At 39.2% G+C, this 72,089-nt stretch overlaps 1 protein-coding gene across 4 annotated transcripts; it reads right to left on the reverse strand.

The window, feature by feature from the left end:
* Positions 1-3,073: 3,073 nt before the first annotated feature.
* On the reverse strand, positions 3,074-42,787 carry SLC44A3 (solute carrier family 44 member 3). 4 transcript variants are annotated; one of them, XM_066192412.1, is made up of 16 exons: positions 42,656-42,787; positions 42,338-42,445; positions 39,761-39,903; positions 39,177-39,313; positions 37,589-37,682; positions 36,061-36,230; positions 35,439-35,528; positions 34,697-34,821; positions 32,821-33,007; positions 25,042-25,207; positions 19,012-19,168; positions 16,482-16,559; positions 7,074-7,211; positions 6,368-6,604; positions 4,468-4,566; positions 3,074-3,324 (listed from the first exon to the last, which is right to left on the reverse strand). In XM_066192412.1, exons 1-16 carry the CDS (start codon positions 42,680-42,682, stop codon positions 3,319-3,321), a joined length of 1,962 nt encoding a protein of 653 aa, XP_066048509.1. In that variant the 5' UTR covers positions 42,683-42,787; the 3' UTR covers positions 3,074-3,318. The 4 variants fall into 4 exon arrangements, with proteins under 4 accessions (XP_066048509.1, XP_066048511.1, XP_066048512.1 ...); XM_066192414.1 differs by lacking the exon at positions 4,468-4,566 and adding an exon at positions 4,629-4,741; XM_066192415.1 differs by lacking the exon at positions 25,042-25,207 and having other exon boundaries at positions 19,012-19,100.
* Between the last annotated feature and the right edge of the window lie 29,302 nt (positions 42,788-72,089).

Consider the following 72,089-nt stretch of genomic DNA (forward strand, 5'->3'; position numbering starts at 1 on the left):
ACAGAAGAAACAAACAACACAGAAGCTGTTGTCAGTGTGTATGTTTTTACAGAATCACTGGATTGGAAGAGACTTCCAAGATCATCAAGTCCAACCCAGCCCTCAACCTCAACTAGACCATGGCACTGAGTGCCACATCCAGTCTTTTTTTAAACACATCCAGGGATGGTGACTCTACCACCTCCGTGGCCAGATCATTCCAGTACTTTATTATTCTTTCCGTGAAAAACTTTTTCCTAATATCCAACTTATATTTCCCCTGGTGCAGCTTAAGGCTGTGTCCTCTCATTCTGTCAGTTGCTGCCTGGAGAAAGAGACCAACCCCCACCTGGCTACAGCCACCTTTCAGGGTGTTGTAGAGAGTGATAAGGTCACCTCTGAGCCTCCTTTTCTCCGGGCTAAACCACCCCCAGCTCCCTCAGTCATTCCTCACAGGGTTTGTGTTCCAAGCCCCTCACCAGCCTTGTTGCCTCCTCTGGACGTGCTCAAGTGTCTCAACATCCTTCCTAAACTGAGGGCCCAGAGCTGGACACAGCACTCAAGGTGTGGCCTGACCAGTGGCAAGTACAGGAGAAGAATGACTTTCTTTCATCCACAGAGGGATCCAGTGGAATCACAACTGAATTGAGAGTTTGAAGTAGACACCAAGCAAGACCAGAATCAAGATGCCTTGTTTCAAACAATAGGCTGCAATACCTAGCCATTTTTTGGTAAGCAGACACCAGTAGTCCCTGTCTCTTATTTTTAAGGAACACAGTTATAAAAGTACCTTTCATTCTGCTGAATCTAATCTTCCACAGCTGCAGGAAAGATGAGTCCACACTTACTGGGCTGCATTGCAGGGCAGACCTCAAATTACTGGAAGTGGCTTAGCCCGCTCTCAGAAGCAGCAGGAGCTATATTCCCAGGAGCTGTGCCTACACACAGCCTCCTTTACAGCTGCCTGACTAAAGTACCCTGCAGGGGAAGGCAGACCTCAGAAACAAGCACTAAATAGCATCAGCTTCTCTAGGAGTGCCTTATCCCTCTAATAATTCAGGTAATTCAGGTGAAGGCTCCTGCCACACAGGAATGATACACCTGGAGGTTCTTGACACAATTGCTAGTGCAATGTAAGATTGGGAGGTCTTGAGTTGTAACTGGAAGTTATAAAGCTATGCTATTATAAATTTAATCAAAAGCTATATATTTGGAAGTCTTCCCTAAACATACACACTGTTCTCAAAACTCATTTTATAATGTAATTTCTGGACTAATGACAATACAGTGTTCCTTAAACAGAATACATTCAAATACTGCTTAACTGGCATTTTTCAGTACCTTCCTTCTTTAAAAGTTAACCCAGAATTTGTAGGAAGCATATGAGTCCTTTCTCCACTCTGGAGCTCCAGTGAAGGCAATGACACTGCATCATAATTGCAATGAGCAGAACCACAGAGTTGTTGAGATTGGAAGGGACCTCTGAAGGTCATCTAGGGATTGTCTGAAAACAAGGATATACTTAGATAAAAAATCCCCTCCCTTTTTGCCACCAAAATTCCTGAGTCAAAGGCCAAAACTTGCAGTGTGAGTATCAAATACAAACAGGAAAAAACCGCTGAATGTGTAATAAGAATTGGGGGGTTTTTAACTTCAAAGCAAACCTCTTATGCTTTTTAAGTTGGTAAATATCATGTTTACATTGTGAAGACACTGCTTCTTGGGAGTAACCTTGGTAAAGGCATGGCAGAGGAAAAGTTTTTCCCCTTTGTAAGTACCATATCTGCACACTTCCTCAGGGCTAGAGAGCTATTGCTTATTCAGGACTTTTCAGAAGTTCCCACAGTATCCACAAGCCAAGCACAAAAAGTATCCAAGGGTACAGATTTAAATAAGGAGAGGTGGTGAGTCACAGCCAGTACATTATCAGCTTCACCTGCCAGGCAGAAAGTAATTAATCTATTTCTTCTCTTTTTCATCATTTATCCTATATTCTACTTCTTGATGTGGCTCCCATTAAAGTAGACTGAAGTTAATTAAATGATGGATAAAAAGCAAGTATTTCTTAGTATTTCTAGATAGTCTCCTTTCAACAGCAGGAGACCAGAGACAGTATTTAAATAAAAATTTCTTATTCAGGCATCAATGAACTTTTCTTACATCATTTCCAAGCTGTGACTAATCAAGGGTTTATCAATCTATTCATTAAGACATTTCTAAGTCACCTGCAGTGATGTCTCACTTCCTATATTGATACTTCACTGAAATCCCTGGTTGGCATCATTTTCTCACCACAAACCTCTTCTCAAATAAAATTTAAAGGAGCTTTTGAACCAAGAGAATAAAATGTGCCACCAAGTAAAATCTAAAACTCCATACTCAGAACAAGGTGGAGCCCACCAAGTGTATTACAGTCAGGATCCAGGTACAAAGTTTAAACAAGCTTTAAAATTGCTCACAAGAAAGTGCTGGCAGACTGTTACGAAGTTAATTTTTTTAAAAGTGTCGACACCTATGTTCCTCTTCTGAGAAGAGCCCTGACAGTCACTCGTTTTCCTCCATTATACATTTCATGCCCATGTTACAGCTAACATTTTTATAAAGTATTATTTATAACATTTTTATCTCATGTCTGTCCTGTTATTTTATCTCTGTCACCTGCTACCTTGTCAAGCTCTAAATCCAGATGCAAATTTTCTGCTTCATCTTTTCAATTGCAGAAAGAAGGAAGGAAGGAAGGACTATTCCTCATCTGCCCTTTGGAGAGGAGCTGGACAGTTCATGATACGAACTTGTAAAAACCATTCCCGAAAGAGTATAATTAAAAGAAAGACACCTACCTCATAACCGCTAATTATCTTAACTACAGAGAATTTCTATCAAGGGTAATTTCCATCAGTGAGCTCAGTCTGTTCCTTAATTGGCTTTTCAGATATGCAGAATAAATCAGGACAGTCATCTCAAAGCGCCTCCTCTACAAATGTTTCTGCATTTACTGTTCTAGGGATGACTGGCACAGCATTCCCAGAGAAGCCTGAAGAAATCATGTTAGCTCCATGACCTTTTTGACTTACTAATTTAGTCTGACAACATAGAAATTTAGAAAGAGTGAGTTTATTATCAACTTTTAGACCATCATAAGTGTAGTAATAAAAATCAGATGTGATGACACACAAAATATTTTATTCGTACAAATATATTGTGTGTCATTTTACCAGTGCAGAAGATACAACAGATTTAGAGGACTAATACTTTGTCCTGGGGTATTGGTGACCTTTACTGATACGACTGTTTTTGCTATTGCTGCTCTGCTTCCACACTTCCTGGTGTACTTCATCTTCAAGTCTACAAAGAGAGAAAAAGGGAGTCAAATAATGTGTAGAACTGTTTCTGTTTCTGCATTTCAATGTCGTAAGAGCAAACTGGGAAAACAATTAAGGTTCTTCTGTATCTCAAATCCACAATCTTCTTGCAGGGAATAACACCCACCCAGCCTCTGGTTTCTGTGCTTGGCAAAAAATTACTGAAGAATGCAATAACAGACCCAAACAATGAAAAAATTTAGTACAACTATCTCACTGTAGTAATAAACTGGAGGAGTGCTCTGCCTGTTGCAGAATGTCCACAGGGTTGTGTGAGTGCTCACTGGAGCCTGGTACCGTTTGAAACCAGATCAAGAAAAATCACCAACATCTGTTACACTTGTGTGAGTAGCTGTGACAGCAGAGGACTTGCAGCAGTGCCCAGCAAGCATGTGTGCCAGAGGAGCTGTTCCTGCACAATCCTCCTTAAGCAGCCCTAGCTTGGCCCCCACAATGCTTGGGGAAAATCAGTCCTGATTCTAAACTTGCTGGGGCAGCTTCTCAGGTTGGGCAATTTGCAGTATATTTTCAGATGTCAGTGAGTGGGTGTTGACTCTTGAGGACTTTCCCAAGCCTGGGTGTGGGGAAACACTCACTTCTGGCACCTCAGCCTTGTTACCCCATCATAAAACAGAGTAAATAAATATATATATATACTGATAAAAGAAAAAGAAAAAAGAGAAAAAGAAAGATAAAGGAAAAAAAGGGGTGAGGAGGAGAGGAAGGGCCTCTAAGCTCTGATCCTAGAGGTCTGGAACTTCAGCAACTCTGGCATGAAATTAAGCAGTCTACCACTCTTCTGACTTTGATACAGCAGGCACGTGAAAGACTTTCTGAATATGATTTATCCCCCACCCCTTAGCACTGTCCAAACTTTCTCCTCTTCTGCTGGGCACAATCGGGAATGTGAAGAAAAAATAGAAGAATTATTTGATTCATCCATTTTGCACTAGCAGAGGGTTTCTTGAGGAGGGAAAGCAACAGAAGAAAAAAACAGGTTACTGGATACAGCATGTTGGTTGCTGTGAGAGCTCAGGAGATACGTGATAACTTCCATCCTTTCTTGGAACATAAAGGCAAACACATTAGGTGGCAGGTAAATACATATCCCATACTTCTGTCTCACCATAGGCTGGAGCTCTGTCCCATCTTCATTATCCTGGAATGGTCTTGTGTTTCTGTGTTTTCGCCCTTCTGTTAGCTTGTTACTCTGACTCACAAAGGTCTACAAGCAAAAACCAGGGTGCGATCGTTTGTGAAAGGAAACCATTATGCTAATAAAATTACCTGGTAAAGGAAGATAATTAGCCCAGGGCTAAGAAACTGTAGCTGGTTCCTGGCTGGATGGCACTGAGTGATACTGGGAGGGACTGCAGAGGCAGCAAAAGTGATGAATGCAACTGAGGAGGATGAATCAAAAATCTCTGTTACATCTCCTACTGCAGGACTGAGGATTCCGGCTCTATGAAATCCCCCCCCCCGGCTCTCCGCCCACCGCTGCATATTGTCCTGAGGGCCACAAAGCCTTCCTTCCACCCCCGGGATGTTTGTAACCTGATTGTAACACAGACAAGTCAAATGCCTTCATGTGTTGGGAAACTCCAAATTCTTGTCTGTGTTAGCAAACTTACTCTTGATCATACAATGAGGAGGAGTTTGGATGTGCTGCCCACAGTTTTTCCATAGAAGGGCACAGAGCCTGTCCTGCTTGGAAGACTCCTTGTCCCTGTGGGAAATCCTCTCTTCACCCACACCTCTAGGGCACAGCTAATTACACAGAATTGAGACCAGAGTTAAAGAGAAACTACCACAAAGTTTGGAAGTGGAGAAAGGAGAGCCTCTGTTTCATGAAGGAAAATTGGCTTAAGAAGTGTTTTAGAATTTGGCAAAAAAGAGAGGGAAGAACAGAGGTCAAGGCTTCAGAGTTTTCCATTCGGTTTCATATTCCTAGCCAGGCAATGTGCTTAAGTACTATTCTGAACCAAAGCCAAAGAATATATATCTGCTTTCTTCTGTAAAAGGGTTAAGCCTATCTTTAGGCTGCCTTTTTTGTTGTGCTGTTGTTGTTCTCTACAAAATTCTATTAATATTACAGAAACTCCAACAGTGGCATTGAAAAAAACAAATAAAATCCAAAACTTCAAAACACTCCTGACATTGTCCTGAAGAAATCCATCCAGAACACTTGTGTCATATGAGCTACTCTGGCTGCTGGTTATTCATTTTCATGGATCACGAAGATTTTCTCTGTTGTGTAGTTTGTGAAGGAAAAGATAGAAGTGTCCAAAATAGCACAAAAGGAAAAAAAAAATCTGCATCTTCAGAAATTCTCTTAATTAGAAAGGGATGACATATATTCAAAGGCTTCAGTTACAGCACTACATCACTATTAGCTAAGTATTGAAAGTAATACAATACAGTAATTACAAGGGTAAAGATACAGAAAAGCCTGTCCAGAGGCAGAAGAGTTTAATCAAGAGATAGAAGACAGTGTTTTGGCAAAAAAATCTGTAAAGGTATGAAGCGGAGCAACTCAGATTTGCATGAAATTTGTTCAGAACTACAGCATCTGTAGGATGTGGAATGGATCCCTGACCTGCTCCTTGTTGTTAATTTTTTCTCATCAGTGTACAGTGAGCCACAAGAAATACCAGCATTAATCTTAGGGCCCCCCATGGATCCATTTCTGCAGCTAGCTCATCTAGTTATTTGTATCTTTTAGTTACCAACAATATATTGAAGGTAGATCTAATTAGGCCTAAACAGTGAGCCTTTACTTATAGAATATGATCTAAAAGAAGGTAGCAGGCCTAGCTAGCATACAGGAGTCAGAGGGAGCCATTTAGTTTAGTTTATAAATTAATGTACTTGTATCCCTGAGTCCATCCTGTTCTAAGGTGTTAGAAAGGAAATACAGGAAATAAAGGAAATGGGTTGTGGGCTCAGATTACTAGGTCTTGGGGAAAAAAATGTGCTTAAAAGCTTCGAATGTCTCAAATATCTTTGCTGTAAACAGTGGGGTTTACCAGCAACTCCTGATCCACAAAGTAAGGCTTCTCTGCAGTTCCATCATTTGTTTCCATATCAATAGCAAAGCAAAGGAGCATGGCATCTGCTGTCACTTCAAACACAGACAGAAAGTTGTGGGACATCAGGTAGGCAAAAAATCCAACCAGCAACAGAGGAACTACCCAAGCTTGCAACTCCCGGTGGTAGTTAAATGCCACCAATCCTCCAAAAACAGTAAAGCATACAACAAACACCTGTAAGGGCAGTGAGAGAGAAGTGCAGCCTCATTAATCATGTAGAAATGTTTCTCATAAAAAAACCAAACCCCCCAAACCCTGAGGCAAATACATTACAGTCAGGATTTTAAGAGCACATCTCATCTGGGAGATAGCTAAACAGTTTCCAGCATTACATAGTTGTGACACTTTGTGTTCAATTCCATGTAAATACCATAGGGCAGAGGAAACCTTTTGCCATGTATTTACCAAAGACTTGATGCAATTGGAACTGCCAGAGTGGCTCCAAGGACACTGCTATCATACAACTAAATAATACTGCAAAGTTAAATTCCTCAAATATTCTTCTCTCCCAAGCTTATTTTATAGCACTGACAACACTGAATTTAATGAAGATAAACTTTATTTACTTTAGGTATATGAAAAGATAATCAAACCTGATTTTTCACTTCATTTTTACAGAACAATTATTTTCATTTACTCTTACCTTTCCTAAAAATAGGAGAAAATCTCCAAAACAGCTAATGGAGGCAAGTTTAGCAGAATTCCTTGCCAAAATACAGACAGAATCCTTTGCTGACGTACAAAAATTTGTCCCATTTATGACTGTAGTTGTGTATGCATGCTGAAATGACATAAGATAATAATGCAGTGAGAGAGGAAAGACTCATGATCTAGATTTTACTTCACCAAAACACAAAGCCTTAAACTCTATTTGGAATTACTGACTTGATGAATATAAAGAGTTATTTTGCATAATATGGCAATTTTATTTTAAATTACTATAATAGCCATGCTTCTAAATTCAAAGAGTTTTTCTATATAATTTCCACCATTAGAAAATGTTACAGTAGTGACTGAAGAAATTCCTGAAGCCACATTTATCCAGTTTATTTTAAAACATTGAAGTTCTCTACCCCAAATTTTGTGAATGAATATGACACAATTACCAGAAAACACCTGGAGTCACACTATCCAAACTTACTGGTTATCTGTCTCCAACACACTGGTAAAGTATGTAAGTGGAAAAATGAAGTTATGTATTTACTGGGTCATTAAAGGTTGATGATTAAAAAGCTTTTATACATGGCTCTTTCAAACACTTCAGTGAAAATCAAGCTTATGGTCATATCCATCAAACAAACCTTTTCGTGAAGGATCCTGGACTAGAGCAGTGACTGCAAGGTCACGTGCCCCACCCCACTCTGAACAACAGATAATTGGGGCACTCCCAGTTTTTCAATGTATTGAGAATTTGACATTGTATCACTTTGTGGAAACTTGCCTGGACAGGTGGGGAGGATAGAATATTCACCTTCATGGATTTGACTTTTTTCGCATTTATGCATAAATTGACATATATAGCCCATTTATGGAACTCCTCAACAACGTTTTGAAACCATGTCCAAAATATCAGCTAAGAAAAGCAGCGCTTATGATACATGAAACACATTCTAGGTTTTACCAGCAATTCTTCTGAGTAGTTTCCCTTTACTCAAACTATTAGAAGGCAGATTATGCCACAAAATCTTTAGTCATGTTGCATATGGTCAGTAAGAACCATAGTGTGCAAGGGATTACTGCTCTGAAGGAATTTATAAACCCAAACACGTACATGGTGCTTACATTGCTTTCTGCTCCATCTGGAAGTGAAGGAAAACCAGTCTATAAGGAGTTTGCTGAAAGTGAATTATACTGGCATACTGAAAACACTTTCCGTTCAAAGATCTGTTTTTTCTTACTTACAATTCAAAATATAAAATAATTTCAGATATCTGAAGCAAAAAAAATTATTTCTGTAGAGTTCAGTTTTACTTCTGAGCAATTTCTGTAGCACAGCAAAGCTATGACATCATACAACAAGAGAAAGAATGAATGAATGAATGAAAGAAAGAAAGAAAGAAAGAAAGAAAGAAAGAAAGAAAGAATGAAAGAAAGAAAAGAAAGAACAAGAAATTAAATGCAATCAAAGATTTTTCACCTCTTTATTGTGGATAATATTTATATAAAAATAGTTATTTTTCCTCTGATATTAAAAAGAGTGGCATTCTGTAAACACTGTACTTACATATTAGCAAATACATCCATAGATGGAAAAAAGCATAAATAAAGACCATGGATTTATTGCCTACTCTGTGAAAACATCAGAGACCCCAACGAACTCTACAGAAACTCAAAGAGTATCTGCATAAAAAGATGTTTAAACAAGCAAGTTAACTTCATTCCTAAACAGGAAAAAATGCTTTCTGTGCTAACTTCCATTTATCCTGATGCTGTTGCCTGCCTGGCAGGATGCTGTCACACCGGAACATCCCAGGATGTGATGACAGGAGAGCTGTCAGTACCAGCCCTGCTGGCCAGGACACAGGCAGAGGGGAGATGGCCTCACATCACACTCCCTCTGTCTTCCATCCATAGCTGTCACTGCCTATTTCAGACATGGACAGATTTCTCTTTATAAGGAGCAGGGAGTTCAGTCTGTTTCATCATTCCCATGAAACAGACAGGGAACTGAGACACAAAGTGGAAAAGTGTTTTCTAAGTTAGTTTTTGTCCCTTAAGAACTAAATTCACAGAGCAAATCCTGATCTGGTGAGGTCAGTATAAATTTTGCCAATAAATTAATCAGAGATTCTGTATTCATTATAAATTGCAAAAAATGTGTTTTAAAAATTAAAAAGAATGTTGAAAAAGCACATGATCTTGTACAAACATTGTTTCCAAACTTAAAATAAATACCCATTTGTTTGCACTCTTGAAGTAGTCACTTTGGTATTCAAAGAATGTGCAATGAAAAGAATTTCTGATATTTATTAACTAGAAAGGTTATCTTGGAAAGACTGAAAATGACGCTGGAGACAGTATGCTACCTGAACAGGCATTTGCTGTGTTACAAACCAGCTGATAAAAAATGGCATTTATAGCAGTTACAACTTAAACAAATCATGTAAGTATTACCTAATGATAATACTCAAGAAACAAAGGCAGCCAGGTAATAATCTAACATTCTAGAATGAATAAGAGAGAAATTAATGAACTGCTGAAGGCTACAAAACTAGTCAGACATACATGAAGCAAGAATATTGCCAGCACAATCGGAAGACTTAGCCAAGGGATCTCTACCTTTTAGCAAAAATTCCTTTCTGAGAAAAAAAATATTTGAAGGGTTTCTTGTTCAGCCTAGAATCTTTTCCCATACACTTGCCTCACAATTCTCAAGTTTCTCATACAGACCTCATGCCCTGATCCCATCCAGCCACATAGAAATCTACATGTTCTCACTAACAAAACACATCAAACATTAAGGCTAACATATATTTCTATGAAACTCAGCATTGCATAGAAATGAGCTCAAGTGATTTTTCATTCTTACTCATGAAGGAAAACCTAGCACACACAAGTTATTACCTATATTTGCAAATCATTTTGGACTTTGGACTAAAAACCTCAGATATCCCATTAAGTTTAAAATTGCAGGATATGTGGAATAATCCAAAGCCCTTCAAATTAAAGATGGTTGTGAAGGCTAAGATGGTAGATCATGGTCAGTTAAGAACCTGCTAACATTTAGAAAGAGGTTATTTAAATATGTGTTTCTACACAATATATTTTTCCATGACAAAAGCTTTAGTGGACTTGAAAATGTTTGAAAGAAGGGCAGCAGGAATGATCCAAAAGGTATGGAATGTCTTCTTTCTGGGGAACTTGAGGCTCTTCTGTCTGGAAAAGACGTGACTGAAGGAGGATGCAACAAGAGGGCTGCCGACCCATGAGAAAGGCAGAGTGGCTGTGTCAGGTTAGAACAGTGATGGCTCATGGTTCCTTGGAGGCAGGGGCAGGACAGTGTGAAATTTGAAAACAGACGGTATTTCTTCTCGCCATAAATCTGTAAAGGATGCTTTGGCTGCTAGAAGTTCACATGAGCTCAATGGAGACAGGGAATTTCAGGGAAAAGGGATCTGCTAAGAGTTATTGATCACACAGAAAACACACAGCTCAAGAAGCCCCTAGGCTGGAAATAGATTCAGAAACAGCACAGAGGCAGGGAAATATCCTTTTGTTCTACCTTAGCATTTACTCACAGTCACTGCTGAAGATGGGTTACTGAGCTAGAAAGAGATTCAGTCTGATCCTTATAAACACATTATAGCTCTGATATTTTAATCTTTGCCTAATGAATTGGTCTTTTACAATGGTAGTCTCTGCTCTGGTGACAAGCAAGTAATGATGGCATTGATAGCATAGGGCTGGTCAGAAAGCACGGGAGACAGCAGGTTGGGATCAGCATTTATCCTTGCACCAAGTTGATCTTGTATCGCCATCTCTCTGAAGAACACAAGCCTCTTCTGGCTTGGGGCCTGGGAACTAGACACTGATTTCTCAGTGTCAGGATGAATAAATAGGGAATGTGAATGTTTACATATTTCCAAATACCACAGTATGCAAAAAAAAACTATTTAAAGAATATATCTTCCAGTGCCTCACAACACAGAATGTCAAAGGTCTTGGAAAAAGTGACCTGGTAGTTTCATGAGAAAGGCGCTGTGGCTCAGATCCAGGCTGATAAATTCCCCAATTGTTCAGAATAATTGCTACTTTGTGTAACAGCTGAATTCAGTCCTCCATTCTAGGGTTTGCTTTCATAAAATGAGCTTGGGGAAAATTGCCATAGCAACAGAATCTTCTTAAAAAGGAAGAAGGAGACATGCTGGTCTCTCATCCCAGTTCAGCTTTTTCTGCTCTGTTGGTATTTTCAGCCCCATCTGATTTATTGCTGCCAGCTCTCTTGGAGGCTGCCCTGGTCAGCTACCCCCAGTGCAGTGCAGTGCAGCTCAGGCTGGACCTTAAAGTGTCTTAGCCTGCAAGTGTCACTGATGGCAGTGGAAGCCCCTCAGAAAACAAAATCCAGTGGTAGCAAGAGGCAATGAGTGTGGCTGCTGTGCAGCAGTTAGTGTCTGGTGAGAGAGTTGTATCATGACTCTGAGGTGGTGGGAAATGAGCCAAGGTGGGCCTTGTGAGGCCCCACTAAAGAGATGAGGACATACAAGACTGGAAGGGACTTTCAGCCACCCCAGTGCCTATTTCAGATTAGCTTATTATACAAATCTTAAGTGGAAAACCCCCTCTCTAAATCACTTAGGACTTCCCCTCTCCCAGACCTTACATTTGGAGCTGTTCCAGACAGTTGTCCCCTTGGTTCCTAGGAACCTTCTTCCAACTTCCAGACGACATTTATGCATGAACAATTAACATCTACTCATTTTTCTGCTGATCTTGTCTGGCTTTTACCCCTCCCTGCTGTCTCATGGATGGCTAAAGGGCTTGCTCTTACCCTTCATCTGTCACAGGATATTCCAGTCCCCCCGGTGAGATAAGTGTGAGGACATAACCAGCAATTTGTTCAATGGCATTTATCCCCTTCTTTCCAGTGTGTTTCATCTCAATGCTTCCAGGACGGACTCTGTGCTTCCTGCAGCCTTGTTAGGAAAAAAAAGGCTATTGTCCCATGGCTGACAAACACATGGAGAATATTCTCCTCCTCCACTTCTAATCAATAAGCACACAGCTAATACAAAAATGGTTATTTTTTGTTCCTAAGCTAATTACTATCTGTAAGAAACCTTCAATAACATCCTGAATTTTCCCAAGCAGCCCAAAAAGCACAACTTTCATTTATTTCCATTCCACCTTATATTTTCAGTCTGGACTTATTGGAGAAAATTTTCAAGTTTCCTTGCTCCCTACTCTCTGTGTTATCCACTCCCTCCAGGGCTGTCATCCAGTGGGTAGGACCAACAGAACTTTCTCCTCAGAGGGTAGTTGAGTGCCCTTTCCTGCTGAATCCAGGAACCCAGTGTTACATGCGGGATCCATTTCCATGACAGGGTTGGGTCAAAAGGGTTCTGCTTTATGTGCCTATTGCAGCATGATTACGTCATTACTGGGGTTGCTTTCAGTGCTTCTGCGCTTTGTGAGAAAATGTTCTTATTTGGGATTTCTGAAATAAATCAAACCCTTCCACAGAGTTGTTCTTAAATTTCTCTGCTTAAAAGCACAGAATTACTAGTCACTTGCTTAATTCCCTTATATTTTCACTTCTTCTCTCTTTTTTTCCCCCCTTTTGTTTCTTCTTGATGGGATAGGGAAGAAGAGGAAAGTATCAAAGTAAGACTTAGTCAGCTTTGTTCAACTCTATTCCCTACATGGTTCATCCTACAGAACAAGGAATTTCATTTACTATTATCACATACATAAAGTCTGTAGAGAAAAAAAATATATTTAAAATATGATTTCACTGCAGAAGAACATTTTATCCTTGTATTTTCAAGAGGACTGAAAAATCAGCTCTATATCTTAAACGGATTTTGCCAGTAACATTAAAATGCAGTATTGTTTTTGGGAGGAAAAAGAAGTACTTGATGGGGTGAGGCACAATATGTTTGGCATGCAGAGAACTGTGCTTTACAATAGCATGCATGAGTTTTGGTTTTATCTAGGTGAATTTGCCACAAGGCATTTAACTGAAAACTCCGATAGGCTTCCATCCAAAGTTTGAGACAACCAACTGCCACAGATATAGAGCCATGATACGGATTTGCTTTTGGTTTATTACACTAGACAATTGCTGGCTTTCAGTCTCAGGAAAGGGGTTTTGCCCTAGGAAATGGGGCTCACACACTGCTGAATTCACTGACAGCCCAGAAGGCTACGCCGCAGCAACGATGCTGATGAGCAGAGAAACCACACCCTGCTCAGTAACCCGTTTAGAAACCCAGGCACTGCACTTTGGAGGAGTCACTTTGCCAACTGGCTGCAGATAAACCCAAAGCAGACACAGAAAAGCAAAACTATCTAGTTGTATTGTTTTAAAAATGTCACTGCAACAAGGCTGTAAAGGGAGAACTTGTGAGCACTTTGATGTATCTGAAGTTAAGACTACCATTACAACTTAAGAAAGCAGGAGAGACACAGACCTTGTAATTCCCAAACCACATTAAAAACCAGTATATTCTTTTTACAGAAGAAAAATTTCGGTCTCCTAGATTTTACTTGAGAAGATTGGATATGTTTATCTGGAACATACTGAAGCCATCAGAGCCAGATGAAAAATCTGTGGTAATTCTGACAAGTGTTGGCAAACAGAACTGTCAAGTAAGGATAGTGACTTTATATTCACAAAGCACTTTTCAGCCACAGAACCCAGAGTGCTTTACAATTGTTGCTAATGGATTATACACACACATGAATCACTTTGCCCATGACTGAAGTGGAACAGCTTAAGGAGTGAACTGTTTAACAGCACATAGCAACACTACGCCACAGTTTAGCACAGGATCCAGTCGCAAATCCAAGAGAAATTTAGGAAGGCCGAATGTAATTGTCCATTTTGCAATCTGCACAGGACACTGGGCTTACATTATCCCTCCTCCAACAACCACTCCTGCAAATATGACAGCTGCCAGCATCTAGCACGGCACTCTGTCATCATGAGAAGATGACAAGGTAACTCTTTGGCATGTTCCAGTTCACTTCCAAGAGACCTCAACAAAACTTAACGGAGCCTGCAGATAATGAGTCACTTCAGGGATGCATGCAACTATTAAAGTCAGCATTAAATCCCACATGCGGAACGGTACTGCAGCCCAAAAAGTACTCTTAGGTAACATAGTAGAGCACTTGGTTGATTCTGCATGGGAAGAAAGAAGCTTGCATTCTATCACCAGGGTTACTTTCTCCAGCACCTGTTTCTCATCTGCAAGTTCTCAGAGGGAAAACAAAGTACTCTGTTTAATCCTGATTAACTTGTGAATGAAGGAACAGAAAGGATTTAAATTACTTAAGCAGTTTAACAACAGGTTGAAGAAAATAGTGCAGAAGTGATTGGGGGTTTTTTTGGTGGGGGTTTTTTTTTGTTGTTTTTTTTTTTTTTTAAGAGCTTCAGGTAATTATATGCTTTTCATTATAGTGAAAGTAATACTATAATAAAAATCAAAAGAATAGTAAAAAGTAAGGAATGCTGATGTACACAATGATCTTTGGACCAACTTTTACAACAGCTGTTCCACATTTTGGGTTACAAAAAAATCAAAATCTGAACTTAAAGAATACTTCTTTAAGAAAATGTTAGAAACACAGGTACAATTTTTTAACCCCTCCCTCCCAAGTCCTACCCTCAGGTCCATGTTCAACATCTGTGGGAAATTTCTAGGCTGTTCCCAGCAGCTTCCACCAATCTCAGTAGGAGCTCTTAAGAATTCACTACTTCTGTTGATCAAGAAGTATGTCAAAGCTGCTTAAAACTGCAGACTTTTTTCCTTCTTTTTTTTTTCTTTTTTTCTTTTACATTTGGCCACATATTTTACAGACCCAAAGACTAAGACTTTCCATCATAGTCAAAAAAATTTTTTAAGAAATAGCCTTGAACATTTAGTTACAGGGGGGAAAAAAGGAAATAATTATTAGACCCTTGAATTACTCTACAAGATGCAATAACCCAAGACCAATGTTCAAATTTCATACAGAAAAAAGTTCAATTAAAATCTTGCAGCCTATTCTCGCTTTTTTCCTTCTCTAACTGTGCCCAAATTTTCCTGGATTTGGAACATGTGGATTACCATCATCTTTGCTAAAAAGATATTCAAAAAACAAAAGAAAAGCAAACAATGTATTACAATCATTAGATTTAAAATCACGACTCATATAAAAACAGAAATTTGCCAACAATAGATTAGGAAACAGGAAATCTTTTAAGGGAACAAGAGCTATAATACAGCCTTCTGAAACAAAAGGAAGAACATCATAGTAATTAATTCTTTTAACAAACACATAGCAGACAACAGCTGGAGAAAGTAAACACTAGGATGCTGGATCTCTCTTTGAAAGGCAGGAAGCCAAGTCAAGGGGAAAGGGTGACTACAAATGGAAAGCCTGGAGGCAAAATGAACTCTGATATTCCTCACCAAGTCACTGACTATAAGACCCATCTAGAAAATGCAAGCCTGGAAAATTCAGAGATTTCACTGCACAAGTATTTAATCTTTATGAAAACTTTCTTTTCATAACTGTCCAAGATTAAACCTAATTTATGCACCTACTTAAGAGGTGAAGTCAGACCCTTTATCAGAATTGTCTTGTTTACTTCACTACTACCCTCAGCAATGAGATCAAAGAACTAAGCAGTCAGAGGGTGGAATCGACATGAACATATGATTCCCCTTCACATTAAGAATATCAGAGTCCCCAGAGATAAAAACAAGGCAATGACAAAGACAAAAGCTAACTACTTACAATTATATATGTAAATCTGGGACACATTTGCAGAAAAGAATTGTGAAGGTAAAAAGAGATGTCAAGTATCTGTAAAACTGCTGTATGTCAGAAATCATCCATTTCCAATTAAAACATCTTCTAAACAATCATCATGGTTTGTATTTCCAGATCTACTGATACTGGCAATCACCAGGAATTTAAGTTTCTTCATTCAGGGCTTTCAGATAGAAAACACTGTAAATAGTTTAATGTCACATCTCCAGATATGTTTCCTAATTCTTCATTGCTTCTCATACCTGGATTTTCTGTGTTTCAGGAGTCTGTCTGGCACAACTCAACAAAATGTTAAGTCTTCTTACCTACAGAAATAGCAAGTGGCTTTCTGAAGGGGTTGACTATCTCAAGCTGTATCAACAAGTTTTCTAAAATCTAGCACCTTGTATATTTGTCAACTCCCTGTTTCTTTGCACCAAGTTTCGTCTACACTTGGAGGTTTTTTTGTTTAATTTAGGTGGCCAGCAGGAAACTTTGGCCTGCATGCACTGCCTGTGGCTTTTTAGCCATGCTAAGGGTCACCAACTACAGTATCCAGACTGGGCTGAGGGACAGAGATGACAGAGTTTACCTGGTTAAAGCATCTTAAGCAACTTTTCTGGAAGCAAAGCCAGCAGAAACAGCAGTTGAACAGGCACTTTGAGTTCTTCTGCAATAAAATGAAATGATTGATTACTGGACACATAATTAACTTCAAACAAAATCATTGTTCTAAAAAAAAACTTGCTCTACAGGCGACTGACTCTTCTAATAAAATTTTCACTTAGGCAGCAGACATTTCCATTAGGATTTTAGGAATTGTTTTTAATTCAGACCCTTTAATATTAATGACTGAAGAGCTGTGTATTTTTTTCTTCCTGTGGATGGAAGATTCTTCACTGGGGAAAGAAAATAAGTGCTCCAAGCAGCTTTGTGAGCTAAAAACTGCCTAGGGAGAAAAACAGGCAGGCAAGTCAGTAATCCTTAAAGTACTTCGGAGTGATCAGGGAGTACAGAGACAGATTTTTAACCTGATTATCAAAAACCTTTCACAGTTCTGAAATGACTGGTACCCTAATGAACAAAAATAAAAGAATGGGTAGAAGGGGTTATATGAACATACGTGTGTTTTGACTCAGAGAATTGCATTCATTTTTCAGGTCAGGAAGAAAAATCTTGTATTAGAACAGCCAATTCATAGACCATTGACCTGTATTAATTTCATAGCAAAAACTGAGCAGTAAAGCTTAGGGTTTTTTCCACGCTCCCCCACCAAATAATGAGCTCAGCACAGCTCATCACAGACATGATGCAAGACAAGAACAAGACATTTTGATACCCATAGCAGCCTACCAAATTTAAGTGGCTGTTTTTCTCAGCAAAAGGAAATTCGGTTCAGGGATACTTAGTCTTATTTTTCCAGAGGTCAGAATGTTTCCATCTTGTTTCGGAAAGCAGAGATCTTCCAATCACTATAGAAAACTCAGGTCCCAACAACTATTACTTTTTAAGTAGAAACCACAAACCTCCCAACTTTTTCCAAAAAGCTTCATGAAAATATTCCAGGAATAACGCTTTCAAAACAGTGACTGTACATGCAAACTCCTGACAGAATACTTTACTCTTGCTATGTGTTGCTGGAGAGATGATTTTACTAAAGCTATGTAATCTCAGTAAGGACTGTTTGTTAAAAGCCTAAAGCAAGGGATTTCACCTACAATCTCCTCTCTGACTCTGCTTGAAGACTGCGGTGTAGAAAACATCTGTAGATTTGCCTGCAAGCTTGTAGGCCCCTGACTTCTTCTCTGTTCATAGAGAACAGCAACATTTTTTGCAAGGGTGGGGAAGTCTGGGTGAGCTCTACAAGAATGCAGTGTCACTTCTCCATCCTTTAGTGCCACTACTCTGGCCCTCAGTGAAAGGGGCCACAGCTTGTCCTTTCTGCCATGCGAAGGAGCAGGGTTACACTTGGGGGCATCCTTCCAAGGCCTGAGGACATGAGCTGGCCAGAGCACTTCCTAGTCTCTTTAGCAGCAGTTACAGCTGTAGGTCACGTCACTGAACACTTGGGAACTGGATCAAAAGGAGCCTGCAGCACAGTGCTGCAGAGACAAATAATCTTTCTTTGCTAATTAAATCTACAGTAATTCAGATTACAAAACCATGTAACAAGCAAGCCCACTTATCCTGCTTTCTCTAAAGGCAGAAAATATTCAAAGTGATCCCCACCTACTGTCTTTATATAATCTTAGTTAACACAACTCACCAAGTTCTATAACCAAAACTTTCATATGAGAGCAACATAAATCCAGACCACACTTTTCAAGTGTTTTATTACAAGGGGTTTTTATTTAAGCATCCATAACCTACACCCAACACATGCCTCATAGGTATGATCAATGTAAATACCCTGTCATAAGTACACGTAACATGTTTCAAGGCCAGTGTAAACCCTAGAGGAAAAGACCTATGTTTAAAACCTTTCCTTAAATCTTCTCCTAGAATCAGAGCTGTGCATTCCTAACAGTCCTCCCTCCTTGCAAAAGTGCCAGAATTACCTATAGTGGTGTGCTTCCAGCAGAAGATAATAGATGTGAAGATGTGTGAAAGGTAAAAAGAAAGCAAAACACATTCAAAACCAGCCCAGATCTACGGTTTATGTATCTTAAAAGATGTGTCTTTCTTTCTATAAAAGCATATTACAAGGCAAATGAAGTATTTTCTATAACAGATCTTAAACCTAACAACAGTATTCTTACTTTTGATTCTTAAATACTTGTGATGCAAAAATTTTTACTAGAGCAGTCTGCCATTTTTTTTCTTTATTCTTCACAGAAATATTTACAAAAAAACACTAAATAAAGGTGAGTTTAATACTGGTATTTTCTGCTTTTAAAAATATTGGACTTGAGAATAAAAAAGAAGCACTGATATCTGAGCTGACAGGAAAAAAAGCTTTCCTAATGAAGAAAACACGATAAAAGATAAAATCTATCTATTAATAATAGATAGCAATAGCAATATCATCTATTTTTGAGCAAGAAATACATTCTTAACTTCTTTGCTCCATGATCTCATCTTTAAACTACTATTTTTATAGTGTCACAGAAGTATTTACCTACCTTTTGTTTTAGGGTATTGTAAAGGTACAAGAGAACAATCCCTGGTATTCTCAGCATTGTGATTAGAAACGAGCCTTTTACAGCAGTTCCTAGATGGTAGCAGAAAAGAACTGATATGGAAGACAGGACTGGGTGAGGTGGTGGGTTATTTTTATTTCTAGAAAGAAAAACAAATTATTTAAAAAATGTTTTAGCACCTTATTTAAGAAGATAAGCGTTGTGTCTTTTCAGTATCTGGGAATTTTAAGAATTAAGCCATTATCTCCTTTCGTAATTGAACTACTCCAATTTTTCTACTGACTTTATCTGAATGTTCACCTTAGTCCAAAGAAAAGCAGACAAATTTATAACTTCTGGGTTAGTTTAATTCTTGAGCAATTACTGTTTTCTGGAACGGAAAAATACCTAGGAAAAAACTACAATGGCAAATAGGAGAAGTAAGTGAACAATATCTGAGAACACTCCTTGAACACCTCTCTACAGTTTCTGCCACCTCTCTTATTCTTTGCAATCTTTTATTTGACTCTTGGTTCTGCAAGATTTTAGTTTGAGGGAATGAATCCACTATTTCTTCTTTAGTGGTAAAATAAAAACTAGAAAATAAAATCACAAGTTCTCTCATGTAAAATTGAGAGCTACTATCTACTTTGATAATTGCAATTTGGCCAAATTTGATTTTAAATTTGGTTTAAATGATTAATGCCTTTTTTTTTTTTTTTTCCCCACAGAACAGGCTTTCTTTTAAAATGGAATACAGCAAAAAAGGAATATTGTACTATATGTTTAGGACTATAATCGGAACTAAAAAACTTGTAGTTCTAGTGCACATTAACCTGTATTGTTTTAGAAAAATAATATCACTGCCAAAATCAGAAAGCAAAGACAAAAAATGGCCTAAATACAAGTTTTATTATTCTCCTTCCTTTATAAAGGTCAGTTTAATGTCAGTCATTTACAGACAGTAATATGACACAGCTCTCAAGAATTTATATAAACCTCAGGAAATCAACCTAAAGACACTCCCTCACCCCTTGTCAAATGCTGTAAAAAAAAAAATCAACTAGATAAACACTCTAAGTACCTTTAAAAATGTTTCATAGGATAAAAAACCCCATACTGATCAATAGTCATAATTAGACTTTCCATAAAGTAACTCTTAAGCAACTGGCCCAACCCTGAAATATTTACTTAGGCACAGAACCAGCAGCAGTTTGACTAAGTAGCTACATAAATATCAGACCTAATGTCACAAATAAGCAGCTTTGTCTTCAGAACTGATTTCTTCAAAACTTTTTTATCTAGAAAAATCAGTAGTTTGCACAAGAAATTAAAAAATACAAAGGCACCAATAAGAGAATGACTGGTTTGGGCTAAGAAGTTCTAAAAATATACTTTTATTAAATCCTCATTTCAGCAAGGATTTAAATCCTACACACTATATTCAAGAGAGGGATTACAGTTCTGCAAGAATCCTGAAGGTATCACTGCAGTTCATTCAAAACACAAAAAAACTTTGCAGTGGAGAAGTTGTATTTAAATATGTGAATATACCACATTATTTGAAATAGGAAATTCCAGCAAAGCAGTTGCTACATTTATTATTTTTGTCTTAAAACCAGGGGAACAGCTTGGGGGATAGTGGAATTTTATACTGAATAAGGCAGTTTGGGGTTTTTTTAGAGTCGTCAGGTTTCTGTGTTAGAAACACATGCATTTTAGTGTGGATGAATTATTCTATTCATATTGAGCCATTGTTTTTTTCTCCCCAAAACACTTCCTTACATATGACATTGTCAGTTTGATCTCAGAATATAAATTATTAAGTTATGCAAGTTAAAGGTTAACTAGTGATAAGAAACACAGAGAGGAGAAACTTCATTCCTGTGTTAATAAAGTGCTTGTTACTGAAGAGAAGAAATGAAGAAGGGTTTTGATATTTATAACATGATTAAATAATGAGCAGCAATGTCAAAATTTAAACTTAGTTTAGATAAATTTTTACATATGTGGATGTTTTTCCACACCTCCTTTTCCTAGCAAAGGAATTAGCACAAGAACAGAGTCTGACAAGGATTTTGCTTTGCCTCCAAACAGATTAGAAAAAGAACAGATTTTCCTCATAATTCTGGTTCAGAGTAGGAAACAGGAAAGAGGCTAAACACAGCAACAGGTGATGGTTATGAGTATAAACAAGCTCAATCATCCACCTACTCCCATTGCTCTCAAGGCTGAAGTTTCATCCACCTTTGTGCATTACATGGCTGCAATCCTGAAGTGACTTTAGCACAAGCATGCAATCATTATGCAGTGGATTCTGTGCACGTGAACTCCACTGCATGTGCACAAGGGTATCTGGGAAATCTGGGAATCTGCCTGATTGGTTATAAGACTGAATAGAGCCACAGCTTGCTTTTCCTCATTGGCATTTCCGGTTTATGTTATCATGAGATTGTTTGATTTACATACAACACTACTATTCCAAACTCCTGTGGACCTGTATGCAATACCACATTATCTTTTAATAATCTTATTTCTTCACTACTGCCTTCATTTACTTGTGAGCTCTGTGACACTCAGTATCTTCTTTTAACACTAAGTAATCAAATGATCACACATGCATCTTTGGCTTTCATCTTAAAAACGTTTTTTGTAAGAAGAAAAAATGTCTTGACACACTCAACAGACAGACATTCAAATGGGAGAAAAGGGTATTTCTTCATTTCTTTAAAATCCTCTTCTTTTAAGAGCTATGCTTACAGTTTTCTTCACTCATGCCTCACCAACTTCAAAGACTGTCTAAAAATAGCCTTAGTATAAAATAATTTAGAAATGGTAAGGAATGAATCTTCTATTCCTCAAGTAAACATGAATCTCAATTTTTAAACAAACACAATAAATTAAAAGGTTTGTAATAAAAGAGACATTATGAGACTAACAGAGACCACATAGACTGTACTTCCAACTGCCCTGTTACCTTATCTCAAAGCTACATGGGACAGGTCTGACTACATGCACGCTGGTGGCTCTTTTAGGTCAAGTACGTAAGTAGGGCAAAGGATGTCCATAAATATTGCAGATATATTTGAAGAGGAAGCCTTTGAAAGTTTGTTCTAGTTCATCTCCCAGTGACTTTGGTGCTCGTCCATAAACTTTCATTTCTGATTTACTGGGAGAGAGATGTATTTGACTTCTCTTGGAAATTGTGGTACTGAACACCTCAGTCAGGTAGATAACCCAAATCCTTAATTTCAAATCTGCGAGTGATATATGTGCACTGGAGCTACTAAAGAAGCTCAGACATGGACAGGACAGTGATGCCTGTGACATGGGTTGATTACCATATCACCTTCCTTTACTACCAGAGAGCAAAAAAGGCTCACCTCCCTGCAATGGCAAATAAATACATAACACTGAAGCACATCAAGGTGAGAACAAACCCTCATGTAAAACAGCAATTGTAACAAAGAAGGGTTTTTAAAAGACCAAGCCCTTTCACAATTGTAAAATGTAATCATTAAGTAAAAATTCTAAATATTTTTATTAACTTAATGAAATCTTTTGTGTATTAATGTTTCATCTAAAATAAAAGAAGGCAAAATCCATTTTCAGTTGTGCTATTACAGGCCAAATATATGTAACCTGTAAAGCTAATCCAGGCAAAATGACCCCCTGCTCATCCCATTTGTAATTCAGCTGTGGTTGTTGGTCACACAGAGCATTGCTGAGTGTGCTGTGGAAGATTTCCGCATGAGAAGGCCGTGCCATTTCCTCGGAGCACTTACAGGACAAGAAGAAAGCCTGTGTGTAAGATCCCATAAACAAACTCTTGTGACATGCCTTTATGATGCTGCCCCAGGGAATACATTAAAAACACACGGCAGACAAGCTCAGAGTTGCTGGAACAGCTCGAGATAACCCTTGCCCTTGCTGGTGTGGCTGCTCCTGCAGCTAACCACCCTCTTCCCATTCCTGCACTGCTCTGCATCTCTGTGGATCTGTGCTGACAGCCTAAAGGCCAGGACAAGGGATCACCACCACAGAAAAGTTGCATTTGCCCTATCAAACACAACTCTCTCAACACAGTACAGGTCACCTGGCAAGAAAGAGGAGACCTCAATGGTGTTGTACAAAATGATAGCAATACAATTGGGAGTAAGAACCTTCTGTACTTGGCAGCCAGTTCCTGCAGCAGTAAAAAATAGCTGGAAAGCGGAAGCCCCTAGCAGAGCAGTAAATATCATCACAGCAGTTTCTACAGGTGCTTCCCTGCTCTGCATGAACAAGATATGGACAGTGCCTTTGCCTTGGGGACTTATGTCGTTATTGCACCAAAATGCACTGCAGCGCAGAGCCCAGGAACTCAGCAGAACTACTTTACTTTCCTGTGCTTTCTCAAGCCAATTTAAATGAACCTTTAGTGCCTCAGCATTCAGCTGCTAAAACTGAGATGCATCACTGTGGTCACAAGAAAAGAGCACCTCACTGTCCACAGCAGCACAGCCGTGGGAGTTTCAGAGTTTCAGTAGTAAAAGAAGAGATGATGTCAGAAATGAGAGTTCTTCCCTTTTCAGGTCCTATTATAGCATGTAAAATAGAAGGGTGAGACTATGTCACTCTCTCAAAAAGATTTCAAACTTTATAAAAGCAACAGTTTAGGTTTTATTTGCTCTTCCCTAAGCACCATTTCAGTGGCACAACTGTTGTGCAGTTAATTAGCTCAGGGGCAGGCTCCTGATACACGTGTTAAACCTCCTCCTGCCTTGACTTTTTGCATGGGATGATAAAACAGTGCTTAAACCAGGGGTGAGCACTTGCAGTTCCTAGAATCCTCCAGCCTTGCTGCTTTGGCTGGAACAGCACAGCTCCATTGGCTGCTGCAGGAAAACCCCATGGAGCCAGTCCCACAGGCAGAGCCTGTGCTGGTGTCTCTGCTGGGCAGTGGGGAACACACCATTTGGAGACCTTCCAGCAGCAGCCTCTTGATCCATGACTGAAACACCCAAGGATACATCCTGGACACCACCCACAGAACCCTGCTACCTAAGTTTTGGAGAAGGCCAAAGCCATCCTTCCCAGCTGCCCAAGCCAAATGGCCCTGAGCAGTCACCACCAGTGCTCCCAGGCTCTCTCTGGCCAGGCTCCCCACTTCAATCTCAAATCACCTTCCTTAAGGGTTAGTTTTTCAACAATTTGAGGTTATTATGATATTCCTCTCATACAAAATGAAGAAATGCCTTAAAATGCCAGTGTTTTTCACAGACCAGAAAATCTCATCACTGGCCATAGAAGAACAGAGCACTGAGGATGAGAGAGCTCATAAAATACTCTTGAGGAAAAATTTTGTCAGGAAAATGCTCGCTTCATTGTCAAAAAACTCAACAACACATTGTGAGATTTAAATCCTCCCCTACAATGAGTGCATAAACACAATTCAGTTTCATTTTACTTTTCCTCATTTCCTCCACATTTACATTCCAGGCTATAAAACATTCAAGGAAGTTTGTTTGCACATGTCTAAACACTTTACAGTGGTAAAGCATTTATAGTTAACTGAAAATATCTGCTCAGAATGAAAAAAGTATTAGACAAGCAGTTATGGAGGCAGAACAAATGGAAACCCAAAGCAGGGATGAACACTTACAAAGAGGTCAAACTGCCCATGAATACATGAAATTACCAAGGAACAATATATTGCTTCTCATTTGGAGCTAATACAGTCTCCTGGAAAAGGGTGCAATGCAGCCTATGCCTTCTGAATGGTAATTCCCCCAGAGCCAACAGAGCTCTAATGGCTTATATCAAGGCTCAGTTTGGCCCAGCATCTCCAGCAGCAGGGGTGAGTCACATTAATATCACGCACATTGTAAAATCTTACTCAAAATCTTGCAACAAGCAACATTACTTTATAGTAAATTGTATTCCAGATATTGACAAAACTTGCAGTCTAATTGAGACTATTTTTCCTAGAAAAATATTGTAAGTAAATGCTGGAAAATCCCCAAAACTATCAAGGGGAAATTCTGCACTCACCTGTTGAAATAACAAGTAACCACTGCCCCAGCAATCACCATTTGCTGACAGGCAAGAATGAATTCACTAGTCCAGATAAGGCCAAGGAAATGATACCATGCCATGTAGCTAATTCCAGACAGAGCTCTGTATTCTACTTGTCCTCCCGAAGTGGACTGTGCAGTACCTGAAGTTGGGATTACACCATTGTATTATTAGAACATGCCAGACAAGGGGGAAAGGGGAAGGGGGACAGGGACAAAGTACATAGAAGTGCTTCTGCCCATATTCTTTTAACTTCTCTTCAGTAAAGTTACAAAAAAAATAAAGCACATGCTATTTTATTCCATCCAGTATAATAAAGTTAGAGAAGCAGCATTTTACAATTCAATTTGGATTTTGAAAAATAAAATCTCATGAAAAGCAAAAGATTGTGTTTAAATTGGGATTGAGACACAGCTACCAATAGAGGAAGAAAGAAAGCTACATATTAGTAAAGCTATCTGAGAAGACATTACTCAAGACTTGAGTAATCAAATAGTTCAGAAGTAATTGAAATCTTAATTTTCATTATTCAAATTTTAAATAAATGCATAGTTATGAAATACTTTAGGGGTTTTTTTTAAGAAGCAGAAGAGAAAGAATGAAAAAAAATATGAAGGATATGTAACACACTGTTTCAGCAAAGCAAAATAAGTATTTGAATTGTTATAACTAATCAGAACCATGGCCATTAGTTTTCTGTTCTCTACACTTTGCAATCTTTGTGCAAAATACAGGCACATAAATGTAGGCTCTCTAGGGGAGGGGGAAAAAGCAGACATCTCTATGGTAGTACATGCTCCAATGTTACTACTGTATCTAGGAACACGGAGAAATTAACTTATTCAAGCTAAAAACATTCCTTCCATTTCTGTTACTAACAGAATTTATTCCATATTCATGGATGGCTTCTCACAAAAGGTGGGGGTACCTCAGATTCCTCAACAATCAGACCTTTCTCCGTGCAATTCCATTTGTGGCACTTGACTCTGAAGGCTAGTCAGGGGATCATGGCATTAGCACCATTTGGTCCTAGTAAAAGGTCTCTAGGTTCCTAACATGCCTTTTTTTTTTCCCCCTAATTTTACCAAGTCTAAAGTCCATTAACCTTAAAGAGAAACACGTTCACCAAATAAAACAATCTCTGAAGGTGAGTAGTTTCTAATTCCAACTCCATGAAAGAAATAACTAAGTTATTTTGACAGAATTGGCTATTACTGCTCAAACAGCAATATAACTTCAGCTTTAATACTTCATGTATTCATTTGGTGGACTTGGCAGTGTCAGGTTTACAGCTGGACTTGTTGATCTGAAAGGTGTTTTCCAAGCTAAATGATTCTCTGAGTCTGTGTTTTCCTACAGGACAACACACCACCTTCAGGTTCAAAACTACCACATACACAAAGCTATGTAGGAAATGCTTCCTTTCCGGCCTGTTTTTTCTACAGCCACAGAATCCTTACTCAAGAAAAACTAAAAGAAACAGTAAAGATTTGTTTCAGCATTACCATCAGATTAAGACAAGCTTTTTAAGCTTTCAGAAGCAAGGTCCTTTTGTTTGTAAACTAAAAAAAAAAATCCATCTACCCCATAGTACCACTGCAACATTTTTTTGAAGTGCTTTGAAGGATAAAAAAAAACACTACATGGGTACACAAATGCAAATATATCTTCTAGATATTTTCTGTTCTGAGAGGTTAACAATATTGGCTGAACAGGTAAGCTCTCTCCAGTGCTGTACTGTTGGTCATTCATAGAAATACTGTTGTGGTTCCAATAAATTCAAATAAATTTTAAGTCTGTGAAGTGCAATTTGATGGTTTTAAAAAGCTACTACTCAGACCTCTTCTCACAAACTATCATTTATTCCTCCCCATCCTGTGCCTCCCTGGTTTTAAGTTTGCAAAAATTAGGGGTTTTTAAGGGGAGTTTTTGAGGATATAGTAATTTACTTAAGTCATTAAAACAAGTGAGGAACTTTATAACTCTGAATTTAAGAGATTTTTCATTTCCCATATTTCTTCCAGAGGCCCTAGACTGCCTTTTCCTGCAGCACATACAACTAGCCAAATATGCCCATTATCCATGGCTTAGAGCCCTCACTAAGGGAACTTAGGCAAACAAGATGCCCGTGAGATACAAGGTGTCCTATCTCCATTTTCATGCAAAGACATTATGCCATTTGGTAGCAGAATTAAGGATATTTTCCATCATAGAATCCACCAGGACATCTCTTTTTCCAAGACAGACCTTTTCAAGCTTTGTTTCTGTAGTGTTGTCATGAAGACTGATAAATGCACACATGGCAAGTTAATTCTGTTTGCTTTTTATCAGCCTACTGAAATAACCACCTGCAGTAACAACAGCAATGGCTTTGTCTTTCCTGGACAACCTTGTATTTGTCCATGTGCACAGTGCTGTGCTCAGCTGCACAGAAATCAGGCAGAGCCACGTGTGAGTTCACCTTTGATCACTTGGCTGGTCAGGTATGGTAAACTAGCTTTGTTATTTCACAAAAATCTGTTTAACGATATAAACAGCTCTGTCTGATTCCATGCCTTCTGGGCCTACCAGACATGGATAATTTTGTCAACAGAACCACATGCAAAGCTATTTTTCTGTATCAGCATCTCAGATAAACTTTAAAGCTATCTTAGATGAGCTGTCGAGAAAAGTATATGCCATTTTCCTCATCACTGTACTATGATCTATCTGTTCATACAAACTAAACTTTTTCAACAAAGCCCTGAAATAAAGTTTAATCTGTCAATAGAATATTTTTCTCCAATTACACAATCAGGAATCTTCCCAGTGTACCATACAGTCTTAGTGATAACATCAACAACATCAGTAAAGAACTGAAGTCCCTACATCTGAATCACCAAATCTGGGAGCCTTTGATCAGTACAAGTGTTGATCTGCTGCCAATACTTCAAAAGAAGTGATGTTAACAATGCAAACAGGCCCAAGTGTTTGCAGCAGAACCCAGGAGAATTTCCCTGTTGGACTCACAGCGCAGTGCTGCTCTGGCAGCCAGCACAGCACCAGTCAGTGCTGGGTGTGTGCAGTACCTTCAGCTACATTTTGGGACTGCCTGACTTAGGTCAGATGTCCCTCCTTAACTTGGCAGCTGCTGCTGCTGCTGCATGGTTTTGCTGATGCCTGCAGCAACAGGTGGTTGTAAGAGACAAAAATTCCTGGGAAGTCTAGTCCAGCAATTTCCTTAACAAAAACAAAGAGCCACTGACAAGAAAATACTGAAAGCCTGTTTATCAGTTCCTGTTAACATGAAAATATGTTGTGCTCCTCCCACTGCCAAGTGAGGAAAGGTTCTGGAATCATACACTGAATCTTAGTACTTCCGGCAACAGAATTTATTTTATCTTATTTAGTGTTTTTTCATGTAAAAGTATTTACAGGGAAGCTACCTGACTGTAATTGGAATGTCAAGGCCCCTGCAGGAAATACATTTTTACTGCTCATTTTGCAGCTGCTGCTGCACAGCTTTATGTGGCAGTTCTGCTGCTCACTTGCTTGTAGGATGCACCTTCATTACACAAAAAAACCCACACCACCTTCTCATCCTGCATCCACAGTATTTACACCATGTGGACCTCACAGCTTCTGCACTCTGGAAAGTTGAAAGACGTGCTCTGCTGTGCCACACGGCCACTTCAGTTCTGCAGTGAAATACCCACAAATTAGCAACAATAAAACTCAGTAACACTAAGACATATCAGCTTTTCCAAATAACAGCTGAATTCCATTCCTAGCCAGCTAATGGTTCTAACTGGTGCCACTGCTTGTGCTACCTAAACTCTCATGAAATCTTGGCATTTCTCCTAGTTTTCTAGGTCTGGAATTCGCTCAGACTCTACTGCTGTGACAGATTCTGAATTACCAAGGTACTTAGGCAGGTGCCTGCCCTAAAATGCCTAAGTAGTCCCACTGATTTTAATAGGTTTATCCATGTGTTTCAAATTAGTCATGTGCATAAGCACCTTTCAAGTGCAGGCTATAGCTTTCTATAGCTCCCAAGAAGTTAGTACTTTTCCTCACAGTAACACTAACTTTTGGAGGAGATGTAAATAAGGTGCCTGCATGGTCGCATAATGATCAGGTGCACCACAGCTGAAGTGAGGATCAAGTGCTCCAGAACCACGGAGATGCAGAGACACCACAAATACTGTATAACTAGTGCAGATTCATGGAAAAATGTTAAAAGCAGGTGCAGCACAGCAGCAAGCCAATTTTGTTTACCCATCTTTCTGTATTAGACAAAAGACTAGTGTCTTTTTAAACATTTCATTTTTTCAGCTTTCTTGGTATATTTGCATTTAAAATACAGCCTGCTCAGCCCCAGAAAACATATTTGTGAGAAGAAAATGTCAAACTGTCAAACCCAAGAGAATCACCACCTGTATTTTACAAGCTGAATCCTAGACAGGCAACTATTTGTCAATGAGGAAAACAAATTGCTCTGTAAAAGAAAGCATATCTTTGGAAATCTTCAGATTAGTACTCTCAAGTGGTGCAAAAGGTCCTCAAAACTCAAAATAAAAAGAAATGTCTTCCACTTACAGGACAATTGGAGAAAACAAATAATAAAAGTGTCCTGTCAGTGCATTATCAACTTTTCAGTACTGCATGCATTTGTCATTACAGAATGCGTGGACATGTCATCCTAGAACATCAGAACAACCCCCAGCTTATCTGATGGTGAGCTGCTCTAACACACAGCATTTCAGAGGACTCATATTTGGGCTGGAAATTTGAAAACAACCTAATGGAATGTCCTCAATACCGAATCTCGTTTCGCGTTGGTCGTCCAAGATCTGAATTACAAAACACATCTGAGGGAGAGCAGGGGACTGGGAATCCAGAGAGCAGTCCTGCCGACACGGGCTGTCCCGTCCCCTCGGCCTGAGGCCGGGATGAGCACTCCGCCGGCTCTTCCCGAGCAGCGGGAGGCCGGCCCGGCCGTCGCTCCCCGCCGCTCCCCGGCCCGGCGGGCCCGAGGCCTCCCGGCGGCCTGCCGCGCCCCCTGGCGGGCACTGCTGCTGCTGCGGGGACGGCCACAGGCAGGAGCGCCCGACAGCCCCGCGACACCGCGCCACGGACACGCCGGGACACCGCGGGACACCGGGCCACGGACACGGCGGGACACCGCGCCACGGACACGGCCGGGACACCGCGCCACGGACACGGCGGGACACCGCCACCGCGGACACGGCCGGGACACCGCCACCACGGACACGGCGGGACACCGCGCCACGGACACGGCGGGACACCGCCACCACGGACACGGCGGGACACCGCGCCACGGACACGGCCGGGACACCGCGCCACGGACACGGCCGGGACACCGCCACCGCGGACACCGCCACCGCGGACACGGCCGAGACACACACTGCACCCACCCCACTCAGAGACACAGCCGAATACACCGCGGCACCCTCCGGCCGGCACTGGTGCTTAGTTTTATCTAAGACTGATTTGGGTTACTTACCAAATGCACACGTACTCTTCTAACATTAACATGCTTCTAACAGGAACATCTTTCAAGGACTGACATCTGCACTAAAAATATTCTGCCAGAATATCTCCATCAAAACCTATGTTTTACTAGGTTGCTCATACAAGCAATATATTGACAGTTAACTGCCTGGGAATGACCTTCACTTCTTATGCTAAACCTGAGGAAGTCAATTCTTTCAAAGCTGAAACTTTATCATCACTGCTGTGCAGCAAGCTTATGCTGCCCCCTGTACTGTATTGTTTGCATCACTTGCTGGAAACATCAGCATTCCTATTAAGCTAGAGAGAAGACAAAAAATAAAATACCTTGTAGTTGGGAGTTATGTGCTGCACTATGAATCAATCAGCTTGATTTAACATCAAGGATGTAATATTTGCTCTCATAGTTCTTGTTAATTATATATTTAGAAAATTAGTGTGTTATAATTAATTCTATTGTTCTGTTACTAAATTTACTACAGTTAATGTTTATCTTAAATTGTATCTGATCCAAGCAGGTGCATGAAATGAACAGTTTGTTGATAGCTCGGGAGATGCTCCTTTCTATAAAGCATGGTCTGAAGCAGAGATAAGGTACCCCACAAGGCCAGTTTCAAAATTACTGCTGCCTGTCTGATCCGTACATAAATAGCATAAAGATCTTGCAGAAAAACTAACAACACAGAACTGTGTCCAGCACACGATGCTGTTTCTGTGTTGGGAAAATCTAACTCAAAGCAGTGTGGAGAAGGAATATCCATGGCATCTAAAGCAAAGGGCATTACCTTGACTGTTGAGTGAAGAGGAACAATTCACAAATAGACTGCAGGTCAGACATTTGGCCATGCTAGGTCTGACCCTTTTGCAGGAGAAGCGGGTTAGCAGCTGCCTCAAGCAGCAACTTCCAACAGACATGAGCTACCCAAGGCAGCAGAAACAGAGACTGGAAAATCTGCATTACTCTCCAGTGAAAGCTGGAGGGAAACAGATTCCAGTCTAGCCTGAGGAATGGGTTTGATTTGCAATACCAGCATGGACTCAGACAGCTGTTCATGTTAGAAGTGAATTGGTCTCTCTCTAAAGGGCCAGAATTAATTGAGATGGAAGCAGTTGTGATGGAAGAGGAGTGAGGTACCTGATCCATAGAGGTAGGGAAAACAGCCAGCCTTGCCAAATGGGCTCAGCTCTGGAAAGGCTGGAGGCTTTCCTGGCCCAGCAGTGATCTGTAAACCTGTCCTAAGAAGTTACTGCAGCCACTGTCTCAAGTTGTGGTGGAAACACAATGTAAAACAGTAACACACAAGCATTTGAAGAATTAGGTTGCATTTGGTTTCCCATTCAGCAATCACTGCCAAGTTTCTGAACAGAGAAAACCCATAAACAATGGTCTCTGTCCATATTAATTCTACATCAGCTTTGACCCAAAGGATAAAAACTGGCTCCTAACAGTGGCCCTTGAAGTTTAAAATTAAAAAATACCAGCCCCCAAATCCTAATGCTTTCATGGGCAGAGGCTGATGTGTACATGAGGAGTTATCCCCAGAGCTACACAGAGTTTAGCTTCAATTCTTTGGGTGATGTTCCACAGAATGATTACATCTCTTTCACTTTGATGGCATGGTTCTGGGCCAAGGGACAGCATCCAAATTACCCTGGTTCAATCAGACAGATCTTACAGTGGTATATCCCTCAGTAATACAATTTTCAAACTAAAAATCTGTTCTGCCGGATCTTTCATAGTGCTTGACTCTTTCCACAGAGCACCTCCTCTTGCAACTGCAAGAACCACTGGATTAATCTATAAATACTGTTGCACTAGTCCAAATGATAGCAATTGTCACTGAACTACTGCTTGGAAGCAATGTTGTGCCTCTGTGACAAGTCAACATCATTTATAGTCAGAGGAGATGAATATCCTCATTTTGTCACAATTGCACTAAAAGCTGTCTCCCCCTTCTTGTTACTTTCTTCATTTAAGTACACCAAACATATACTGTACCTACCACCATCTATTAGCAAATAAATGAGAAAGAATGAAACTCAAGTCCACATATGGGAGCAAAAGGGCACTGTAGAAGACTCCAACGTGGGAAATTAAATCAAATAAAAATAACAAGTAACTCAGCTATGTAACAATGCTAGCCCACATTTTGTACACCAACACCAAGAGGTTCCACATTTAAGAAGAGAACTTAGGAAATGGATAGCACTCAGTCAAAAACACAAAAAGCATATACTTACCTGCAGTTCCTAAGCTAAGTAGTACAGCAACCCAAAATACCCAGAACACAATGAGAATCAGAAAGGTCCAGAGTGGCTGGAAGATGAGGAAAGGGATTCTGCCAATGATTTTACCAACAATTCGAAAGAGCTGTACAGCAAACTGAAGCTTCTTTCTTAGTACAAATATAAGGGAGAGCAGAACAACCTGTTACAGGAAATAAAAAGACAAATTGTTGGGGGTTTTACCTCAAGAAAATTATCAGAGTTGTCTAATGTGGGATCAAAGGATACAGATTTCACAAAGACATGACAGCAAAGCAATTTATACAATCTGACTACACATAAGAAAATCCTCCCAAAACACTGCCTATATTCTCAAATAGCCTGTGGATTAAAATCTGGTTTCCTGCAGTAGTTGCTCCTGTTTTTTTAAACAAAACAGGAACCATGAAACTTTCATTCATCTAATGGAAACAGTCTGTTTTGCTTTATAGCAAACATAAATGTACATTACACACTACACATTACTTTCATATACCCTGCATGTCATGAACTTTTAAACTTTCTTTCTACTCAGGTCAGCTTGCCACTGTTCACTTTGACAGTGGTAGGAGAACCAGTCCTTTCCAAACAACCAAAACCAGTCCACAACCAAACTATTTGTTAGCTATTTATGTATGGGAGCAAAGCAGACATAAAATGAAAACTTATTTAAATAAATTCTTGTCTTCTCAAAGTAAAAACCCAACCCGCCAATAGCAAAACCCCAAGTAAAAAAGCCCACAATATCTCCAGCTCTTTGTATGTGACAAGGAACTATGAACAGCAATTAAAAGAGAGGTTGAAATCTTTAAAACAATAAATACAACCAGTGACAGTTGCTTCATTAGTTTTCTTGCCTGCTCTAGAAAGCTACCAGCTCTGAAGAGAAGCATAACCTGCAGCAGTGGATGTTCCCACAGTTCTGCAAACAGCACACAGTTGTACCAGAATACACAAGCACTCAAAGAAACTTTTTCTTACCTCTTTAGTATCAGCAGATGTAGAAAGATCATAACTTATAGAGGATGCAAAAAAAAAAAAAATCTGATCTGTGACACATTTGTATTTGTCACTGTAAACTGTCAGACTGTTCATATCTGGCAAATTCCATATGGATCTTGCTCGTATTTAAGACAACAGGACAATCACTTTGACAAATGTCTCATGAAGTACAAATTGACTGTACCCTCAAATTGAGCAATGGCTCCTTTTAACATTGCAACATCAGAGCGAAAAAATCACGTAAGAAGTTGCAAGCCACACTCAGTTATTCTGTTGTAAAACAAGGTCAGTGAGAAAAACCCAGAGTTTAACCCCATAACTTGAAGTCTAGGCACTGCTGCCTGTGTTTCATTGCCCCTTTCATTGTCTGAAAGATCTGCCACCCCTTTCTCCTCCTGACAGGGTGGGATAAATCCACAGATCTCATGTTCATACTCAGCCAGTGCCCCTGTGTTTATTCAGCATGATCCTCCAGTGAGCTGATGCAGAACAAAATGGGGATGGAACACAATTCTCGCATTTTTAAACAAACAACACTAACACTGTTTTTACAGGGTTGAAGTATGGCAAAGCTGACAAACAAGTTTCAAAATGAAGATATAAAATTATTTTTGTAGTCTTGATGGGAGCCTAAAAGTCCAGTTGGAACTAGGGATCTTTAAGGTCCCTTCCAACCCAAACCATTCTATGATTTTATGATCGTATTTGAATGAATGTAAGAAGATCTTAGAATTTATTCTCATTTTCCAGTTTGAAAAGAATTAGGAATTATTTTTACTGCTTCACAACACTGTAGTTCAAGTTTTAAAGTTACAGCCTCTGCCATTGCCTAGGGTAAAATGCTACTTACAGTAACTACTGTTGAGAAGATGGCATATCCAAGTAGGAACTTTGCATTTTCCTTTTCTGTTTCCAGTTCAGTGCTGGGATCATTCCTGTAGTCGTAATGGAGCCACCAGAGAACACCTGAGACAACTGAGCAGAGCAGAGCAGTGTGAGGGCAGGCAGGGCATGCTGTTGCTGGCAGGCTGATGCCTGCCTAGCCTCCCTTCCTGCTCTCCTGCCCTCCCCACTAACCCACACTCAGCTCAGGAATACTGTCAGCAAAGTGAGACACAGGATCAGTGATCACAGAGACACTTCCCAGAGTGGCCTGTCAGTCTGAGGTAAAACCGCAGCAGAGCATTTGGATTTCTTGCAGTTATCCTAAGGCTCAGGCATGTAATTTCATTGTAGAGATACAAAGCTAACTTTCATGGAATGACAAGCTTTAGCCAGACACATTCCTATGGTTCTCCCTTCCCAAAGCAGGCGGTAAAAGAGTTCACTAAGCATTCTTTGAAACAGTAGCATTTTCATAACTGCATTCATTTGCTAAAAGAAATGTTGTTTCTAGGCATCTATAAAAACAATAAACATCACCATCATCCTAACACCCAGCAGCTGGAAGAGCACAGCCAGGCCTTGACACCAAAAGGCAAGCAGGCCTCAGCTTGGAAATGACTGTGGTGAGCTGTGAGGATGGCCATGGAAATAGAGGATAGCTGTTTGTTCAGCTGCTAATGCTTCAATGAAACAGTAAATATACTTACACAACAACCCAAACACAACAAGTGCAATCAGAGTATGGATGAGGAGGGTCTGAATGAATCTGAAGGCTAAAACCAGTATCAAAGAGAAGGCTGAAAAATACATAAGATAAATGTGAGTGTTACAACCCTTTTTATTTTAAATATAAATTTAGGGTTCTTGTAGAATTTTGGCTTTTATTTTTAAGCAGTAATCTTAAAAGCAACAGCATTTAGTAAGCTAGCAACCTTTTTAACATTTAAAGCACACAGTCACCTCTAACTTAAATAATAAGGAACTTACAGCTGATATATTTCACCATGGGAAATACTAGCTTTTAAATAACATTTTATGTAAGAGTTAAGTTCAAGTATTCATGCTGATGTCATTTTTTTATCAACAATTTCTTACAGTCCCCTAAAATGAGGTATATAACCATGTCATGGAACACAGAATCTGATAGAGATCTGCATTTCACGAGTCTATTAAATGCCTCCTGATAAAACCTGATCACTCTTCCTTAAAAATAATTCTGCCCAGAAAATATGAAAAAAAGTTCACTTTTGAATTAAACATACAGACTTGTGAGAACATTTTAACCTTTAAACTGAATATCGTTATTCACTTTTTTACTTATAACCTTACCTAGTGCAAGGACACTAAGTCCTATGACAGTATTTCTTCCTGCCAATATTCCACTCAGAATTCGGTGAAAAACATCCATTTCATTAACCATACTTATTAGGACAGATGCATATTTGGAATAACATTCAGGATTTTGTGGCACACATCGATTAAATAATGGAAAGGACTTACTGAAAGGTTAAAAACAAAAGTGGTAAAAAATATTAATTACTGGACAAACAATTTAAAATCTACAGTGATCCATCCTGCCACTCTCCACATAGAGCATTCTGTTATAAAGAGTAGTTTTAAGTATCTTCTGCAAAATAAGCTCCTAATAGTGTCATGCCTTTATCACTATACCAGAACAGATCCATTCAAGATCAGCCTGGGGAAAGAAATCAATAACTCTCTCATTAACTACCACCATCAGCACATAGCTCCTATTCCCATTCTAGTCTGGCTTCACCTGCCTTGCTCCCATGTGTTTATGTAAAAACAAAGTTCATGCTAACATAGCTGTAATCTATGCTGTTGTAGGTAATTCTAGATCACAAACACCTTGTATTGTTTTAATGATATTTAAGCATTCTAAAAGCCACACCAAAACAATGCTCACAAGGTACAAGTAATGGCACCAAATATTTACACAAAATTATTTGGCACCCCCAGCCAAATTTCTTGCATATATTTACTGTCCCACTTTGGCAGCTCTGCTTTACAGCAGTCAATGGCATACTCATACCTGAAAAGGAGAGGTTTTGTTATCAACAAATAAAAATTTCACTAACTAGCTTTGCTTCTACTATGTAATATTACTGTGCAAGATGAATAACTTTGCTGAGTTCCTTGAAAAACTGAAAAAGGCCTAGAAAGTTGAGGAAATAAGCGAAACATGCCATATCTTTTCATCAATTTACATGCTGTCCTTTGATCCATTGTATGTAATGTTTTTAGATGTCTTCTGCAGTCTTCACTATGTTTTTCCATTTTCTGCCGTTCAGAGCAGATGAGAGAGCTCTGCAAACACAGACTCCATTTCTCTGCTGTATTTTCCTGACACAGTGGAACTTCAAATCACGGGTTTAAGAATTTTGACTCACAAATGCCAGATTTGACAAAGACAGCAACATCCACGGATCTGTGCATCAAGCCATCTGGCTATAAAATTATTCTGATGGAAAATTCAGGGCTCAGGAGAAGCAAGGCAGAAGACCACATCCTTGTCATTGAGTGAGAAAGCAAAAGTTTATGCAGTCGCTAAGTTGTTCCTCGTATGGAGTGCTTTTTCCTAATTTGGAGGGGGAAAATTCTCTAAAGGGTAGAGGAATGGAAGGAATGCAGTCTTTGTTTATTCTGTGGACAGGACACTGGCATGTTCACAGGCATACAAAAGAACTTGTAAGGATATGTGGGCAAAAAAATAAATAAACGAAGCAAAACCATCTTGACTGTGAAGCATCAAGTCAAATACAAAATGTGAGAAAGTAACAATCCATAAGAAGCTGTGTGGACTCAAGGAGGTTGTAAAGTACCCAGTCATTCTTACCTTGGTGGAACTGGCAGTGTGGGACACAGCTGAGCTGCCTTTGGATTAAGTGTGTAACTGGTAACATTCAGGTTGTAAACGCAAAGAAAAGAACCTGAAAAAGGGGGGGAAAAAAAAAGAAAGAAAAAAGAAAAAACTAACTTAAAATTAGTCAAAAATTGAGAGAAAAACCACATTAACACATTTGTTTGCACTTCTGATTTGATGATGCCTTAGCAGGCCATTTTCATCCCTGATATTCCAGCAGGAATGTGAATAACAAATTAGGTAGTTGAGTAAATCTAAATCAATCTCTGCAGAATCTTTGCCTTCTAGACCTAACTACAGTTACCACTTATGTTCCTGGTGGGCAGGCACCATGTTTGTTCCACAGTACCATTTGACTACTAATCCTTACTTACTAGGATAAGAGGAAAACCTGAAACTATGGAAGCTACAATAGAACTAGGTCCTCCAGAGTTAGAATATACATATATATACATATATATATATAGAAACCTAACTTGTGCTGGGATCTACGTGAAATATTACCAGGTACTCTGCTAACAACACTCTGCTCCATTAGACAGCTCTCCAGGGAAAGAAAGAAAGAAAGAAAGAAAGAAAGGCTGGATACATTCAAGCCACTCAAAATGCAAGACCTCTCCGTGCCCTGACGTGAACATGCAAGCAGTTTTAGCTGGAATTGAATGCAATTAGGTTTAGTTAGACTTAAAATACTTATATAATCTCACAGGTGTTTACAGATTTCTGCACATACAAAATCATGTCAAACTATTCCAAAATTAAATTAAAACAAATATTTAAATACCAATCCCTGCCAAATAAAAAATCAAAACTAAAAAAGAATGGGATACTAACCTCCAACAAAAATACCATTAATATTCATATGGATATTCACATTAATATTCATTAATATTCATATGAAGTTTATACATATCCCATGAAATAAGGCTTTGGCTACAGATTATTTTATTTACATGTAGAACATGAACGAATTGGAGTCTCTTTGACACAACAACTACTTCTGACAGCATTTTCATCTTGAACACCAGAATCAAATAAAATTTCTAGGTGTGTCCTAGTTTTGCTGGGAATTGAGTGGCTGTGTGGTACTTTGTTGCCAGCTGGGGTTAAACTACCATAAAATGGAATAGCAAATATTGGGATCTGATGTCTAGAAGGATAAATCCACTTGTGTCTTCATGGAATTAATAATTCCACTGTAGTTTTAATGACATTTAAAGGAACCAATTGGACAAGAGTCTCAAACAGCATATAAACCCTGGTCACCTACTAGCACCCCCATCAAACTTCACTAGTTCATTCTCAGCAGTCAGTTTTCTGCTACATAATCTCAGCACTGTGCAGGAATTATTGAACAACTCATTAATTTGCATAAGAGAGCTGTAACTATGGTTTTGAAATATAGCAGAAACAAGACATTTTATTTTCTGTTACCATGAACTGTTCAGGAAATTAATGGTAAGATATTACTCCCTAGTGTAAGAAACATAATAAAAATGAAGTGGAAGCTGCTCAACTGTTCTACAGATACACTAAGGTACTCATATTCCCTGTGGCACACCATTATTCCTTGCAAAACTCTGGAGATCTTCCAAAGAGTTGAGTTGCTGTTGTGGACAACTTGACACACACAAGGAAAGTGAACTGATTTTGAGGCTTTGTATTTCCAGGCTGCATGAATTCAGAAAGAACACATACCTAGAAAGAAAAAAAGATCCTCTTCTCAAAAAACAAGCTTTCTTGGGTTTTTATGAGTTTAAATTCTGAACCCTCTTTCCATCTTTTTAAAGTGATACAAAGCAAGTGAAACTTTTTCCAAAGGAGTCAGTGGAATGACTGGGAACTTCAGTGTGCAACATCCTTAAGTAGAAAGATTTGCCCTATGGAATGACTGCCTGTTTGGCTGATGCCCCATTTAAGATCCTCTTTAAGAAGGCAGCTGCATAAAGCATAACAATCCGGTAGATTTTCTAATTCTATCTTAACTTCTTAATTCACTCACTCTTTTGCACTATTCCCACCTTTTTTGCCTTTCAATACAATGGTGTATAGATACATAGATGTATATGACTGACAGCTAGAAGATGTGCATTTTACTAAGTTCTCAAACATTTGATTTATTTAGACATTATCTGATTTACTTACTTTTTATTAGTCATGTCCAATCCAGAAAGATTTGCCCCTTCTACAGGAGTGTTCTTCTGACCACATATGTTCCCAAAGCTGTCATATCCAAGCACAAGTCTTTCTGCAGCACCAGCCACCACAGCATAGCCACTGATAAACATCTGTTAAAATATTTTTTTAATGTGGAAGCATGCTACCATAGATTTTCCTTCCCATTCAATAAATATTCTTTTAAAGTCATACATTTTTTCCTTCTGGTTACAAACAGTTAAATCTAAAATTCAACCCTCTGCATAAGGTCAGAGCAAGTTATATGGGCAAGTTTAGCCCTATTGCTTCCTTAGAGCTTTCCTTCATCTATTGTTGAAAGTATATAAATTAAGCAGAATAACACAGGAGAAGAAAGAAAGGGGTCTAGATTAAAATAAGAGGAAAGGATTACTAATGTGCTAAACACTGTCCCTAGTGATGTTCATGTGTGTCACTAGGCAAGATCACTCAAATGGTGATTTTTCATGTGCTCACCGCATCTCATTTTACAGGGTGACGTTCAAGACACACTTGGGCTGCCATATAACTGTTGCCATGATGGGCCCTTGAAGCTGCTAGTCAATCTAATCAGAGGTATTTTTAAACAGAAAATATGTTTAAAATTGAGATTACCTGAAATTTCAGGAAGGAGCACTCTTTAACACATGTGAAAAACCACGAGAAAGCCACATTCTGTGCTTAGGTGCCACTGCCCTGACCTTTTAGTTCTGCTGTCAGATCAAAGTTCCAGTTGATCATCTTCCTGTAAACCCCAGAGGCAGCTAAGTACCTCGGCTGGCCAAGTAGCACCAATCCTTAGTCAAAACACATTGTCTAGGAATGCAGCTTAAACCCTCCTGTACATTGTGAGGGCCAAAATAATCCTTGGAAAGAACCTTTGCAAGTGCCAAGAAGCAGCAATTCTCCTATGAAACTGGTGAAGTCCTGAGTAATACTTTACCCAAGGCTTATCTCCTCATCACTCCAGCTACTGAAGAACTCAGTGATGCAAGCTTCTCCTCTGTCCCATGGGGTGCAAGTTACATTTCACACACACCAAGGACAATCACTAAGCTCTGTGGCTATGTGCCAGCTGCTGGCAGCAGCAAGACTTCTCAGTCCCACATTAACCACTGCTGCTTTCAGTGAATATAGCTGAATATCAGATGTGCTCAAGACAGATTGTACACATCAGATCCAGCACAACTGACTTCTTACTTGAGCTTTAGAGCCTTTGTTTGTTTTTCTACTTTTAGTACTTGTGACTAAAGATTAGATCTGGGCAAAAACCTGTCTCATACACAAACATGTACAAATGTGCTTCTTTAGTCCTGAGAGCAATCTCATTTTTGCTTATAGCAGACTCTTATTTTGCAGTCTTAACCAGTTCAGAATTTTTTTTAAAATTATGAGGGCATGTTAATGCTGTATGGACATCTTTGTAGAGACTCCTCAATTCAAGCTAACGTACTACTTGTGGATGTGATTTGTTACAAAAGCAAAATATTTCCAGACCCAGTTTGTTTACAGAGCAAGTATTTGTTAATAATTAAAATGTTCTCAGAAGGAAAACAAGAAATAAGCTGGCACTAACTCAACTGAAACCGGATTTTAGAAGAATTCTGGTATTTCCTTTAAATATGAGCATTCCGGGCCCACTATGTAGTTGATTTTTTTTTTTTTAAGTGCAAAATGCTGGATAAAAGCCATAAATATTGTTAAGTAACAGAGTAATAGCTGCAGGGGTGTATCTGCACATGGCCATGATACCCATTTCCACAGAGCTATTAATGTGATTTAATTTTTTTTTTTACTATGTGAATAGTAAATAAATTTGTGCAATTACATTTTCTTAAATGTTTTAAAAATAAGACCAAACACAAGAAAACAAATACATGTATGCAATAAGCTATTTCACAGTAAGTGAGCAATAAAAACAGTGAGAGAAACCAAAGAAAAATCCTAAATCCTTACCATTGGAAAGCAGGTAAAAAAACCCTATCCTGCTCACAAAGTTCACCATCCATTTATACAGCATTCAAAAAGTCTAGTATTCTGCATCAGCTTCCATTTGAAAATTTACTATGCATGGAATTAAAAAATGTATTTACAATAATCCTGAGTAGACTGAGACATTTCATTAAAAACCCCATTCACGCTTTAGAAAGACAAAGCCTTCTCCCAGAAGCTTGCACCCTCTTTTAAGATAGTGACTTAATGTAGCATCAGGTGGACACATGTTGCAAGATATCAAGGCTACAATGGATAAGTAGAATAAAGAGCCCATTCTGAGGCTGGACTGATTTACCCGAAAAAGCGAATTCTAAATAACAGAGCCCTGTGTATATATGGGATCTAAAGCATGTGGGCAGATCTTAGAAGCACGACAGACACCACAATAAAGCACTGCACCACCACAAAGGTAAGTTCTATCCCTGGGCAATCGCGGGGACCCGTGCCCGTGACAATTTCAGTTTAGATTTAGTGTAACACTATGTAGAACCCCATTAACTTTGGATCTGATTCGTCCTTCAAGGAAACAAACAAACAAACATGCGCGCTTACCAAACCAGCCCAGAAAAGACAGAAGAGGAGCAGCCAGAGAGTGTCTGTGCACCTTCTGTAAATGACTGGTCTCCATTCCTGTCGTTCAGAAATACTATCTCCAGAGTCCTAAACAGAGAAAAGTTCAAGAAGACAACAAAACAAACTTCCTGTGAAATTAACTCAAGTTCCAAAGGGCGGGGAGTTCAGCAAGCGCGTAACTTCGCACTCTCAGCGCCGAACCCCCGGCAGCTGTCTGCTGTGGCGAGGTGCGCTGCCCCCCGCACCGGCCGCCCTGTGCCCGCCGCTGTCCCGGGCACGCTCCGGCCCGGCGCTCACCTGCCGCCGGCCCCCGCCCCGCTCCATGGCCGCGCTCGCCGCGCCGCGCCGGGCCGGGCCGTGCTCCGCGGGGGCGGCGGGCGGGCCCGGGGCGCAGCCGGCTCGGCGGGGCTCGGCCGTCCGGGGCTCGGCTCCAGCGCCGCGGGGCCGGGCCGAGCCGGGCGGTGGCACCTCCGGCAGCTCCGCCCGCCGCTGTGGCCGGGCTGTGCCGGGCTCTGGCCGGAGCCGCGGGGCCGCTGCGCCGGCCGGAGGGAGGGAGCGGCATTGCTGCCCCGGGGCGCTCCGCTCCCGGGAAACGCGCTCGGGGGTTGCGGCAGCTCCTCCACGGCCGCAGGTCTCTACAGGGCCTCCGGCCAGGGTGGGAAGTTTCCATTTCACTCTTCGTTAGCTTATTTCTGGGAATAGTTGAAGATTTGTTAGTGCCGGAACAAAATGGGGGCTGCTCCGTCCAGTAAAGCCCACTGACTCTCATGCATACCCGTTTGGCTGATCCAGCTGCATTATCAATACACAGTCAGTCATAGATCCTTTCCAGCTTCTGTTTGGCTGTTGGTACAGTTACATCACACTGACATGCTGTATGCTGTCCATACCTCTCATCTTTGTTCACATGCATTTTGCATGCACAGGAATAACCTGCAACAACAGGAATAACACCGAATTAGGTCAATCCTTGTAACTCAGATGACCAAGGAATGCGGGAATTATTAGCCACTTTTAATAACATGTTTTCTCTGTGCTGTCCCTGTTGCCTATTTATTTTTATGTTCACTAAATTCAGCTCAAAAATCTAGAGAAAATTACAAATTGATAGGATGTTAAAAGTGTGGTTTTGTCCTCTTCCTGACAGACAATGGAACGAATAAACGTCCTCCTTAAGAAGTAACACAACATCTGCAACCGCAATAAAATTGAATTAAATGGAAGCTGTTTTGCAAAGCTGTTTAAGAATTGGTCCATCTTGTATAAGAGACAGAGCACTAGGCTAGTCTGGTCTAGAAAAAGAAAGCAAAAAAAAAAAAAAACAAAAAACCAAAAAAACAACAACAACAAAAAAAAACACCCCAGTGTATTCCAGTTCTCTGGAGAAAATGCAGCATGAAACCTTGGTGACAAACTAGCCTAGATGGAAGTAAATAGGTAATATCAGAAACTGGGCTTTTATAAAAAGGAATGAATCTCTGCCCCAGAGCATTTCACACTCCTTCTAAGCTGGCTGGAAATTACTCCATTTTTCCAAAAGGGTAAGTCATACATTGTTTCTGAAACTGACATTTTAACTGTTTTGACAGAACTTGCTACAATTCTGATTTAAATTTACACACACCCCCACCCCCTCCCAAGAAGTGCTTCCAAAGAAACACAGCAGGAAAGATTTCTAAAATCTCTGTCTAACAAAGGATTTATTCAACTGTTTAGTTTCCAGCCAGCTCATCCTTCTTGTCTCTATTAACATTCTGTCTTTTAATGCTCATTATCCATCAATTTCTGGGAGTTTTCAGTTTCTGGGAGAACTTGGGTGAAAATTAGAATAAGATTCTAAAACTGAAAGGGTAGTTTTGGGCTTATAAAACCTAAATAGAGAAAATAGTTTTTCTTCACTTTGTGTTGCTGCACTTTAAAAATATGTGGGAGAAGTAATTTTGCCTTGAAATACAAATGTGAAATTTCTCATGAAACTTAATCCTTTTTTATAAGAGAAGGTCATTTTTTTATTATATCAAGAAGACTAACCAAAATTATTAATAACCTTTAACCTAGCGAAAAAGAGTATTCTGAGACAGAATCATTATCTGATTAAGAAAAATCATCTTGAAGAACAATGCCAGTGATGAAGGCCTATATTAGAATCTGATGACTTGCTGTCATCACATTCTAATATTTTGCTGTTGATCTGGCACTTTTTGAAGGATCCTCCTTAAGTTTTGTGTTCCATTCTTACTGTGAACAGAGGAAAACAGCAAGTGGAACAAATATTTTTTAATAAACTCCAGAATCCACGTAACTGAAGTTCATGTAAAAACTTTGAAATCAGCTGTAGAGGCATGATTTTACCGAGCAATATCAATAAAAAAATCTTGTATTTCTTCAGCTAGCCAAGGAGCAGTTTATCTTAGAAATGCTAGAAAATAACTCACTATTAGAACTGGATTTTAAAAAATAAAATTGTAAATTAAATATTTCAATTGTACTAAGTTTTTTCCCCCTGAATTTCAAACGGGACCAAATTATTCTTAGTAGCAGCTGAGTACTTTTATCATGTGTCACTAGGTGGGGCTCAGCTCCCAGTTTGCAGCTCCAGCTGAGCATTTGAGATGGGTGCACAGAGCCTCGCACCACGGTGAGCCAGTATTCACAAACGAGGATCCTCATGCTACAGCTGAAGAAAATAACAGGAACGATTGGATAATAGATTTAAACACCCACATGCGAAGTGTAATACCAAAAACTCGCTTCTTATTTGTCTAATCCTGCCAAAAATTGTCCAAAAGATCGATTTTGGATTTTCCAACTTACCACTTTCAGAGGATAGAACCTGGTTCTGCAGCTGAGTCATTCAAGCACTCAGTGAGGGGCAGGGAGTTTTAGAAGTGATATTTTGTAGTGTTGAAATAGAAATGAGATGAAAATGGATTCTGGAAAAAGAGTATCAAATTAGAGAACTGTTCTTTTTATGTGAGCACTAATGACTTGGCCAGAGAGGTGTCCACTGGCTTGTACTCTCTCTTGAGTGAGAAGCCCATGTTGGAGCCTTTGGTCTCAGTCCCCTGGTCTACATGGACCAGATACCAACTTTATAATATAAATGTCTTCATTTCAATCCTGTATCCAACTACAGCCACTTCCATATGAGATTAGTATGGTGAGGATCCACATTCACTCCTAAATCTTCACTGAACTCTCAAGTATGTAGCATTTCTTGTAAAGGAAAAGAAAATATTTACAATCTTGGAGTACCCAGGAACTCACAGTGATTTATTTGTGTTTTAAGACATGAACCATTCAACCTGCTTGGTGTGTTGCAGTGGGGGAACCACAGCAAGGGAGATTAACATTTACACTTCTGAGACTACTTATAGTATTTAAAGGATATTTTACATGTTAACCATCTTCAGACATGTTTATCAGCATCAGCAACAGAGATGAGCAGCAATGTAAACTTATGGGCATTTCTCAACTCTTTGTTTTTCATGAAGTCACATAGAATATACAGAAAAAAAATCAAACATGAAATCAAGCATCCTGACTCCAACCTTGAATAACAAAGTTCTCATTATTTCTTATTAGTGTAGTGTTTATTCATTTAGAATGAATCCTGTTGCTGCTTGCACTTAGGGCTCAACTCTCTTACCAAGAAACTTACCTGGTTAAAACTGGAGCAGGAATGTGGACTGGGAGAGGAAGGTGCTAAATGAAAACATTACTGTGCCCTGCTAGACTGGTTAAGTGAGATGACTGTCCCTATCTGTGTCCCCTTCTGGGTCAGACAAGGAACAGAGACCAATTACTTTAATAACAGGACACAGCACCTGAGAAACTCAGCTTAAAAGTAAACATTTTCTGCCTAATTAGAGAAGGTGCAGCTGAGCATTATTTCCGTTGCTCTCAAATGATCTTGCTTAGGTACAATAGCTTAGCAGGCCGGCACTGTTCCCTGTTTGTAGCAATGCTTCTTGGAATATTCTGAACTGTAACACCCAGAAACTGTACATAATGCCTCCTATTATGTTCAAGCTGCTAGTCAGGTTTGCATTCTAAAACCTGGTGTTTATGACCTCATCTCACTTGAACCATTCAGTCTGAAATTTCTCATGGCAGGTGCTGAAGATTTTTGGGAAACATCAGCACATATTATTCCGTCACTTTGAAGACTTAAATTAAAGAAGCAGACAATACAGTATCCCTTCTTGGATAGTAGTAAAGATATACTTACAGATTATGGATCAGAGATTTTTAATGGACAAGGAGAAAGAAATGTTTTCTACTTTTTCTCTTATCTGAGAAACTTCATCCATATTTACCCAAACCACTTTCATAAATCACAGTGTATGTTCAGCCATCCTGATGAGCTTCATAGCTAAAGGATCTGTAGACTGAGCCTGCACTGTGTACCCAGGTCCTGGATGAGACAGTCTGGGCAACCCTGAATTGTGCCTCTGACCTGCCACATATTTTCACTCTTTTGCCTTCACATCCGTGATTGTCCTGATGGAGATGGAGACACAATGGACAAAAACCAGTCCTGAGATGAATGTAAAGAAAAAGGAGAAATGGATAGGTTCCTGGAATTGATAAGGAATACCTTGGCTGACGAGGGAAGCAGGACCTAGAAGCTCTCTGAGAAGGATTAAGGATTAAAAAAAGGTCAAAATCATGAAAGCATTTAACCTAATGTTGTAGACAGCGAGCCATTATGCCTCTGTTGAGCCACAGTAACACATTGAAAGCCAGGACTGGCTCAGCAAAGACTCCAGAAACAGAAGTAAAATGGAAGTCTAGGACAGTAGAGGAATGGCAGACAGAAGCAGGAGGTGGAGGGAGGACTGGCATGCAAGGGACAGCATGCACGATTTGAAGGAAAGGTGGAGCTGGATGTGAACGAGACTGTGAGACAGGAGGAAATGGCTGAAAAAAGGAGGCTAAGAATGAAAAAAGTAGGAATCTGAGAGCTAAGGGAGGCTAGAAGTGGTATAGGGAGGCATAAAACTGGCCAAGGAAGAAGAGGGTAGATTGTGAAAGCTGTGTGGGCATAAACAAGCCATGGCACAAGTCCTGAAGGTACATGAAAGATTAATACTGTAGGGAATGATCAAAAGAATCTGGGTCTGCCACCACTCCCTTTCACAAGCTGAGTATCACCTTTCCTGTCAGCAAATATCTTCAGGGTTGAGCTGAGAGTGCCCTGACAGGCTCAGGCCTGGCTATCAACCCAAAGCACCCAGCCAGATTTCTGATCAGTCTGCCAGTACTGTCACTGCTCCACTGGATCCACTGGCAGACTTCTGTCCCATCCATCTAAAGGATTCAATCCTTCTGATGGCCTGAGTTAGTTTCTTTGTGATGCTCCATGTGAATTTTTCTGTTTGGTCATCTAGAATACTTCACCTGATTATATATTTACAGCTGGACTTTTAAAACACTCTGTTATTAATATAATGATGAAAACACAAAACAGAAAAAAGCAGTATTTTTTCAAGTAATTTGATGATTTTTGAGATGTTTCACTTCTCAGACTTCTCAGCCTTCTCAACCTTCTCAATTGAATTTAACAAATTAATAAGCAAATTAATTAACCAGATTCTTCAGGATGTTTCCAATGCATTGAGAAGCTCTATTTTTATTTCAGGATAATGATTATTGAGTAGATTAGCCAGCGGTCTAGAAGAATGGATTGTGCACACCTTACTGCCTCTATAGTTTTATATTACTGCTGCAAACCCCCATGCCTCCTGTGATTTACCAAACATATGAATCATTCAAGGAATGAGTATAATACCACAAAGTTAATTTGTTCCACTTGCCACACAAGCATGCAGAGATCTGCACAAAGAGCCCTTTCATTCCCGTGAATACACAAGCTAGAGCACAGCCTGACCCTAGGAAAGTGTTTGCTGAGTTGAACTTGATAATAAACTTTAGAGGTGACTCATTTCAAGGTTTTAGAACAGAGCAAGAGGATCAGTCTTTCAGGTACATTACCTACCAAGCCAGACAAGGCTAGAGGTGTACCTCTGTGGGAAATCAGAATTACAATGTACCCAGGGTTCTAACTGGTAAATGGCGTGGGTAGCATAAGATGAAAGAGCTTGACCTGGAACAACTTCTGTGCTTCAGGACTGGTAATGTCCTTCTCTGGTCCAGAGAGCAGACATGCCAGTACATCTGAGTGCCTCAATACAGAGAACAGACAAGTAACACTGCTCTTCAAAACATCCCCTCAAAAAGCCAGGGAAGGGAATTGCTTGAGTTTCAGAGGAATTGAGAAGTGAAAGCTGTGGATTTGTAAGACTGGGGAAGAATGGCTTATTCTGTAAATTATGTACATAGAAGGAAGGATGGAAGACATTCTTAAAAGCAGCAAAGAGAATGGAATAACCTAGGATAAACCCGAATCACATGGGGTTGCAAAAGGCATCAAGCTGGACCACATGGAGTCTGCAGAAATATCCATGAACTACGGAGTCAGGTCTACTTCTGAATGAAAGCAGCTAGATGTTTTCATTAGTTGGGTGGAGACCAGGGAAATGTGGTTTTCATCAACACTAAGATAAGCAGCAGAATCATTACAAGGACTAGAGGGAAGACTTTTCTGAAAGCAAAAGATGCTTCACTGATAGCTTAGTTCTAGTAAGAACAATTTACATTAATGGAATCAGCTACTGAGTGTTTGCTAGCGAAAAATAATCGTATTGAATCCAAAGAGACAGCTTGGACTGTAGATCCTTCACAGTACCGCGACTGCAGAAGGAGCGGCTGCCCCGCGCATTTCCCACTGGATGTCACTCTCGCTCAGTTCCGTCAGCCTGCGCTCCACCACAACAGCGCCTTACGAGCTCCACACGGCAAACACAGGCAGGGCGCAGCGCTCTGCTGGGGTCTGCTAAGAGGCTGAAGTGCAATTTTGTTGTTGCTTTTGGTTTTGGACTTTCCGAGCACTGCTTTTCACTAGTTCCTCCAGTGGAAACATCGGCCTTATTTAATGGATTTATTGTGTCTCTAGATGTTTATTGTACAAAGGTTTAACAGCATGTACAATTCTCTCTGTATTAATTAGTTGTCTTTTTAAAACAATGACTGCCAGTGTCTAGTGAGGCTTGGGCAGCAGCATATATTATTCCTCTTTTTCTTCCTTAAAATAACACAAGTTTTATATAGAGAAGGCATGAGACCGTCTAGTTTATTCAAAAGTAATGCTCCAAACAACAGTGCAGACAGCCTGCACGGAATCTACTCAAGTTAGTAGTCCATTTGTAAATTTGGTTGTATTCACTGCACTGTGTGACCAACTACCGCAATAAGTTTACATGAGAATAATCATTGTTTCAGTCAGGAGTTCCAGGGTCTTCATGGGCAATAATGTGTCTCTGCATAAATATTATACAACCAGACAGGATCCAAAGTTCCACTGCAATGCACGTTAAAAGACTCAAAGATATGGCATCTTTACTGCTTGAAAAGGGAATACTGAACATCCTGCTTTGCATTGCCCGTTAAGAGCAGAAGGAAAGGTGATTATCTATTTACTTAGTCGCAATAGGCTCCCTTGCCAAAGAATCATCAATCTCTCCAAACACTGAGGTCTGAACAGCACGTCTATAAAACCAGTATGTGGCCAGTCATGTTGAGTCAGATAATGGCCCACAGATGTCTGTTATTTATCTGACCTACTCTTTACACTACCTTTGGTTTACCTTCATTTTTTTTACAGAGACTTCTCATAAATTACCTGCTTAATTTATGTTTCATCTTAATTAGTCATGGGAAGAAAAATCAACAGTGAGTGGAACTCAGTCATGAAACCAGCACTCACTGGTGGTGTTACAGAATATGAGATGGCATAATTTACGTAAACAGTTTATTCATCTTCATTAAAGTTACATTGAATCAGCACTCTCCCAGATGATTAGCTCTAACTCATAGAAATTCTGCAGTCATTCTCATAAGCACACCTATTTATAGGGTAAGAGTGCAATAGCCTAAATATTTGCTAAGAATTGTGGTCCAGTTCTGCAAAACCTAACTAAATGTGAAATAACTAGAGAAATAATTCCTAGTCTGTTAAGAACTCCTGGAATCTAATATTATAAACAACATATTCAGAGAGAGGAATCCTGAAACCTAAAGTCCTTTCCATGATATTTAAATTTTTCCCATTATCCGAAGATACAGAATATTGTTACATGTTAGATATCAAACTTTCTAACAAAATTTTATCCTGCACACGTGCATGAACTTCAGCTAGGCAGAGCAGCTGGATTCTAAAGTCAGAAGCACGAAGCTCCACGTCATTGGCCAACCCTACTTAGCTTTCATCCATTTGCTGCTGGTACTTCCAGTATCAATATATAGTTTAATACAATATATCATCACTTCATGTCAATGTTTTCATCAATCATTTAAAGTGAAAGAAGAAACAGTTTACCTACAACTGCAGGAAGATCAGTATTAATTAATTTTGTAACATTGTCACTAAAGTAAATTTTTTCCATTACTAAAGTTTAAGAACTGTATTCTTATGAGACTTCTTTTTGAGTAACATTTCTGCCTCTGCAATAACAACTCATCACTCTGTTCATAATGCTTGTTATAAGCAATCTTATTGTGTAAAGTGTTTTTGTGGTTTTAGGTAAAATGAGATACAGTTTTACACTGAGACCTATGTAAAGCAAAATGTACATAAATGTCGAGATATTGTTGCAATTTTGATTTATTTTAATCGTTGCACATAAACCAAGGGCAGTTACTCATCTGTTGTGATTAGAACACAGAACAACACTATTCCTAGCCTGTCACGTTATGGGTAAAGTCATGGGATAGCTACTGTACTTGGATAGCATTCATGGAGTAAAAAAGAGTTAGCATTCTACTAGCTGTTCCCAACATTTGCCCTAGTATTGTGTATTTACAGGGGAGAAAACTATTAGGCAATGTGTGATACAAAAACATTCAATGGAAGGTAAAAATATCTTCTTTGAGCAGCTATTTTGAGGAAGCAACATTTTGCAGCAATCATTGCGTGTTTAATAATGGAAAGATATTTTGAAAAAAGGAAGTTGACCCTCTTTCTAGTCACTGAAATTTGAAGTTGTCAAACTGACATGAGCAATGGCAGTATAACAATTTCCTGTCCACGTAACGTATTTGCACAACATAATGTTGCTGATAACACTAACTAGGAAAGTGTACAACCCAAAGGATGTGGATGTGTCTGGGAATTCCCATGGGTCTTCCTGTGTACCAGTAAAGGAATAAGACAAAACAAACATCTATGGGCTAATCATCCAAACTCTTATTCATAGAGTTTGCTACTCTTCACCTTGTTGACCTGTGAACTTTACACTTCAATTTCCCTGTTTAAAGTCAATTCAAAGTAATCCAGCTTTCTGTCAACACTTGGCTCAGAAAATAAATGTCATTAAAAAACTACTTAGAAATGAATTGCTTTGGTATGTAACTGTTTTAGGGGAGCTAGAGGCAAAAGGTGATTCTGGTCTCTTTTTGACTTCTCTTTGAACCGATAGAAACCTAGGGGTTGTAGTGGTCTGGCTGGCGTGGACTATTTTAAAGTTCACCAGGACACACCAGAAACCTGCACTCACACTAGGCCCCATATGATTATTCATTTGTAGTAACTTGTTTGCCCATTCTTTCAGGCAGAATTTGTATAAGATTTGGGTTAAATGTAGGCATATGTCCTTTAGATAGTTTTCCCTTTCTTCTGTGCCTGACTTTCTGCTGTCCAGCAAGTATTTTCAGCCCTCCTTGCCTCAGTCCTGCCTCTTGCTTGGTAAACTGGCAGCAGCTGTGTTCATCTAGTCTCCCAAAGCATGCTCCAATCTATGCATAAAACCATGCTGGCTTTGCCACAAATGGCTTTGATTATTGTATTAATCTGATTATGGTCTAGTGTGCACCATAGGCAGTGTAAGGAGAAAAATACATATATTGCATATAAGTTATAACTTTGATAGTACTCATGTAACAAGACTATTTGAATCTTAAAATTAGTGGCTAGTGCATATTTCCACCTGATTTATTAAAAAAAAAATTCAAACATTCCATTTTTACTGGGGTAGTAGTCACCAAAACCAAAGTATTTTTAATTTTGATAATGTAATCTTAATAAAAACATTCAACTGAGATACGTTTCCCTCAGGAACCAGTTATCTGCAAGGAAGTTTCAACCACATCACCAGGAGTCACAATTGGAGCCAGATTTCCTTGAATTATTTTGAAAATCAGCAACACAATAGTTTTGTATGCCATCTTTCCATAGAATAATGCAATTTCCATTCTCGCTGGTCCCAGAAAAATATATATTCAATGAGTATCTGATACTTAAAAAAGAGAAAAAGGCATAACCCACAGAATTTTAGCATGTGTGGTCTGAATTACTTTTCATTCTTCTAAGAGGGTTATGAAACAAATACTGGGGGCCAAAGTAAATAGTGTTTCAGCCATTGCATAACAATGCATGCCTTGGATGTAGCCTGTTAAATGGCACCAGATCAGATCTGTTGGAAGTAGCTGTAAGTTTTCTTACCTATATTAACAAGCTGTATTTCATGTTTCAGTTTGTGTTGTTATGGAATGCCGTAAAACTTTTAATTAAAACTGAAAGTGTAAGGATACTTAAATTCCAAACATGGCATTGTGTTCATATATACCTTATTTTTAAAAACTGTTCTGTAAATGTGTTTGTAAACCAAGCCACTAGTCACATCTTTCATGTTGCAACTTGCTTTTCAGGCTTTTCCATGAGAACTCAATGCTGGTATTTTTTTATTCTACAACACTTCAGATTTTCGGAAGTATCCGTAATTTTGGTAACTGGAAGGAAGTTCCTCCTTGCTCATACTCAAGTTTGTTGCAAGTTTTTATAATTTAGAAATCCCTATGTGTAAATCCCACTTCCTGCCTACTAGTGATCAGTGAAGTAGCTTTTTAATAGTGGCTAAAGAGTTGTATTTTTCCAAGCCGTTGTCCTTTTTTCTTTAGATTCCATCTCTATATATCATGTGGCAAAGAGTGCTAGGTGTAATACAGAAAATTTAGTGAGATGGAGAAAACCAAACAACTGATGTCCCAAAAGTTCCATGGTCAGAAGCAAAAGATCCTGCAACAGAAAAGTTAGGAAGGGAGAGAGAGGAGAGATGTGCCTCAGGACAATGATATTAAGTGCTTGAGTCATCAGAGAAAACAGACTTTAGAAGTGTAGACAGCAAAGTTTCTCAGACAATTTCTTGTGATTTTTTCTTCGTTCTTACTTACAAGTAAGAATGAATATTATGGACTGAATGAATTCAGAAATCTCATGAGTCTCACTCCTACTCATTATTTCAGTTGGAAAATATAGAAATGAACCAAATCCTCTCTATTAAGAAGCATTCGGAAGGAGAAAGGGAGATGTAGAGGGACACACACTAGCTGCTAATATTTGCTGCTCTTCCTGATGTTTGAACAAATTAATTCTGTAGCTGTCACACCTCATGCCTGGACCCCTCCAGGGATGGAAGGAGAGAGTCAGAGAGTCCCTGTTTTCTGTGGTTTGAGCCTATTTATTTAGGGACTTTGAATCAGCCATACTGTCAGTTACGGATGCCATCCAGGCTTTGATGTTCTCAGAGCAGAGACCACATGGTAACAGCTGCCGAGACACTCACCCTCTGTTACAGTAGTTACTGTGTATACATTTCCTCCTAAAATGAAACTAATTGAATAACGATTCCTATGACTGATTCAGCTGTTTCTTCTGTTTATGAAATGACAATGGCTAATTTCTTTCATGTCTTTTTCAACTAATACATTTTCTAAAATTTTTTTCCCCTTCACTGATGACCATGTCCAAACCCAACTTTTCTGTTCTGCTGTGACGCAGCTGATCAAAAGATGAAGTGTTACTGTTATTTTCCAATGATAAGAGTCTGAAAAAAGATACTGAATGGACAATTTCATAATAAATATTCCACACTGGTAAACAGAAATGCTGAACTGTTCTCGTACATAAAATAGATGCAAAAAAATAGAGAAATTTTTATCATCAACTTGCTGCTTGTAAAAAGCACAGACATTTCTTATCCTGTGCTTTTGTAAATCTGATTGGTGTTGGCTAGCTGCAAAAATCAGCTGTAATTGTCAATATACTGCATATAGTTAGTAACACTGAGGAGATAATTGCCTGTATTGCCTGTGTTTAAAAAGTGAGGACAAAATAATATGAGAGCCTGTCAAATAAAACTATATTAATAGTTAAAAACTATAGTTGAATAACTGATAGTTAAAAATTATATTAAACCTGATAACTGATGCCTAAATTTATTCTGACTCAGGCCTACCCACTTACCAGCATCTTTTCCAGGGATATATAGGCTTGCTTACAAGTATTCTGGGTGGGACCATACATTTAACTTGAAAGTAAGTAATGGCTCTGTGAGGGTACAGGTGACCAGATATTTAGAGTTACAGGGCATTCCTGAAAGCAAACATGACAAACCACTTGGTTACCAGCTGGTTCCATGGCCACATGTACCTTGTACAGTTCTCTAAACCAAAATGGGAATTGTTAGGTCAAAATATTGTGAACCTTCAGCATGTATGTGAATAGCTGAAAGAGCAGTAAGGAGGGGTGGATGTATGAGCAGACAATGGACAGATGAACAGACAATGCAAAACTATCCATCTGTGCTTTGATTCATAGAAATGAGTGGCCCAGGCACAATGAAAGATGGGCAGAGTCATTACTTGGTTCCATTCTGAAAGGAAGCAATATAAGGAAGACAGAAAATAGAATATGCAGCACTTTCCTTTTTTTGTCTCTAATATACTCCTTTTGTGGTTTATTTAGCCCATTACACCAATGTTGAAAAAGAGAAAACAAATTAAAAATAGATAAAGGAAAAATGAGTGATAGAGACTGACACACTCTGATTCAGAGCCTCATCAAATAGAGCTTACGGAGTTCAGGTGGTCTAAATTAGAGTAGCCCTGCAGTTACAGCCTACTGGACAGACAGAAAATGTCTCTGGAACAGCCAGGCTGGATTTTCTCTAGGAATTAAAATTGACTGAAGCCAGTTGTTATAAGAGATGAAGTGGACAAATATACATAGTAAAGTATTAAACCTTGTGTGTATGCCTATACTTCCAGATGAACCCCAGGCAGGCAGTAAGCAGCCTCTTAGTGAGAGGCACTGCTGCAGGTCAGCAAGACAAACGAATGCAAAATGACTGCAAAAAGATTATTCCTCTGTCCATCTCACACATCCACAGCAGTGTGTGCAGTTAGCAGAGTTGTGACAGTGCTTCCTAGCAGACACAGCCACACACAGGCTCCTACAGGCTCAAAAGTCACATTATGTCTATAATCCCTGTATTTGTCATTAATATGTGCAGAACAGCTAAGCTGTAATACTGTGAAGCAATAAATAACAGTGTGTTTCCCCAAAAAATTAGAAGTCATTTATCTTCTCTTTAAATACCAAACAGTAATGGGTTACATAATGGCTTTTCCCCATTGCAGTCAAGCAGCCACCTCACCAGAAAAGGCAGCCAACACCAATCTAGACTAAATAGTGTGTTCATCCCTGCAGTGATGTGGCACAGCACAAGAGTAATGTTTGCCCTGCTGCAAGGGTCCTTATGAGACAGAGAAGGGGCCACAGAATATATTCCAGGACCTCATTTTGCCTCTCTGGAAGGGAACAGAAAGATTCATCATGCTCCAGCTCCTCCAAGCCCTTGTGCTTTGAAAATGTGGCATGTGGTCCAAAATCTAGTCACTCTGAGTAATCTAACTGAGCATACATTTCTCCAACTGTATAAAATGTATTTACTGTGCTAACTGTTCTGCTCTAAGGCTTTAAGAGTATGCCAGACATGAACAGTTGAATGTGGATCAGTGTTGACCAAGGTGACCAAGTGCTTTGGCACTTTTTCAGGATATCTCTTTGATATTAAAAATGTTATTCTGCCATTATACTGTGGATTATTTATGCTCCCTAGAATTAGACTACTAATCTTTTTCTTTCCCATTCTACTATTTGCTGTTACAGTGCTATTCCACTTCCAGAATTGTCAGTAATCATCTTACTCTCTCTGTCAGTTAGCTGTTGACTGACGTAGAAAACAGTGTAAAAATGTCTGAAGTCAATGGGGCTGGAAGTCTGTAAACAATGCAGGAAGGAGCTATGCAGTATCTTCGCATTACAAAATATTTACTTAACAATCATCTCTAAAGTGTATACTTTAGGAAGCAGCTGCTCCAAACAGTCTTCCCTGATGATGGCTTAAAATTAACATAAAGTAAACTCATAAAAGTGGAAACAAGAGACATCATTAATTCTCCTTAATTTATACTATATGGAGTCCAGCCTTTTTCAATTTAATGGAAGTTTTTATTCCTCTGGAGAGACTGTGACTGCCAAAAATAACAATTTGATGAATGATTAGTAGCAGTAAATACAAAATGTTTATATCACGTTATGTATGGAGCCTTGAAAAAGTCAATATTGAATCATTGACTAACTTAACCAGACATAGAAGATGTCTCAGATGGGGGAGGTGGGGCTAACACAAGATGTGCCCTCTCTTCAGACACACACTGAGGATGATCACAACCACTATCTGCTTTGCCATTTGCAGGGCATTGCTGTCTGAACACAGTATGAGAAGCGAGGCTTGAGGAATCATATGTAAGTAATGCTGGCTGCTGAGGTGGTATTTATCCTGCAAAGACAAAAATGTCTTTCCAAACTAATAACACACGTTCATAAACAGTTCTGATGGCACTCAGTTCACTGCAGATTCATTCCTGGCATCAGAGCCAGTGCTGTTTTTTGCAGGATACAACTGATGGAACTTGCAAAGGATCATGCCCTTTGAAATCTTTGTGTGCTGCATTTTAATTAGTTTTTTTACTGAAATGTTTTACTAGAAAATGCAGAAAATGGAGACATGAACACTCCTCAAACTCCATCTCCTTGAAAACATTGAAGGAAATACTGATCATACTGAATCAATTTGAAATGTAAGCAAACGGATATTAATGTTTTAGAATCATGAATATATCAATATGGGAGATTTATTCTGATTATGTCAAAATGCAGTATTTTGGCATTCTGGTTCTTATTTTTTTTTTTTCAGGACTGAAAATGTCAGTATTTCACTGTGATGAAAATACATATCAGTGATGGTGTTCTCCATTCTGATTCTTGCATTACTGGGTGAGTTGACATGGATCTACATTGTTTTAGTAAGTAAGTAAGGCAAAGTATTTTACGATTTAAATGTTCATTAAATACTTCTGTTAATAAAAAAAAGTTCTCAATACACTAATGAAACACTAAGTAAAATTGAAATTTTTACTCCAGGAACGATTTTGTAAAAAAAAAAAAAAATTATTTACTCTCTCTCAGAGTCTGAAACTTAACTGAAACTCTCCTCTTCCAACTGAGTCTCTGGGTTTGAAGGGCATGCGAATTTACATTTGATTTTTAAGGCTTTAACTGTAGCTATTTATTAAGAAGGATCCAGACACCACTGGAACTGCACTTCAGACCCTAATAATTGATTTGACGATTCTCATTATAAATAAGTAATTTAAAGTAACTTACAGACATGTCAAAACAAGATGAGAAGACAAAGTATTTGTTTTTCTGGTATATGTCAGAGATCCTATCGACAGAAATAAAGATGATTTTGTTTTCTTCTGATGATCAAAAATGTATGTGCTTAGATAGTATATGAGAACGCTCCTGGTTATGATGTCAAATCTGAAACTAGAAAGGACTTCATTCTTCACACTTCCACTTACTTAAGCAGACAGGAAAAAAGGAAAGAAAATTAGGAAAAATATGTCAAATTTACTTAATGCCATAATGATAAGAAGAAATTCAGGAAAATAAATCTCTTGTAGCTTAAGAGTTTTTGTAGCTTAGGAATAAAGATAACTACAATTCTCAGTAGACTCAGTCTGAGTCTAAGCAGATCAGGCCATAAAAAGTAAAATCTGGAAAACACTTAATGATGTGAAGTTAGCTACAGAAGATACAGAATGAATCACAAGACGTCAGTGCAGAGACCTGCCATCCCAGGAGCCATCTGAGCATTGTAATACTTGAAATCTTGTCCTGCATTTCATTTCATGCCCATCTGACAGATTAACAAATAGATTTCTACACTCAGTAAAGCATAAATTCAGTGTTCATCTTAAGAGAATAAACCACAAATTAGTGAGGTTTGGACACTATATGGGTTGAGTTTTTTATGTGCCACCAAGATGCCATGAAATAGGACAGTTTGTGGGAAGGCAGACAGGAGACATGGACTCTGGAGCACTGGTAGGAGGTGTGCTACAAGTGTGGCTGCAGCACAGAGCTCTGGGGCCCCGGGCTGAGAGAGGTGGTAGGACAGGCATGGCAGCACTGGGGAGCTGTGACCTCGTGCTGTTTTGGAAGCAGCGTGAATATGCTGGGGTAATGCTTAGGGGCTGGGAGGATGATTTGAAGCAGGTGTGGTAAGAAGGCAGATGGCAGGGCAGGGTTCCAGGGGCAAGGCAGGGACGAAGGAGTGAGACCTGAGGCAAGGGAGGAACATGGGAATGAACCTTGAGCATAATGAGGGTGTGCAGCTCACGACAGCACTTCAGATATGGGGCAGGCATAGAGGTGTGGGGCTTGGGCTTGAGGAGAGCCACCAGATGGGCCAGAATTACAGGGAGTCCCTGGCAGGGCTGCAGAGAAGCCACTCCCCAGCAGCGCTGCTGCAGCACTGGTGCTGGCTGAGCTCTGGGCTCGAGGGGAGGCTGCCAGGCCCAGCAGGGCTGATGGCCGGGGACAGGACAGGCACAGGCATGGCCAGGGCGCGGTGAGAGCACAGAGCGGCACAGCCGAGAGGCCACGGGGTGTCGAAATGCCCAGACCTTGGTTCTGTGCCCACACAATGATAAAGAGGAAGGAGAAAGCAAGAACTCACACTGAGCAAGCGGTAACATGCTCTGTCCCATGATCCTCCCTGGAAACACTCGGCAAAACATGGGTTGCTGTCTACAGTGATTTGTGTCAAGTGGCAACAACATGTCTGAGGGGCCAAAAACTGTCTTCAGCACACCACAGAGCAAGGCAGGAGACTGCAGCCTGATAATATATTTTTCTTTGTGGTAAAGTTGATTTAACAACTGGTCATTCTTTCCTTTTCCCCTTTTCCATCTACTTAGCTGAAGGATTGCTTTTAATATCTCATCTGCCATGGGACAAATTACATTTCTAAATTATTTTAAACTACAAAACTGAGAGAGTTCATGGCATAATTATTGTTGCTTTTATTACTATTATGCCTTTTCTTTCTCCAAAAATATGTCCTTTCCCTAATTTAAAAAACAAACATGAGTTATATGCTCCCTATGACAAGCTAAAATTTAGCATCTAAAATCCCCAGAGAAATGAAGGAGTTGACTCCAACATATGAAACTTGCTGAGTAATGCTATCCCTTAAAAAAAACTCTACTCCAACCCTTGCAAACCACATCCTTTATAAACAGACCTCCATGTTGCATAATGTCTGTGGCACTTGTGCTCGTTATCAGCTCTATTAGCACTTAATAACTATACAAATATTTTCCAGTTCTTTCTCTTCTTATGTCTGTGTATGGTTATACTAAACGCTGTGTCAGAAATTGCTATGAATAGGACTGTTACATTCCTTAGCACTGAGCAGTAATTCTTTGGAAAGAAGAGGTGTAATTCCTAACTGAGCTTTTTGCCTTGTGTGGTGCATGCATATTTACACATAGACATATGTATGCGGCAAGTATATGTGTACATAGACATAGCTATAGATGATATAGATATTGATGATATAGATAGATGATATAGATAGTTATAGATACATCTCAATAAATAAACACACTGTTCTATCCATGAGCCAAAAAATGGTATTTCTGAATGTTACAGTTCATATGTCCTATGACCTGCATATTAGATCTAACACATAAAGGATTGTACAACCAAACAGCATTAGAGACACATTTTAGAGTTTAATGCCCACTGGTAAGAAGACAGAAATAAACACCAAAAGAGTTAATTTTGTGTCATGGAAAACAAAACTTTATGCAGAAAAAAACCCAGTGAAATCAAAAGGGAGAAGCTGCCCTCTATCTACCTTACTAAAAACATACCTTATCTTAGTTCTGCATTCCTTGTGAATCTTAAATTCCTATCAAAGTTGATAAAGCACAGTAAAGTGAAAGTTATGATTTTAAAAATCCATTCATACAGATTTGTGAATGAATATTGACGTGACCACAACAGTTATTTTAGGACATTAGAACAGAGAGATGATAGCATGTTTACCTCAGAAACTGATCTTACTGTTACTTCAAAAAAGAATTTGTACAATCAGTGATCTTCCAGGTCTTGTTTCTTTTGTTGGTTAAAAAGTTTCATGACTAAAGTTGTCCAGAAACACAGTATGATGTGGAAGCTATGGATTGTATACTATCAAGTACATAGCCTCTGAACACACTGGAATTGGTTTATAAAAATATGAACCTAATTTTCTAGCATTTATCAAAAAATGCAGTGAAATCTCAAGTATTAGAATATGAAACAGCAGCTAAATCTGGGATGTATTCAGCTGTGACAATAAGAGAATACAGTTTTGTATTTTAATAGAGGAACTTTTGAAGTCATGTAATGTTTAGCCATTGTCTCTTATGCAAGAGAAACTTTCTCTAATCTCCCCATCAACATATATTTGTTGATTTCAACCCCTTTGCCAAAGGCTTTTCTCCACTGACCCAGAAATTTCGCTTATTATGCACATGACTTTATGCCACATGCTTTGATGTCTCACTACAGTCAATCAAATAGTATTTCTATTTCATGGGACCTTTTACACACTGTGAGAAAAGATCACGGCTCTCACAGCTACTTCTGAGTTGAGCTAATATGGAAATGGATATGACTTATCCTTACAGCAAAATAAAGATATATGTGTTTGTACATATAAACAAAAGCATCAAAGGTGTTAGCAGAGCTGACACATAAAGTTTTCAGCTGTCTTTGACCAAGGCACTTAGCTCCCCATCACCCAGTTTCCTTATCTGAGAATGAAAGACAGTACCACCCAGACCTCTACCTTCCTTTTATAGTGTTTTTCAGTTGAAAAAAAGATAGCATTGTTAGTATAATTACTTTGCTTTGCTTTCTCCAAAATACCTTGAAATCTAAGAACAAATATAAGCACATGCTCCTTATTAGTGGTCTGGTAGTAGGGAAAGAATACTAAATACCCTTACATCTCAGCATTTCCTACTGTACACTACCACAGGGAGGAAGTCCGTTATGGAATATTATCAGTAATCACTACAGTGCTGAAGTACTTGAGAATAGTTTGGGTTCAGAGGCAGGGACAGCTAAAAACTTTAAACTTGGGGGTGATTTTAAATGCAGAATAGGTATTTAACTGTATCTTTAAACTCTTGGAAACTACCAAGATTCTGAAATCCTGATGATCACTTTGTGAAAAGTGATTATTGTCCCCAAAACATTTCTGACAGTCATATTTGCTTTTACTTGAGATAGAAATAACATAAGCACAGTATTTCTCAAAGAATTTCATTGCCTTTGTTTTTGATTCTGGTCAGAAGTCGTAAGTCTCTGGTTTAGGTTGTTAAGTCCTTTTTGTAGCATACGCAAATATGGTATGAGATAGTACAACTAACACAATACTAATATGGATTAGTTTTGCACAGTCATGACCTCTTAAAATTGAGATTCAATATTTCAAGTACTCTTTCCTAAGCTACTAAATTTTTAAACAATGTGATTTAGTAATGATGGTGTAAGATATGTGACTGTTTGCCTGATGATGCAAACCATAAAGAATGCATGGTGTTCATTCTCTTTGTTAATTTCTGAGCATTATTTCAGGTGGTGCTTGAGACTATGTACATGCCAGACATTCTGGAGCCTGACTGCTTACAGGACCTCTGTCTTTATGCAGTGTTGTGATAACCGGAATCATCCAGCACATTTCTGCCAATGAAAATGTCATAGATACAGAGAACTCTCAGCTTGGAGATTTGTTTTGAGAATGTCTACTCTTGTTGACTTAGAAGGCATGAATCTGTTTTTGTGGGCTTTCTGCACAGGGTTTGTTGGTGGGAATTATGTTGATTTCTCCTGAAGTGGCATCTGTTAGGTATAAACAGTTACCGACATATTCAGACTACACTTTGACAGCTTTGCTTATATAGTGGTTAAAACATGAGTGTGCCTTTATAATTAAACTGTGTATCCAGACTCCCTGAACACAAGCACAGCTCTGCCTGCTCAGCCCAAGCCACCCACTGCACACCCCCTCACACCTTGCAGCAGCGTCAGCTGCCTGCCAGGGTGCCATGCTACTCCACAATTTAATCTTTCACACACAAGTGCCTTACCAGAAGGAAACACTACCAAACCTGTCTAAAGCAATGCAGCTACCTAGAGCACATCAGGCTCCCAGCTCGCCTGGATTTGGGACTTGTTTCTCTTTTGGCAGAAGAAAAGTAGGCTATATACCCAAACAGGGTTAGAGAGTTGTTTCATACATGTTCTCAAATGAATAAAGAAGAGATCTTTCTGTATAAATACTTCACAACTTTTCCAATAGATTTTGTTCTGAAATTTGTTCTTTCCAAACACTCTGGAAGAATCAGAAATTCAGTAATTAATGTCTTCCTGTAGGGTCTTGGAATAGACTGTTGGAGTGGGAGGCCTCTGGCAGAGTTCTGAGTACACAGGAATCACACATTAAGAGCAAAGTTCCTATGAGTTTGGAAAGATTTTCAGCCATATATTTGACTTTAAAAAACATCTGTCTTCATTCATCTCCAGCATGTTTATTTAATTTGAGACAGATATCTGTCACTAGCCGGCTGGTGGGGCTTGGCTCCCTGGGGCAGTGTCATGCTCTCCCCTGCTCATTGTAGCTTTTTGAGTTTCTGAATAAAGAGCTTTCAGAGTTCCTCATTAGAACAGAAACAGGCATAACAGGACAGAAGCCACACTATTTTTTTTTTTTTTTTTTTTTGCAGTAGAGTTTATCAGTCCACTTACCTATTTTCAAGTCTCTATTTGGATGGCATATTTTAAGAAATTGAAAAAATGTCACTGGATGCCAAACCCCTCCTATTTCAGAAGTTTCTGCTAGTGCACTTTCTCCTCATTACTTATCTAGTTTCTTTTTGCAATAAAGCTGCAATAAATCAGTACATTCCTGGCACTGATTGGGTCTACCTAATTGTAGTAGGACTAGCTGGGTTTCTAAGAAACTAACAAGCTGAAGTGCTGGCCCTATAGCTAGCAGAAGAAGGGATCAAATTGCTTTGATCAGCTTTCTTTTATGCAAACACTTACGGCATTAGGGGAATATTAGGGGAAATACATTCTGCCATAATAATTTGTCTGTAATTAAGCGTTTGCTTTCACTAGTGTGGGAAAGGAAAGTTTCATCTGGTTTTGGTGCTGGCCCCTGAAGTCTGACTATTCGATGCAAAGGAGTCATTAGAGTTACTTTTTTTCCTACTGGAATTCTGTGTGCTAGAGAATAGAAAAAAATTAATTATATGTCTCATCTGTGGCTTAAAATCTATGCCAAGAAAATGACTGGAAAGTTATTAAATTAAAATTTGTATTTACAGAAAGAAAATCTCTTTGTATCAAAAAATATCAGGTGTTGGCTTTTTGGTAGTTGTACACTTTCAATTCACAAACTAGCCAGTTAATTTTCAGAAATTAAAACACTGCTATTTTTTAAAATTCAGAACCTTTCATTACATCACTCAGTTCTCAAATGCTTTTTATTTCTGTGCTCCATGAATCTGGAAACGATTGATACAAAAGTGGGAGGCTCTGGAAAAGGAAGAACATCTGACTCACACAATTAGAAATCATGGCCAAACCATTCTGCAAGAGGGAGGTAGAATGTCCTGGGAAAATTGAAAACTATTTGTTGGAAACAAGAAATGCCAACTGTGTTTAATGGGTCTGTGTGAATCTCTGTATTTGCTGTACTGCTCTAAACATGTACTCACCAACACACACTTAAAATCAATGTGAGAGAAACCGATAAAAGTGACAACTGAATTAATAAAACAAATTAAAATAAATGCATACTTACTAAGGTCCGTTTTTGAAAGAATAGTTTGGATATTAATATATTAAGTTACATGAATATATGTAAAATTAATAGGACTGATAATTACATAAGTAAAATAAAAATTTTCTTTTGACTAAAAATCCATTTTTATGCTCAAAATTATGCAATCAGTTGTTTAATTTAACATTTGTACTCAAAGACAACTCTATTTTGGAAAAGAAGGAACCCCTTTTTGATATTTGGAACAGTTACAGTGGACTGCAGTTATGCATGTGACTTGAGCCCTCTATCATAATTTTTTCGTTACTAGATAATTTTATTGCTTATTTTCCTTTCTTGCATATATGGGGGACCTGTCTTTAAGAAGAAAAAGTTTATACAGTGATGTCCACTATTAAATGTGTTGACACCTGAGATTTCAAAATATTTCCTTCACACATAAAAAGTTAAGTAACCAGGGCACTTTAACTGTGAGAATTTCAGCAGGGCATATGGGACCTCTCCAAATGTGATAGACTGGAGAGGCTGATGGGACAGGAACTGCACAGAGACACTGCCAAGTGCTGGCTAAGGTCCCAGTCCTCAGGGATGGCCACCATCACCTATTGCAGCAGCAGTGCAAGAGGTGCTGGATATAAGGGCAGGCACTGAGGCTTATTCCCTCCTTATTAGACCCCAGACTGGCCTAAGAAGATGATATGTTTTTTTCATGCAGTCAGCTGAATCACTTCATTCTTTCTGTTCTGACTAGCAATAAGGGCAGAAAGGTTTTCCATTGGAGCTGTGACAAACATTGCTTGGGCAGGGTTACCTGACTGCAGTGGAAAACATGAACAACACGGCTGTGGGAACACATGGATCCTGAAGAGGTGGCAAAGGGGAAGGAGGAACAACGCATCTTTGAGACAGAATGTGGACCCACTAGAGGTTTGAATTTCAGCTACAAAAGGCAAAATATCTGATGAAAAATTACTTGAAAATGGTACTGGACTATCAGCTGAGAGCTGGGAGATTAAAGCATTTTGTAGGGTGCAAACCCAAATGTTAACAATTTTTGGCACAGTTTGGCTTAAGTTATTCTAAGTGTTGTCAGACAACATGAAGACTTACCAGTTTCAAGAGGAACACAGATGAAAAGAGAGGTCCTTTTCTGTCTTGTTATCAGGACATGACAAAATCAAAGGCTGCCTCTTTGTGTGGCATCTCATTCTGTATTTCAGGGCCTAGGGAAGATCCACAAGATAATGCTGTTTGTCATGTCTGTGTATGTATGTTGGCTGCCTCTGTGATGATGTTCATTTGTAGCCTATGCATAGGAACACAAGTAAGGTATTAAATGTGACAAAGCAACCGTGGTACCCAGTAATACAGACCTAAGTCTGGGCTGCATGGGCCTGGCTCCTGAAAAGAGTCTCAGAACATTCAATGGAAAAATACTGTTGTTCTGACCCTCCTCACTTGTTGATCAGTAGCCAGTATCCAGCTGCAAACAGTGCTGAGACAGCAGATGTCGGTAGCCCAAAGGAACCTGAGGGGGGGAATAAAAAAACCATTGGAGTGCAGTGTAGTACCAAAGCCCTGGGGAAACAACTTGGGAAGTAGACCATTCCTGCAAGCCCTCTGACTGTGTGAGACTCTCTGGAATCAAGATAGATTTTGTCCAAGGTCAGAAAACCTTGTGTTTTGCACATGCTGCTCAGCAGATGGTTGATTTGCTTCCTTTATTCTCAGGTTCCCTGGGGATGAAAATCCCCGACACAGTGGACAGGGAATTGAAAGTACCCAAAAAGAAACAATCTGTTCTTTGGGCTTTTCACCATTTGAATGACTGTATGGAAGGCAGCCCAGCAAAATATTGGAGTCCTTCTGGGAATATGATCAGAGGGTCTGTTTGTTCTTTTGTCTTTGGTAGTAAATGCTACATCCAGATGTAATATTTACTCAACATCCTGGATGGATGAAACACTAGAGGGGTCCAGGAAGGCATGATATTATATAACCACAATGACACTGGCAAACAGCATGGATGCCAGAATTCAGAGCTACTCGCTGCACGTTCTAGGTCCTGGCAGGTTCATTCTCCTGTTTGGAGACAGTCGCACTAATATTTTAGAAACTGATTTCCAGGCAGGTGATATACCTTGATGGTCTCTAACAACAGTTTCATGGGCAGAGCTTTTGGAGTATGTACAAACTGCCCACGAGTCTCCATGTCAGCTTGGCTAAATGTTGAGTCAGACATGAATAGACAAAACACATGAGGTAAAGCCTGAAGAATTAAACTGTCTTTCATCAGGAATTAAGATAAGCCCTCTTTAGGTCAGGTAAGATTTTTCACTGGAATCTCCGGTTCTATTAAGCAACAAAGGAAATTTTTGGGAAGGTTTCAATGAACATGAAACCATTACGTTATTTGCCCACAATGCGAAAGCAGAGAGTAACACTGCAGTGTAGGGAAGACCTATATGGATGCACTTGTGATATACAAAGCCAATTACAGAGCATTCTAGAGTTTACTTCGTAGGTGGGTGCTTCTAAATGGTGTTCCTACTCCTGTGGGATTTTGGCTGCTACTTGGTGGCTGACATAATTAATTCCTCCTTTACTATATGTGTGTAATGAAGTCAGTATAAACTCACTGAGAGAAACCTGTACATAATGCTTGCAAGAGATGCTAGTGCTTTCTTTGCCACAGGAAAAATTTACTTAATTTTTGGTATTTCTTAGCATTCTATTGCTTTTTAATTTATTACTAGACAGTTTTGAATAGACTGTGGAGTTCAGTGGCACAATGTGAACTTACTCCAATGAATACATTCACAATAGAACTGGGTTCTCTGACAGTATTTTGGTTGGAATAGTGCTCACAGGCCAGAAGCAGCAATGGAATGCAACCCTGGTACCCTTTTCCTCCAGCATATTGCTTGCAGATGATGATGATTGGAGTCATAAAAACTTCACCATTTCATGTGATAAGAAGGAAAGACATACAGGTTTGTATAAAATAATTGTGCAACAGATATGCACATACAGGAGATCTTAACTTCATCTAAGATTGTTGTCTATCTAATAGAGCTACTTAGAGTTTCCAGAGGGCTTAGGGCAAAAGATTGTAACATTTTCATTGCAAAACATATTCCATAAAGTAATGCATTTCAGTCCTTCAAAGGAAGAACCTGAAAGCAAACTAATTTCTGCCCTTTTTTCCTTCCCCTTTAAGACACAGAATTATACCCATACCAAAACTCAAACCCCAGGTTATTAGAATTTGTTTCACAATGCAAAAATAAAGGAATTTTGCTACAAACCTATCTAGCAGTTTAAATGGAACTGTTTAAAAGGAGTAAAATGAAAGTGCATCTTTTGCCGACAAGCTTTACTTTTTTGTCTAAGTAGAATTTGAACTCAATCTACACCATCTAGAATTCAAAAGCAAGAAAAAAGAAATTAAATGGAACAATAACTTTCTTTCCGTCCTAGTTTTGAGGGCTAAGCATTGTCACTTGATGGATGTTCCTGCCATTTCTGTTGTACACCTAAAAGAACTAACGAAAAACAGAATACCCAGAAGAAATAATGGGGAGTGCATGCTGCTTTTATGATGGAGCAAACCAGAGTGCAGGGTCAGCTATGGTTTTTCACCCTTATGAAAGCATGCTCAGCTGAGAAGTTGAGTCCCAGGGACCAGGACATCCCTGGAACAACACCTGAAGGAGGAAGTTCACACTTGGGAACTAAAACTAGTAAAACATTCTTGGCAGTTTAGGAATCTCCAGTCCTGAAACAGATTGCAGATATTCCCCAGATGTGAAGTTCTAAAAGCCAAGGCTCCACAGCAGCTAGCTGAATGAGTTAGAAAGGAAGCAGACAAGGCTTCTAACAAGGTACTGCACAGTGTCAGAAGCCCTTTAAAAATATATATATGTATATATATTCTTTGCCAATTACACATTTAAATAAATCAGAGTTTAGTAGCGAAAACTTATCTGATAGAAAATTGACAACCATTCCTACTATAGCTTTTTTATAAGGCCTTCATTCACAGTTGGAAGCAACATTATTTCTTACATATTTTGCTCCACTTGGCCTTTTGAAATAAGATGTAGCAGATCCAACTAAAACTAAAAAGCTAAAGCAATAAAAACCTAGTCAAATGAATTGAAAGGAATAGAAATCTCACATTCCATGTCTTCCTCCAGTGTTATGAAACCAAAATCATCAATTTTTAGACTCCATTAATCTCTAATAGTTTATCTGTAACAGACACACATCAAGAGCTGCAACATCTATTGATTTTATGCTGTAAATGCAAGGAATATACCTCTAATATTAATTTGCGCTCTATTCTAAGAGCATATACAAATTCACTTGGTTCTAAACCTTTTTTAAAAGAAGTAAGCCCTGTTCTTAAACTCTGTGCTACCAAATAGACAAAACATCCTCTGTGGATAGCAATCTAAAAACATAACGTTCATTTCTGAAACAAAGCCTCATGCAATTTTTAGGAAAGCAACTCTTCTTTCTGGAAGGGATGTGCATGACCTGATGGCTTACAGATGTGTACTGAAAATTGCCTTTGACCTCCCTCACAGAGCACCAGATGGTCTCACATCATGAGATTCCTCTCACATATGAGTATTGCAGTCTATATGCTTAGTCACTAGATCTATAAATAGTCTAAATCCTACTTTTTTTTTTTTCTTAAACCAGCAAAATTTATCAGCCACTTTCAGAGGGAGATCTGCCTCAAGGAATTAGCAACAACTTAAACACATGGCTGGTTCAAATAGCACTTGTTAAAACTTAGAAAAAGGCAAGTATATCAAGTAGTTTCCAAGAAAAAGAAAATCTTGGATTTGCTGCCCTGAGCTGCCACAAAGCTTTTAGTGGTTGGTGTGGGAGGCAATGGTAGGAAGGAGATGGTAACAATTTCTAGTCAAAGTTTCAGCCCTTTGCCTAGTCTGTCTTCTTTTATAACTCACCACACATTTTCTTTATTCAAAAAATCTGTTAATAATTATAGTTCTGCAGAAAGCACTCTGGTTTCCATATCAGATTCCCATGGTTTCTGCTGGGAATGGTTTTTAAAACAGCAGAAAGGAGCCTCTTGTAACCCTGTGCTTACTGCATTATTCTCAGCACGTCGCAGATGACAACACATTTCTGTTATATTGTGTTTTTACCAGAAAGCCATGAAGAATGTCAAAAGATTATGAAATGGTTAGTTCTAAAGCTCATTGAAGAAATAACTGGAAAAAGACTAATGTTAACTTCAGAGGTTTCCATTTCCAAAGGATTCTTTTCACCCTGTAGTGATTCCTCCCTCATTTCTCTGAAAAATGGTGAATTTCAAAGGGACTGAAACTAAAATTCCAGTCCCAAATTCTTCACATATTTTGGGGATGTACTAACTGAGGTCTGAATTGTGCAGCTGACCCCACACTAAAGGCTGAATCAAGCACCTCAGTTCCAGGCACCTTAAGGTCATAGGTTATTTGTGCCTTTTTAAAAACTTAACCTATTTGATTGCCATACATACAATGCACTGGAGGGGCAGGGGGGAAGGTCACCTGTAAACTAAAAAGTTTAACCAATGGCTTGGCTGCAATTAAAAGCAGAAAATCCAAGTCAGTAACATTTCAATTTTGGTTGACTAAACCAAGCTTTGTTATCATGGAACTATACATTATTTGGTTACAATTTATTTAAATGAAACTCTCAGGTTTAGAAAAATTCAGACATCTCTTCATTCCCCCCCTTTTTTTTTAAGTAAAAAAAAAAAAAAAGTATTTTCCTAGACAGGTAGCACAACAAAATATCTGAATATATTTTGCTAATATTTAAACATCAGTTTGAATTTTCTGTATGGTTTTTGGTTTTGCTGCAAATGAAACTAGTTAACTGATCTTCACAAAAGATCAAAAAGCAACAAAGAAGTGGCTCCATTTTTAGTGGACAATTTCTGTCAAATCCCTTTTAATTTCATACACATATTAAGAAGTAGCTCCTCTCCCATGGCATAGCAGATTTGACTCACATACTGTGATGATGAGTGGAAAGCACTCTGTGCACACAGCTGTGTTCTGTGACACATGTTGGAACTGCTATGAAATGCCTTATAAGGTATTGCCCTGGCTTGGTCTTCAACATATTTTTCTCAGATGGTTTTGCATGGTTTGTACACAATAAAAAAAGTTAAGTAATCCGAAACCTGCGGATGTACGATGAGGAAAAGGCTTGCAGGGATTAAGTGATGCAGGGTTTTAAACATACAAACTAAAAAAACAGCTATCAGTAGTCTCCAGTGACATGACTTAATTTGGTTTATTATGAGAGATTCTTGAGTCTTTATCTTTTCACTTAATGAGAATAATAAAGATTTTAGAGAATAAACAGAGTCATAGGTTCAGCCCAGAGAAGAGGAGACTGAGGGGAGACAGCATTGCCGTCTTCAACATCGTCATGAGGGGAAGCAGAGGGGCAGACACTGATCCCTTCACTCTCTTAATCAGTAATAGAACCCAAGGCAATGGCCTGAAGTTGTGTCAGGGGAGCTTTAGACTGGATATCTGAAAAAGGTTCTTCACCCCATGGGTGGCTGAGCACTGGACCAGGCTCTCCAGGGCAGTGGCCACAGCACCAGCCTGGCAGAGGTCAAGAAGCACTTGGACAATGCTCTCAGGCACAGGGTGTGACTCTTGGGGTGTCCTGTGCAGGGCCAGGAGTTGGACTCGATGGTTGTAACGGGTTCCTTCCAACTCAGCGTATTCTCGGGTTCTATGAAAGCTTCATTCCACTTTCTGCTTCAGATTATAGTCAGAGTCTGCATAATCCAAGTAAAAATATCCTTCAAACTGGGGAACAACCCCCATTTGAAGAAGCACAAATAGATGGCTTATAGATTTTAGCTGTATGTAATAGTAACTATGGATACAATGCAGAAGGTAAAAATAACTACTCTCACAAAGCCTTACTTCCTAATGTGTTCTATACCAGTCATGTTGCTTTGGGATACTTTGATTATACTCCTATATAAGTATAGTTTACAGTTCTTCTGAAGAGCTGCTTCATCCAGTCTATGGTGTGAATTATTGAAAGATCATGGTAATATCTCATTGTAAATAACTGGTGGACAGCTAAAAATATCTTTACCATATACATATATAGGTTCATCTGATCATACACTATCCCTCTCTACATAATTTCTACATTTTTTTTTCCCAAATGCCTAATTATCCTAGTGAACACCAAGACATCAGCATGGTGCCTTCATACCAGCTGTAAAAAGATGCCTCAGCTATAAAGAGCTGTATAGATGAGACAGTGTGGAGGAAGGAGACACTTCACAGCAATATATACGAACATGAGACACAGGACAACGGTGGCCTTTTTTTGAACTTGGGTATAGCTTATGTGGAACACAGAAATATGCCAGAGTTCACAAATTCCCTTCAATGTTTAAGATTTTCACATTTACACTCTGAGTACTCTTGTCCTTTTGCTGATTAGGGCTTTTCAGCTAGACTCCTGCTCATCTTCTCCCCTCTAGTCTCTGGGTTCTAGGATAGTCCCTC

The sequence above is a fragment of the Chamaea fasciata genome, unplaced genomic scaffold, assembly GCF_029207755.1.
Source record: "Chamaea fasciata isolate MVZ Bird 193981 ecotype frontalis unplaced genomic scaffold, bChaFas1.0.hap1 SCAF_10, whole genome shotgun sequence".
Lineage (NCBI taxonomy): Eukaryota > Metazoa > Chordata > Aves > Passeriformes > Sylviidae > Chamaea > Chamaea fasciata.

Bases quoted from the DNA above. Each gene is read 5' to 3' on its own strand.
- SLC44A3 (XM_066192412.1), bottom strand. From the start codon at position 42,682: ATGGAGCGGGGCGGGGGCCGGCGGCAG. The intron at 34,822-35,438 runs GTAAGTATATTT...TGCTCTGCTCAG, and splicing joins TGTTGTGTTTGGGTTGTTGT to TTGTCTCAGGTGTTCTCTGG. The intron at 33,008-34,696 runs GTAAGTAGCATT...TTCCTGTAACAG, and splicing joins TCTTCTCAACAGTAGTTACT to GTTGTTCTGCTCTCCCTTAT.